At 33.1% G+C, this 70618-nt stretch overlaps 4 protein-coding genes across 9 annotated transcripts; 1 reads left to right on the top strand and 3 right to left on the bottom strand.

Annotated features, from left to right (window-relative positions):
• Positions 1-22185: 22185 nt before the first annotated feature.
• On the top strand, positions 22186-45429 carry LOC107410292 (uncharacterized). 3 transcript variants are annotated; one of them, XM_060811925.1, is made up of 13 exons: positions 22186-22375; positions 41267-41362; positions 41487-41564; positions 42551-42631; positions 42712-42931; positions 43012-43070; positions 43507-43556; positions 43654-43741; positions 43836-44096; positions 44214-44306; positions 44464-44568; positions 44747-44863; positions 44957-45429. In XM_060811925.1, exons 1-13 carry the CDS (start codon positions 22310-22312, stop codon positions 45026-45028), a joined length of 1386 nt encoding a protein of 461 aa, XP_060667908.1. In that variant the 5' UTR covers positions 22186-22309; the 3' UTR covers positions 45029-45429. The 3 variants fall into 3 exon arrangements, with proteins under 3 accessions (XP_060667908.1, XP_048324253.2, XP_015873192.3); XM_016017706.4 differs by lacking the exon at positions 22186-22375 and adding an exon at positions 40948-41120; XM_048468296.2 differs by lacking the exons at positions 22186-22375; positions 44464-44568 and adding an exon at positions 40944-41120.
• A 187-nt stretch (positions 45430-45616) lies between these two features.
• On the bottom strand, positions 45617-47147 carry LOC107410478 (feruloyl CoA ortho-hydroxylase F6H1-3). Its single transcript, XM_016017911.4, has 2 exons — positions 46533-47147; positions 45617-46207 (listed from the first exon to the last, which is right to left on the bottom strand). Exons 1-2 carry the CDS (start codon positions 47030-47032, stop codon positions 45634-45636), a joined length of 1074 nt encoding a protein of 357 aa, XP_015873397.3. The 5' UTR covers positions 47033-47147; the 3' UTR covers positions 45617-45633.
• A 479-nt stretch (positions 47148-47626) lies between these two features.
• Positions 47627-54003, bottom strand: LOC107410482 (cysteine desulfurase 1, chloroplastic). 3 transcript variants are annotated; one of them, XM_060811923.1, is made up of 11 exons: positions 53792-54003; positions 53390-53523; positions 53060-53219; positions 51933-52119; positions 51386-51531; positions 51242-51314; positions 51028-51091; positions 50237-50336; positions 49615-49773; positions 49322-49517; positions 47627-47922 (listed from the first exon to the last, which is right to left on the bottom strand). In XM_060811923.1, exons 1-10 carry the CDS (start codon positions 53990-53992, stop codon positions 49347-49349), a joined length of 1395 nt encoding a protein of 464 aa, XP_060667906.1. In that variant the 5' UTR covers positions 53993-54003; the 3' UTR covers positions 47627-47922; positions 49322-49346. The 3 variants fall into 3 exon arrangements, with proteins under 3 accessions (XP_060667906.1, XP_060667907.1, XP_060667905.1); XM_060811924.1 differs by having other exon boundaries at positions 49335-49517; XM_060811922.1 differs by lacking the exon at positions 47627-47922 and having other exon boundaries at positions 49092-49517.
• Positions 54004-55123: 1120 nt separating this feature from the next.
• Positions 55124-61139, bottom strand: LOC107410463 (protein RAE1). Of its 2 annotated transcripts, XM_048469200.2 has the most exons (12): positions 60990-61138; positions 60771-60840; positions 60035-60121; positions 59824-59901; positions 59533-59726; positions 58883-59024; positions 58440-58520; positions 58191-58319; positions 56632-56709; positions 56252-56323; positions 55614-55694; positions 55124-55501 (listed from the first exon to the last, which is right to left on the bottom strand). In XM_048469200.2, exons 2-12 carry the CDS (start codon positions 60825-60827, stop codon positions 55451-55453), a joined length of 1050 nt encoding a protein of 349 aa, XP_048325157.2. In that variant the 5' UTR covers positions 60828-60840; positions 60990-61138; the 3' UTR covers positions 55124-55450. The 2 variants fall into 2 exon arrangements, with proteins under 2 accessions (XP_048325157.2, XP_048325158.2); XM_048469201.2 differs by lacking the exon at positions 58191-58319 and having other exon boundaries at positions 60990-61139.
• Between the last annotated feature and the right edge of the window lie 9479 nt (positions 61140-70618).

Here is a 70618-nt window from a genome sequence, read left to right as displayed (position 1 = left end):
TCAACTCCGAAATTGAATAATTTGTTTGACAAATATGGTAAAAATTTGTGTGCTTATTCTTTTTCTGTCAAAACTTGAAAGTTCAGCCTAAACTTAAATTTTAGGCTGAAATCTCATGAGAGACTTTGAAAGTTTCGCTAGCTAGTTTCACTCGAGGAAGATGGGAGTTCGTAATATTGAATGCACCATCTCTCTGTACTTTTTGTGCCAGTCTATGCCACTTGTTTCTGATTCGTTATTAATTTCAATATTAATTTCATATGATAAATTTCGGTGGCATTTGTGGAGGTGTACCAAATGGGTCCAAACCCCTCTCAACAACAACAATTAATGTTTACCAACTTTGAAACTGAATAATTTCTTTGACATGGTAAAAAATTGTAGTCTTAATTAATTTGATGTTTATGTTCTACATATGTCGAGGTATGATTTCCATCCTCTTGTGGAGGACGCATGTGCAAAATCAATATACTTCTTATATTCATGAAACTAACAACAAAATTGAGTTGTCCTGAAAAAAGATGAACCAGAAAGATGAAATGATCACATATATACACTGTTAACGAGAAGAAAAAAGCTTGTGTTTTAGGGAATAAACCATTGTTATGAGCTATAAGTATTACAAAATGGCAACTATGGCAAATGTATATATATTAAAACATTAGAACAAAAAGGAAACTAAAAAATGGAAACTACATATATAATGTAAGAAAATGGAGAATTTGAACCAGTCTTCGTCAATGCCTTCAAATTTTAGCGTAAAATTCAAGGTCTTGCGACTTTGAGCTTGTGGTTAGCTCCGTCAGTAAATATATGTCTTTTCAACTTTTCTACATCACTGGTTGGCTAAAGCATTAAATAATTGAATAGTGCTAGTGCATGCAACTACAAATTTCTTTGCCATCATGTGGCGCTGTCTAAGACTTTTGGACCGCCAAGCCCTCAACAGACGCCAAGCCAAGTTTGAATATTATTGTTGATGAGATGGGGGGGAAAAAAAAAAGAATTGGTGGCTCTAATTTATTATCAAAATACTTTTTTTTTTTTGGGAGAAAATTCTCAAAACACTTGAAAACATCACTTTACTTAAGCCCCAAAATTTATTTTATTTTTTAAACAAAATTTTATTTAATTTTTTATTAATTTAAAAAAACATTTTCATGAAAAATCACTAAGCACTAGAATAATTTTTCCAAATTAAAAAGTTGTTTTTAAAATTTTTAAAATAAATTTTATCTCTAATTTTGTTTTAATTTTTTCGTTAATTTTTCAAAATTTATATTAAAAAAAAATCAGTAAACACACATATAATTTTTCATTTATAGTTTTTTTTTTTTTCCTTTTTAGGTTATATGGCCAAAACAGGGCAATAGCATTTGTTGAATCAATCAACTTTCATATATATACATATATATATAAATATATATATATACAATTTTTATTTGTTAATGAAATATTATATTTAGCTTTGAAAATTGTATGATGAAAATTACATATCTATATCTATATATATATATATATATATATTTTTTTTTTTTTTCTTCTTTTTGGGTATTAGGTAGGAAGAATAATTTTCTAGTAATTGTAAAACTAGTCCTTCCGTTTCCGCGCGTTCTACTAAATTAAAGCTGTCGACCATTCTTTTAAAATTTTTTGTTAAAAAATTAATAAATATTATTGATGTATAATTTTCTACTTATCTATTATTTTATTACCATAATAAATTTAATATTTTTATAAATATTATAAAATATATAAAAATTATAATATAGATAAAACTACAAATATACATGTAAAATGAATGACAAATATTATAAAATAGATTAATATAATAAATCTATACAGGAAACATATTCTATAAAAATATAGTTAAATGAATTAATGGAATATTGATGAATATTTAAAGAATGTCATAATAGTAACTAATAGGTATCATTTCAAATTTAACCATTAAAAGATAATAATTTTACATATAGTTCACTAATATCATATAATGATTATCAATTACAACAACCACATTTAATATAAAATCCATATCGTTATATATTAACGATTACATACAAATTTATTAAGGAGATATAATTTTTAATAATTATTTCTTATATATCACAATTCAAAATAATAATGAGGAAAAGACTAATAATTTTAAACTATTAAGGATTTCTATGTAGTGTTGAGTTAACATTTTATGAAATATAATATAATCATAATAAGTATTTTATATATTTTAATTAATAAATATTTTTATCAAATATGTATTTTTTGCATTTTTTATTAATAATATTATATTTATGACCTTATTATATATTAATTGGCTGAGCAAAATATAAAATTTATTCAATATTTTTGTTATTTATTTAGTCAATTTAATAATTAATTAATTAAATAAACTAATTCTAAAGTTTCAATAAAAATTTTTATTTTTTAAAATTAATTTTCATAATTTTTTAAAATTTTTAATTGATATTCGATAATTTTTTATATTTTCATGAATATTTTTATATTTTGAACTTTTCATATTTCCCATCCATATCGATTTTTTTAACCTTGAATAAAGATAACTTCTTCCATGTATTCATGTATCAAAAGGAAAAATTATATCAAAATGTAAAATGTAAAGGAAACCAGCAAAGCATTCTCATTCAGTCTTCAAGAAGAAGAAGAAGAAGAAGAAGAATAATAAACAAACTTATCGAGATAAACATAAATCATGCATATGAGTTCAGGAAGTACAATCACTAAAACCAAAGAATTAGATAAAGGCTTTAACAAACGATGGATAGCAAAATGGATAATCATAATGATATCACTAGCTAGCAAAATGGATCATCATCAGTTTGTAGACATTGTTTCTTCAGTTGGACCAAATTCAATTTTTTTTAATTTTTTCCTATTATATGAAAGATAGGGCAATTTTTCAAAGGGGTTTTTCTGAAGCTTTTTTCATGAAGCCCATGTATAATGCCTTGCTTGTCTCCATGTGTATAGTGACTCCGATATTGATTAGTAGGTGTGAGATACAAAGACCGTCAGAAAATCTCCATTAATCACCCCAATTAAGTAAATAAACAGCCGTGAGCTTCTGTATGTACAATATCCAGTTATATTTCCACATCCAAACTTTCCATGAGCAAAAGCCTTAAAAGCAGAAAATCCAACTTTCAAATTTGAGATTATAATTAATTTGCAAGAAATATTCCATACAATGTATAGTTATTAAAACATTTAAATTATCTTTAGAAATTTATATAATAAATAATCCTGTCTCCATCTAATATATGGCTTATATGTTGGTGTGTGGTTGTGTAGAAAACAAAGTCCACTGGTTAGTTATTTCTACACAACTAACTATAAGGATACTGCAGGGTTATTTATGGATCCCTACAAAGTCAAAACAGAGGCTCATGAGCCTCAATGTGCGCAGTTATATCAGTTTCAAAGCCAAAGGCAAAGCATTAGCAGCAGAATAACTCTGCATTACTGGAGTTCTTGTAACAAAACTCTGAAACATTCCTACTGTTTCTACCCCCACACTCCCCCTTTAGAGTTGTTTAGGATTTGAAATCGAGGAACAAAACTTTGCTCACTATTATATTATCCTTCAAGAAAATATGAACCATTCCGCTTGACTTAAGCTCAAAATTTAGGATTTCCAGTAGGATCAGATTGATGTAGATGATATCAGATTTATATATATTATCTTAGCACCATATAATCCATCTCTATGAGCAATCGTTTGAGAATTTAAGATTGATCTTTGTATAGGAAGTGGATGGCAATATTATAATTAATGGGGGCGGGTATACTACGACAGAACTAGAGCCATACGATCTGCAAAAGTGTAGTTATTGATGTTACAGATAAAGACACTAACCGTAGTATCTGTTCTTTATTTCAAATATTTCTATTTTGTAACCTGAATTTTGTATTTGAATTTAACTTATCTATCTGTATCTTCTGTTAGTCATGTACTCTGTAAATATAGAGGCTGTAATCAGTTTTGTTTTATCAAATAAAATAATCCATTTATTCATTATTTTGTATTCTTAACTATTGATTCAGTGTCAAAGTAGTTAGCAAATGGCATGGGATTGGTGATTCTGTAGTATCCATTTAGCATAGTTTGGCATCATGTGTGATCATTGAAAAAAATAGTTTATGACCCATCAGGTTGCTGTTTCTGGTCTATGTCTCTTACCCACTTGTGTTTTCCCATCTCTTTTAATTTTCAATTCGCACATGAAAATTTTGACAGTAAGTAAGTTTATTTGTTAGTTTAAAATCGGATGAGCAGCTAAAACAATTCAATTTATTTCTTCTACACCTTAAACTCATAAAAGAATAAATTATCCCCTGTATACATCTATCAAAAGTAAAAAGTATACCGAAATTTAAAATGTAAAGGAAACCAGCATTGCATTCACACTCAGGTCTTCAATAACAAAAATCAAATCAAAACAAAACAAAATGCATAGAGATAAGCATGCATATGTGTTCAGGAAGTAGAATCACCGAAATCAAGCAGCTCTCCTAAAGTAAAGAGATAAACATGCATAAATTTGAATGCATTCACATTCAGCTCTTCTGATGTTCGGTATTACATCAGGTCTGCACTTGGTGTTTGTCAATTCCTTCAAATTTTAGCGTAAAATTCAAGGTTTCAAGACTTTGACCATAAGCACCATCAGTAAATGTACTTTTCAACTTCTCTACAATATTAAGGTGATAAACTAGTGCCAGTCCACGCAACTACATGTTCATTGCCATCATGTCACATTGTAGAGGACTTTTGGACTACCAAACCCACAACGTACGCGAAACCAACACTACTCAAAAATTAAGATCTAGCAACATTTATTTAGCGACGCTATGAAAAAAATACATCTAAAAAATTAAAACTGCAACTCTGAGGTTAATGTGTCAGTAAAAATTCAATAAATAGACGACCCATCCAAAAAATATCGACATCAAGATGTCGCTAGAAACAACAACGCATGACGCATCCGTTAAGAGTCGCTGAATATTCAGCCGACCAGAGTTACCTTTAATAGCATGCGTATATTTTATATGAATTATATTGTTTAAATGCTACACTAATGAAAAATGTTAATCAATCTGATTTTCTTTCAACTTTAAAAACCAATGAAAATATTTAAGAAAAATAACTAAGCTGGATTTTTATTTTTTTTTTGTCCCCACATTATTGATATCCAGCGATGCAAAACAAACTCTATGCGTCGCCTGTTAACTTATTAATTTTTTTTTTTTTGGTTTTTTGTAAATATTAATCAGGTGATTTTCTTTCAAATTTAAATAACAAATGAAATTATTTAAGCAGCATCACAGAGCTTTTTTTTTTTTTTCAAAAATATTTGTATCAGGCGATGCATACTCATATTGTGCGTCGCCTGATGCCCTTATATTTAGTTATTTTTCTTTTTCATAAAATATTAATCAATCTGATTTTCTTTCAACTTTAAATAAAAAGAAAAAATATTTAAGTAGCATCACAGAGCTTGTTTTAGTTTTTTATTTCAAAAATATTTGTTTCAGGCGATGCATATGCATATTGTGCGTCGCCTGTTCACCTTCAATTTATTTATTTTCTTTTTTCATAAAATATTAATCAATCTTATTTTCTTTCAACTTTAAAAATCAGTGAAAATATTTAAGAAAAATAATAAAGCTGGATTTTTATTTTTTTGGTCCCCACACTATTGATATCAGGCGACACATAATCAACACTATGCGTTGCCTGTTAACTTATTAATTTTTTTTTGATTTTTTGTAAATATTAATCAGTTGATTTTTTTTCAACTTTAAATAAAAAGAGAAAATATTTAAACAGCATCACAGAGCTTGTTTTAGTTTTTATTTCAAAAATATTTGTATTAGGCGACGCATATGCATATCGTGCGTCGCCTATTCACCTTCAATTTATTTATTTTCCTTTTTCATAAAATATTAATCAATCTGATTTTTTTCAACTTTAAAAACCAATGAAAATATTTAAGAAAAATAACATAGCTGGATTTTTATTTTTTTGGAACCCACATTATTGATATCAGGCAACGCATAATCAACACTATGCGTCGCCTGTTAACTTATTAACTTTTTTTTTTATTTTGTTGTAAATATTAATCGGTTAATTTTTTTTCAACTTTAAATAAAAAGAGAAAATATTTAAGCAGTATTACAGAGCTTGTTTCTATTTTTTATTTCAAAAATATTTGTATCAGGCGATGCATATGCATATTGTGCGTCACCTATTCACCTTCAATTTATTTATTTTCCTTTTTAATAAAATATTCATCAATCTGATTTTCTTTCAACTTTAAAAACCAGTGAAAATATCTAAGAAAAATAACAGAGCTGGATTTTTATTTTTTTGAAACCCACATTATTTATATCAGGCGATAATCAACACTATGCGTCGCCTGTTAACTTATTATTTTTTTTTGGTTTTTTGTAAATATTAATCAATTGATTTTCTTTCAACTTTAAATAAAAAGAGAAAATATTTAAATAGCATCACAGAGCTTGTTTTTTTTTTTTTATTTCAAAAATATTTGTATCAGGCGATGCATATGCATGTTGTGCGTATGCATCGCCTGATCACCTTCAATTTATTTATTTTTCTTTTTCATAAAAGATAATCAATCTGATTTTCTTTCAACTTTAAAAACCAGTGAAAATATTTAAGGAAAACAGAGCTGGATTTTTATTTTTTTGGTCCCCACAGTATTGATATTAGGCGACGCATAATCAACTCTATGCGTTGCCTGTTAACTTATTATTATTTTTTTTTTTGGTTTTTTGTAAAGATTAATCAATTGATTTTCTTTCAACTTTAAATAAAAAGAGAAAATATTTAAGCAACATCACAGAGCTTTGTTTTTGTTTTTTTATTTCAAAAATATTTGTATCAGGCGACGCATACTCATATTGTGCGTCGCCTGTTCACCTTAAATTTATTTATTTTCCTTTTTTATAAAATATTAATAAATATAATTTTCTTTCAACTTTAAATAACAAGTGAAAATATTTAAGCAGCATCACAAAGATTGGTTTTTTTTTTTTTATTAGCATTATTTTTATCAGCCGATGCACAATCATATTATGCGTCGCCTGTTACCCTTTTATTTTATTTTATTTTTTTGATTTTCTCAAAATATTAACCAATCTATTTTACTTTCAACTTCACATAACTAGTTAAAATATTTAAGAAGCATAACTATTCTAGTTTTTGTTTTCTTTGCATTATTGTATCAGGCGACGCATAAGCATATTGTCGTCGCCTGTTCACCTTTTATTTTATGTTCATTTTTTTGGGTTTTCTAAAAATATTAATCAATAATTTTTACTTTCTACTTCAAATAACCATTTAAAATTTTTAAGCAGCATAACTGTATTGGTTTTTTTTTTTTAATTTTTTTTGCAATATCATGCGACGCACAAGCATCTTGTCCATTTTGTTTTTCAACTCTTTTAATTATTTTTAATATTGTTTGAATTTTTGTAAAATTGGTATGTTTAAAACCAAAGTTCATGCAAAACAAATATTACCTTATGAGCAATTTTTACAAATTGGTTTACGATATTTTATATGTACAAACAAAAGCTATTAACAAAAGCTATTAACAAAAGCTAGCTATTTCACTACCATGCATAGATATTCATTGGTTTGAGATACTTGTAATCATCGTTGTTGCCCATTCATCTCTAAATTCGTTGACATTTTTAGCTTGTAACCAAATGACACCTTCATACTGAACATGAGAAACTTATGTTAATACATATACAAATAATCGTAAATATTAATTATTACATAATAGAAATATGATGAAATCATTAAATCAATAGTAATTTACCATTCCTCTTTAGTCCCGGGGAGGAACTTTGCTCCTAATAATATCTCGCATTATCATCATAACATAGTAACCGCATTTCGTACTCCCAGGCTGCATCGGTGCCTAAATTTGCAAATAGTAAATTATGTGTAATATTAGATACGAATATATACAAGTATTTAAACTATCTAACAACTAATAATGCTCAGTTTATATATAATAATTACCTTAGTATTTTGCACTGAAGTTTCCTTTCAGATGTCTTCCCTTGGTTCTATGCAACGAAGGAACTATATAGAAATATAAATATTGTATAATATTATATTGTAGCTTCAAAAGTACATATCCAATATAAGAACAATTAATTAAAAAAATTAGAGTTATTAACTTACTCATCGATCAAAGGTTTTTAGATCCTTTGTATACATCAATAACACATAGCATCCAATGATTCCTAACAACACCAATAAATATTTTAGTTAATATGATGTTTTTTGAAATTAATATTTTCACAACATAATTCAATTAAAACTAATATAATATTACCTTGCCCAGTAGGGAAAGAACCATAGTTGATTATTTCTTGCATCTTGCCATCTACTCAATATATTTATCATCTGTTCATGAGGGTTTGGATGACCAACCGACGCAATAATATCTGGATGAACAAAGCAATAATTCCCTTTGGAGGAGCCTGTCAATCCCTCACATAAATGCCTACATAATCCGATTACAAGTAATTATAGTGTTTATAATTAATTAAATTGAAGAATTAGTTATAAACACATCCAAATTTAGGTTGCCTTATGTAGAACATGATGCATTCGGAAGATAATTCTTGGGTGTAAATGTCACTCCTCGCTATGCCCAACTATTGTTCTTCCCCAAAGATCTCTTTTTTCATATTAAAAAACCATAAATGATCGCTATCGACGTCCTTAATTCGACGTAGGAACTCTCGGATCGTTGGGGTAACGACTAAGGGATCAACATTATCATCTTGATCATTCTCAACATTTGACATGTTCGAGCTTCCCTATAAATATCAACAAACAACATTTAAAGTGGAACAAAAATGAAATTATTTTAAACTTCATTATTATATATAGCTGCATCGAACAATACGCCTCAGATGGCAAGATAACAAGATCTCTTGGCCATGCAACAAATGCACCTTCAGCATCACCAACACGTATGATGTCAAATGACGGAATAGGCAAAGGTGCAAATCCATCAATAACGTCATCAACAGTGACCTTATAATTTGCTGCACCTAGCTTCACACCATGGCAGATATCCGTTTGGTAGCGAAGGTACCAAAGTGCCACATGCTACTATACTGCCAACATTGCCTTATGCAAGATTGCATTTTACACCCTCCAAAGTTATAAAAAAAAAAAATTAATATATGTTCACATGACAATATTCCTTCAACTTAAAGACTCGATCCCATGACCTTATGGCGGTAGGTAGGGCTCTTCAAAAATGGGAGCTATATAGATAATAATAACCCACTTAAGCATATATATATATGTAATGAAATAATTACCTCTAAACATCTCATCGGTGATGGATAGATCGGAGAAGCATCAACCCTAGATGTATATTGGGTCCCATGAGCAGCAACATTATCGACTTGGATCCCAGGAGTACCAACATCATCGGCTGGGGGGGTCCCTTGAGTAGCAACATCATCGACTTGGGTCCCAGGAGCAGCAACATCATCAGCTGGATGAGTGAGTGACAGAATGTTAATACCACATGCTGATATGAGCGCATCAACTTAGGCAGCGTTGCTGCTGCTTGAATTTCTGATGATCGCCACTAGACCTTTGAGCAGCATCTCATAGACTGCATTGTTTCCACTTCCCTCTAACTTAGTCTTTTTTTGTGAACTCGGCTTAGGAGTATGGAAAATGTTAGTCATCGTGTATCCTTTGCCTCGACCCCAAATCCTACCTCCATACTCCTCTTTTCCCAAAGCTTGTGTGAGGATATCCACCGGAGGTGAAGGCCGAATTTCTCCTTCTGTTGTCTTCTTCTTTAAGTCATTCTACAATATATTTTTTAAATGATTAAATATATCGGTTTATATAATAATGAACTAAATAATAATATATGCAACAAATATTTATAAAAAACACAATACTCACAATTTTTTCCGCTACATGTTCAGTTTCTTCATTTGCATATTTTCCATTCTTCCCTATATGTGCCCGTATCCATAGGTCATCTCGGTCTACATAATCTTCGGTACCTCTTTCAAGTTGCTTCAAAAGTTACAAATAAATTAATTTTAATAATGCAAGTGAGTAACAATGACAAAATTAATATGGTTAAATGTAAATAAAAATAAATTGCATACAATGGCTGTTTCTAATCTTGCGTAGCCCATTGCACCCATCCTATGCGAATACTTGTTTAATTGCTATTTTTCCGAATATTTGTAACTTAATGCTTACAAAAGTTATAAACATACATATTAGAAAACCCAAATAATTTAAGTCACCATAACAAATTTTAATTTTTAATATAAATAATGACAGCGCAATTTAACACAACATTAACGTGCATTAAATAAAACTATACCTGGAATTTATCCGACAACCTTTGTTGTAAAATATCATCCCACACCTCTTGGCTTATGAATTCATACATTGAGGGTCGATGCTTCAACTTTTCGGGTGTGTCAATATATGGTCGAACAAAATATCTATATAAGTAATTCTTGAATTTTCTCCATTTTTTCACAACAATCTTTTAAAGTTACCTTCCTAAAACTATCATCTTTACCCGTATATTGCTGCAAAATTAAAATATATATATATATATATATATATATATATATATATTTAGTAACATTGATTGACAAGTAAATGAAGTAAGTTAGAAATGCAAGTAAAATGCAGACAAGTTACAAATGTAAAAAAGAAATTATAAAATCTTCATCAATTAAATATGATTCATAATAAACAATATTTAACAATAATGCACTCCGTACCTTTATTGATGCCCATAGGTTATCTTTTAACCTATCTGACATAGCTCTCCAATTAGGTATATTAGTTGCTATTGTGCTCCTAGCCAACAAGCGCTCCAAATTGTTCAGTCGAATGGCCTCAGAGTTAATAGCAACTCCAACCTCATTATATTAAGGTTCCAAGCTTTTGGTTCCCACCAAATAGTTCCTAAGGCCTTTCATCGTTGTAGCCCCTCGTCTTCTACGCCTTGGGGATGACGTATTTGGTCGTTCCATATAATTGGATGGTGATCCAGCGCCATCCCCATCTGAGAGGACATGTTCATTAAAAGGATCCATAATTCTACAGACAAAAATCATAAACACAAATTAATATTACTAACAATATGAACATAGGGTGTAGTATAATTAATAAACCATTAATAACAATAACAAACGATAGATTCATGTAATTTATTTACCAAGTGATGCAATAATAGTATCTTCTTAACATCTATCCCCTTTAACAGTCATTAACATTTTCAAACACAAAAGGCGACTAAATCACTAGTGGATTCTGAGACGTACAAACGACGTCATTTTAAGACCCACAACAGAGAACCACGCAACAGAGAACCATCTGTGATACTGTTAACATTTCCCACGCAATTTATAACAGCTATATCTTGAATTTAAACATATAAACACATAATACAAATATTAGCATATCATTTTGCTTTACATACAATCGAACCCCACTCAATAAATATATCTATTTTTCAAAAAAAAAATTAGCTAACCCATTGTCAATGACAAGACATGATTTTGACAACATAAAATGCCATCAAAATAAAAGTAACGAACAAAAATTTATTAAAAAAAAAAAACCAACAAACAAAATATTTTTTTAAGCAACACATACACCACCGAACCCCAAAACGGATGAAAAATAGCACACCTTTACAAATCCAGCAATCAAGAGGAACTTCAGGCCACCACAGTAGGAGACGGTGACGGCACGACAGAAACCCAGCAACCCAATCCCATCGACGAGAGGGCAAAAATCCTAGCCACCCAACCCCGCGACGGCGAAGTACACAACCCACCCAACCCGGCCACGGCAAAAGGGTGAAGTGCTTTCAACCTAACCATTGGCAAGAAGAAGCAGAGGAAGAAGGAACTTTGAAATTTATAAAAGAAACCCACAAAATCCTTCAAACCCTTGAAAGAAACACGAATGCCTAATGAGAGAGTGATCCTTCAAAATCTTCTCATACTTCCTAGATTGCCTCTAACACTCAAGTACTCGTACTTGGGGTTAAATGTTGAAAAGAAAGCCCATCCAAAAACATGCCATTTTATTTTTTAATATTTCCTGAATATTGGGGAATAAAAAATGGTTATTAAGAACATTTTAGGGGCAAATGAAAATATTTAAAGACACAAAAAAAAAATTGAAATACAAAAAAAAAAAAAAAAAAAATTAGAACGAGCGACTCATAAAAAAGAAACTACATCGCCTATCAAAAATAAAAAGCACATAAATTTTAAGTGTTTTGAAAGTTTAAACAGAAAATCAAATTGATTAAAAAACAAAAAAAAAAACTCATTTATGTTGTTTAAATATTTTCACTGATGATTTGATGCTGAACGAAAATCAGATTGATTGGGAAAAAAATATTCTCTAATGGGTGGTGCGAAAATATGATTATGCATCGCCTATTAAAAATCTTTTAAAAAAAAAACTAATTTATGTTGTTTAAATATTTTCACTGATGATTTGATACTAAAAGAAAATCAGATTGATTAATCAAAAAGAGCACCCAAAAAAACAATTGCTAACAAGCGATGCGTAACTATGGTTATGCGTCGCCTGTTACCATGCTTTTGTACAAAAACCAAAAAAAAAAAAAAAGTTCAGTTAATAAGTTACTTAAATATTTTCACTGGATATTTGATGTTGAAAAGAAAATCAGACTCATTTAAAAAAAAAAAAAAACCAAAAAAAATATATATCTGCTAACAGGCGACGCAGAAATATTATTATGCATCGCCTATTAAAATAATTTTTTAAAAAAACAAACACAAAAAACACCCATTTATGTTGTTTAAATATTTTCAATGGTGATTTTATGCTGAAAGAAAATCAGATTGATTAAATAAAAAGAGCATAAAAAAAAAAGATTTGGTAACAAGCAACGTGTAGCTGTGGTTATGAGTCGCCTGTTACCATGCTTTTGTACACAAAAAAAAAAAAAAAGTTCAATTAATAAGTTGCTTAAATATTTTCACTAGATATTTGATGTTGAAAAGAAAATCAGATTCATTTTAAAAAAAAAACAAAAAAAAAAATTATATATTTGCCAACAGGCAATGAGGAAATATTATTATGCATCGCCTATTACCAATAATTTTTTAAAAAAACAAAAAAGAAAACAATCATTTATGTTGTTTAAATATTTTCACTGGTGATTTGATACTAAAAGAAAATTAGATTGATTAAACAAAAAGAGCACCCAAAAAAAAAATATTTTTTTTGTAACAAGCGACGCGTAGCTATGGTTATGCGTCTCTTGTTACCATGCTTTTGTACAAAAACAAAAAAAAAAAAAGGTTAGTTAATAAGTTGCTTAAATATTTTCACTCGATATTTGATGTTGAAAAAAAAAATCAGATTGATTTAAAAAAAAAAACCAAAAAAAAAAAATTTGCTAACAGGCGATGCGGAAATATTATTATGCGTCCCCTATGAAAAATATGTAAAAATAAAAAATATAAAAATATAAAAAAAAAAAACTTATTTATGTTATTTAAATATTTTCGCTGGTGATTTGATGCTGAAAAAAAGATCAGATTGATTAAAAAAATAGAACACCCAAAAAAAAAAATTTGCTAACAAGCGACGCGTAAGTATGGTTATGCATCGCCTGTTACCATGCTTTTGTAAAAAGAAAAAATAAAAAATATTCAGTTAATAAGTTGCTTAAACATTTTTACTAGATATTTTATGTTAAAAGAAAATCAGATTGATTGAAAAAAAAAAAAAAACCAAAAAAAAAAAATTTGCTAACAAGCGACGCAAAAATATTATTATACATCGCCTACTACCAATAATTTAAAAAAAAAAAACAAAAAACAAAAAAAACACTCATTTATGTTGTTTAAATATTTTCACTGGTGATTTGATGCTGAAAAAAAATCAGATTGATTAAATAAAAAGAGCACCCAAGAAAAAAAAATTGATAACAAGTGACACGTAACTATGGTTATGCGTCGGTTGTTGACATGCTTTTTTGAAAAAAAAAAAGTTCAGTTAATAAGTTGCTTAAATATTTTCACAGGATATTTGATGTTGTAAAGAAAGTCAGATTGATTTTAAAAAAAAAAAAAAAAAAAAAAAAGATTAGCTAACAGGCGATGTGGAAATGTGCTTATGCGTTGCCTATTAAAATTATTTAAAAAAAAAAGAAAAAGCAAACTCATTTATGTTTTTTAAATATTTTCGATGGTGATTTGATGCTAAAAGAAAATCAAATTGATTAAAAAAAAAAGAGCACCCAAAAAAAAAAAACGATTTGCTAACAAGCGACGTGTAATTATGGTTATGCGTCGCCTGTTACCATGTTTTTGTACCAAAAAAAAAAAGGTTCAGTTAATAAGTTGCTTAAATATCTTCACTGGTGATTTGATGCTGAAAGAAAATCAAACTGATTAAAAAAAATAAGCCAAAAAACATGAATAAATATTTAACAGGCGACTTTTAATTATGCTTATGTGTCACCTGTTACTAAAATTTTTAACAAATAAAAAAAGAAGAAAAACCATATCATTTATTTTGCTTTAATATTTTCACTGGTGATTTAATGTTGAAAGAAAATTAGATTGATAAAAAAAAAAAAAAGGAAAACAACAAATTAATGGCTAATAGGCGACGCGTAATATTACTTATGTGTCACCTATTGTCCTTTCGAAAGGGTCGCCTTAAATTATCTGGCGACCCATGTATCATTTAATGCGTCACTTGTTATTTCAAAAGAAGAAACAAATGCAATCTATTATTTTATTTGAGTTCAAATAAACTATCATTGATAGCCAAAAACATGAAAGTTCAACTCGTTGAACATACTTACGTCGAGCAATTGGACTATGGGTCCTTGCTTTAGATCAATTTACAATTGTTATATCCTATCTCAAATTATGTCGTGAGATGTGTTTTTGTGTTTGTGTATACACATATATGTGAATAATTGAAAAGAGCATTGATAAAACTGTTTTCTATTTTTAGATCAATTGAATTGATGTTCATTGGAATGCTACGTGAAAATATTTGTAGATGAAATTTAAAAAAAGTAACTAAAATTAAAAGATAAATTTTAAATACTATTGGATAAGGCGACCCTTTTATATGTAACTGCGTCGCCTGTTTATTTCAATGAGTCACTAGTTCATCTAGTTTTTTAAACGAAAAATTACAATTTTAGAGTTATTGCCAAAAGTTTAAGAAGGAAATAAACAGTACTTGGAGAAACTTTTTTTTAAAAAGAATTTTAAAAAAAGGGCATCTCTGAAACTGTTTATCCTTTAGCGACACAGTTTATTTCAATACGTCGCCTATTTATCCATTTTCTTAAAATTTTTGGCATGTTTTAAAATTTTACGAGAGATTTTGAATACCATTTCTTTTCACAAAATATATGTTAGTACACTTCATAATAGATGTTAGAATTGGAAGCAATCTAAACGAGACTTGAAGAGTGGGATATTTCATGTTTAAGTTTCCATTTGCCTGCGTTGCTATCTGGAAGTTTGATTTCTCTGTGTTGCCTTCGTGGTTAGCTTGGCTTCTTCTTTCTTCGTCTCCATGGTTTCGGTGAGTTTCTTTTCTCTTTATGATTGGCGATGACATGTGGTGGGTTCGGTTACTTTTTATTTATTTATTTTTTCATTATAACCGTAGGTTAAGTTCTCTGGGTTTTCTTAATCTTGGTTTTGTCGATAATTTGTTTGCGATGGGTTTTCTTAATCTTGCTCTTGTCGATAATTTTTTTATGATATTGTTTGACATTGTTCTGCTTAGATTGGTAGGGAAATGGATAAATCGTGGATAACAAAATATAGAACCTCAAGCGATTTTGCTAAGGGGGTGAATGAATTTTTGAAATTTAGCATCGAGAATGCCAATGATTGTAATGCCATATGGTGTCCTTGCATGCAATGTGGGAATATGAAAATCCATACTATTAGGGATATTAAAGGCCATATCTATTGGAATGGGTTTGATGTCAACTATCGGCGATGGATTTGGCATGGTAAGTCATGTGCTGATAGTATTGGACCATCTTCTCATTTTGGGAATATTAATGTAGAATATAATGAAAATGATAGTGGTAGTAAGGAAGACGTGGCTTTCAATAGCTTAGAAATGACCCGTGCTGCATTAGAAACTTTTGATAATGATCTTAATGAATTTGCTACCTTATTGGAGGATGCGGAGAAACCTTTGTACCCAGATTGTACCAAATTTACCAAGTTGTCGGCCTTGGTTAAATTGTACAACTTAAAGGTAAGATATGGATATTCTGATAAAAGCTTTGATGTACTGCTACAATTGTTATCCGAGATGTTGCCAAATGACAATGTGTTGCCAACATCCATGTACAATGTTAAGAAGATTTTGAGTGCTTTGGGAATGGAGTACACCAAGACTCATGCATGTCCTAAAAGTTGTATTTTGTTTAGGAAGGAATATGTGGACCTTAATGAATGTCCTAAATGTAGATCTGCTAGATGGAAAATTGATAAGAATGGAGTTGTTAGCAATATTCCAAATAAAGTCTTATGGTACTTTCCTATTATTCTTCGTTTTAAACGAATGTTTCATAGTGTTGAAACGGCTAAGAATTTGACTGGCATGCCAATGGGAGAAAGGTTAAGATAGGGGAAATGCAACACCCTGCGGATTCTCCATCTTGAAAGTTGGTTGATCATTTATGGCCAAACTTTGCATCCGAAGATAGGAATTTAAGACTTGGGACCGCTGTCGATGAAGTTAATCCACATAATATGTTGAGTAGTAGGGATAGTTGTTAGCCTGTGATGACGGTTGTGTATAATCTTCCTCCTTGGTTGTGTATAAAGTAGAAATTTATGATGTTAAGTCTTCTAATTTTTGGACCAAAGCAACCCAGAAATCAAATTGATGTATACATGAAGCCGTTAGTTGAAGACCTACAGCGGTTGTGGAATGAGGGTGTTACGGTCTTCGATGCTTACTGTCAAGAGAAATTCACTTTGAAGGCAGTGTTATTATGGACAATAAATGATTTTCCAGCTTATGATAACTTGTCCGGTCATGTGGTAAAGGGATATTATGCTTGTCCAATTTGCAGTAAAAATATTTTGGCTATAAGGTTAAAGCATGGAAAAAAAATGAATTTTACCGGGCATAGAAGATTTCTTCCTCCAAATCATCACTATAGAAGGCAAAAGAAGGCTTTCAATGGATTTCAAGAATTTGGAGTGCCTCCAAAACCGTTAACTGGAGAAGAAATCTTAGATAAGCTTAATGCAATGAGTTTTGATAACTCAAACAAGAGGAAAAGGACTGTTGATTCTGAAGAATGTTGGAAGAGGAAGTCCATTTTTTTTGAATTGGAATATTGGAAATTTCTCCATGTGCGACATAATTTAGATGTCATGCATATTGAGAAAAATGTTTGTGAGAGCTTATATGGTACATTGCTCAATATTCCTGGTAAGACAAAGGACGGAGTTATTGCTCGATTAGATTTACAAGAAATAAGTTTACGGAAAGACTTGGCCCCTAAGCTGCAAGGAAATCGACCTTTCCTACCACTGGCCTGCTATACATTATCAAAGCATGAGAAGAAATTGTTTTGTAAGTGTTTAGCTGACTTAAAGGTTCCAGATGGTTATTCTTCAAACTTTAGGAATCTTGTTTCAATGGAGGACTTAAAGATGGTAGGATTGAAATCTCATGATTGTCATATATTGATGCAACAACTCTTGCTTCTTGCAATTCATGCAATCCTTCCTAAACATGTGAGACATGCAATTGCAAGACTTTTTTTTTTCTTCAATGCAATTTGCAAGAAGTCTATCATTGTTGCTAAATTGGACAAAATTCAAAATGATCTTGTTACAACTTTGTGCCTTTTAGAGAAATTCTTTCCACCATCATTTTTTGATGTAATGGTTCATCTAACTGTACACATTTGGTTCGAGAGGTAAGATTGTAAGGACCAATACATTTCAGGTGGATGTACCAGTTTAAGAGGTACATGAAAGTATTGAAAAGTTATGTTCGAAATAAAAATCGACCAGAAGGTTGTATTGCCGAGGGTTACATAGGTGAAGAAGTGATTCAATTTTGTTGTAAATTTCAGAGAGAGTTAGATGCAGTTGGAAACCCAATTGGTAGATATCAAAAGTTAAATGATAAGGATGATGTTGGTGCCCCCATTAAAGGTGCAAAAAATCAATCAATTAATCAGCAACTTTGAGAGCAAGTCTATAGATGCGTACTTTCGAATACACCAGAAGTGGAACCGTATGTTAGGTGCGTATATATATGTTAATGTATAAATTACTTGATATTTTTAATATATATATATATATATATCAACATGTATAATTTAGTTGATATTTTGAATATATTAATACGCATCAATAAGTTGATATGGTGGATATTTTTATTAATTACAACAACTTTTATTTGTTTTAGTATTCATTTTGAAGTCTTGAAGTCAAGCAAAAAAAATCATGGAAAAAAAGCAAAATGGTTTCAAGACCAACACAAACGTACATTTATGTACTGGTTACGTGATAAGGTATGGGAAAGTTAAATATTCAATATATAATGTCATTGTTTTAGCTTTAATTTTTCATATTGTTTTCAATTGACTAGATTGCACAAGAGCGAAGTCAACATAATCACACAATTTTTGAAACATTAAGATGGTTAGCCCATGGTCCGCAATGGATGGTAACGAAACATGAAGGATATGTCATTAGAGGGGTTAGATTCAACACTTTAAATATGGATCATAAGAGGGTCACCCAGAATAGTGGTGTCAAAGTTATCGCCAAAAGTGAGCATTTTGCTAGTGCTGAAGATAATAACCCAATTTTAGCTGAGATGGCATACTATGGGATCATAAGAGAGATTTGGGACGTTGACTACACTATGTTTCGAATTCCAATGTTAAAGTGTGATTGGGTTGACAGCAGTGGTGTGAAAGTTGATGAGATGGGGTTTACATGTGTTAACTTTAGTAAAATTGGATTTAAATATGACCCATTCATCATGGCTTCACAAGTTCAACAAATATTTTATGTTGAAGATCAACTTGATTCGAGATGGTTTGTTGTTTTAACTGTACCACGACATTGTACTTTTGTTGAAGAAGAATATGGCTCACAATTCAATTGCCATACAATTGCCAAGTGTTGATGACAATGATCATGAGGATGAATGTGAGAGTGGCTATCTTCTAAATAAATTGGTACGTATATTTATTAACTTATATTTTAAGTAATATTTATTTATTCATTAATTATTATTTTCTTATGTGTTTTCCACTTTTAATTAGGAGAAATGTGCCACGCCAAATCTTAAGAAGGTAATATTCATTAAATTTTCATTTACCAAATTACAAATTTAATAATGATTAGGTTTTATTAATTTATTTTGCATAAGTGTTAATAAATTTTTTAATTTTTCCATATGCAGTATGAGGGTCTAATATCGTCAACACGAGGACGTCAACTTCCATCTCAATGAGTATGCATATATAAAAATATGTCAATAAAATGATATTTAATTATAGATAATGGTTTTGTTGTGAACAAGTATTTATTTTTAATTTTTGTATTCTAATTATTTTGGACGAAGCTACTTTGGGTTTTTTTGTATTTTAATTAATTTTATATTTTAACTATTTTAATAAATTTTTAAAAATTAAAAAAAAACAAAATTTAAAAAAAAAAGAAAAGAAATGGTGACGCATTAAAATATTAAAAAGTCACCTAAAATATATAGTGACATATAATAAGATAATTTTAGCGACTCATAAATTTCGCGACTCTATAAAAACTATCGCTAAACGAATTTTTTCCCCATTTTAGCGACATAAATATCTAGCAACACTTAAGAAAACATCGCTAATAAATTTTTAACGACGTTTTTGTAAAGTGTTGCTAAATGTATGAGTCATTTTAAGTTAATTGTTGAATGTGTCGCTAAATGGGAAACTGAGTCGCTAAAAACTTATAAATATGCGACTCTTATAATTTGTTGCTAAACCATAAATGTGTCGCTAAGTGGGAGACACTAAAAAAGAGTCGCTAAAAATATATGGGTCACTAACAAGGAGACTCACATAATTTGTCACTAAAATATCCCGCGTCGCTAAATAGGCGATAAAAACATGTGTCACTAAAGCATACATTTGTTACTATTCTACATCAATATTTAGCAACTTAAATATTTAGCGACTCTTTATGAACAAGTTGCTAAAACATTTTTAGCGACATTTTATTAAAGCATCGCTATGTTATGCGTCGCTATAAGTTCATTATTATATGTGTCGCCAAACATTAACTTTGCGTCGCTAAAAATTATGAATAGGCGACTGTTATGATGTGTCACCCGTTATATTAGGTATTTAGCGACAGTACCTTTGGCGACTCCGTCGAATGCATCGCTGTTTATTTAGTGCGACACAATTATTGCATCGTTTATTAGCTCGATTCTAGTAGTGCAAATTTGAATATTATTGTTTAAGAGATGAAAAAAGAAAAATACTTGTACAATGTTGTTTATGTTTCATATATACGTCAAAAGATAGGATTTCCTGTCTTTTCTCTTTTCTTTTTTTCTTTTTTTTTGGGCGCTAAAAGATAGGATTTCCTTCTTGTGGAGATATGGAAAGCAAACAATTAATTTTCACACATACCCAAACATGAAATTTACACTTTTAACTTTTGGTAGTGTATATTTCTCCCTTAGCTATCAAATCCATCACATAAAATATTCAAATATACATATTTGATGGTTCTTATATATGTATATAAGTCCCAACCGCAACCGATGTCCTTGATTTATATGAAGCGGATGCGAAAGGCCAAAGTGGGATACTGTTTGTATATATTCACCGAAAAAAAAAAAAAAAGAAGATACTGTTTGTATATAGATTGAGGTGTACAAGATGAAATTCAAGGACTATTTCAGGTATATAATAAAGTTTGTTTTTTCCATTTCTAAAAGTGGTCATTGAAATTTAAGCAGTGAATTTATACAACTTGATCGGGAGGCTTATATATAGGATTGTGAACGAGTTACCCCAGTCTTTGATCCCTTCTTTTTTCTTTTTTTTTTTGTGGGTAAAGGTTTGTTTTATTGTCTGCATATTCTGTAAGGATGATTCTTCTAAGTTCTAATATCAAATATGAGTCATTCATTACTTTATATTCCACATAATTCCATATAGAAACTAGGAAGAACAGTTTAGTCGTCTTGTTAGATTTTTATTTAGCACACTTATGACCTTTTTCTAATACAAAACTTTCTCTTGGACACCTTTTTTTTTTTTTTTTTTTTGGTTTTTTTGAAAAAGATCTCTTGGGCATTTACTCATAAGCTATTCGGAAATAATAATAAAATAATAAAATAATAATAATAATAATAATTCCAAATTTTGTTTTGGTAAATAGATGTAGAATAATAGTATTTTTTATATCTTTGACCATATTTTCAATTTTAATAAATTATTCCAAAAATAATTAACAAAAAAACAAAATATATAAAAAATTGAAAGACGTTTGACAAATTAATTTTATAAATAATTTTAAAGGAATAAAAGGGACTCTAATTTATTCTCAAAACACTTGAAAACATCATTTTACTTAAACTCCAGCTTTTATTTTTTAAAATCTAAATTTTATTTTATTTTTTATTAACTTTTTAAAAAAAATCACTAAACACTGGCATAATTTTTCCAAAATCAATAGTTGTTTTGTCAAATTATATGGCCAAACAAGTCAATAGCACCTGTGCAATTAAAATTTTCAAATAGATTTTATCGCTGATTTTCTTTTATTTTTTCATTAATTTTTAAAAATTTATATTAAAAAAAATATCACTATAACATACATAAAAAATTTCATCTATAATTTTATTTGTTTATATTTTTCAAATGAAATGAATATGGCCAAAACAGGTAATAGCATTTGATTAATCAATCCAACTTTCAAATATATATTTATATCTATTTTTCTTTTTATTAATATAAAGTTATAAAAAATTTTATTATATTATATACATTTTCTTTCTAGGTAGGAAGGAAGAGAAATTTTTCTGTTAAAATTAGCGTAAGTTTTAGAGTCCTTTTGTTTATGCCGTGCGTTGGTTCTACCAAAGCAGTCAACAACGCCTCCAAAAAATCGAAGAATCTTAGAGAGTCTGTGAGGCAGTGTTTCGATGGATTTTCAAGTGGTGGTTTTAGCAGGAGGCACCTCTAAGAACCTCGTTCCTCTTGTCTCCAAGGTCCCACCACCAATTTTGCACATTTTTAATTTTTCACTGAAATTTTCTCTCTCTCCAATTTTCCTTGCTGCCAAACACTCCCAACTCCAACTCTACATCTTTCTCTTCTTCTCTGATTTCTTACTCTCTTTTTTGATTCCAGGAGCTAGCTCCATTCCGGAAAGATGAAAGTTCTTAATATTGAATGCACCATCTCTCCGTGCTTTTTGTGCTAGTCTACGCTACTTGTTTCTCATCCGTTATTAATTTCAATATTAATTTCTTATGATAAAATTTCGGTGGCATTTGTGGAGGTGTACCAAATGGGTCCAAACCCCTCTCAACGACAACAATTAATGTTAATCAACTTTGAAACTATAATTTATTTGACACAGATGGTAAAAAATTATAGTCTTAGTTAATTTGATGTTTATGTTCTACATTTGTCCGCATGTGCAAAATCAATATGCTTTTATATTCATGAAACTAACAACAAATTGAGTTGTTCTAGAAAAAAAAGAACCAGAAAGATGGAATCAACACATATACACACTGTTAACGAGTAGAAAAAAGCTTGTGTTACAGGGAATAAACCATTGTTATGAGCTATAACTATTACGTACAAAATGGTAACTACGGCAAATGTATATATTAAAACATTAGAACAAAAGAGAAACTCAGTATAATGTAGAAAATGGACAATCTGCACCAGTCTTTGTCAATACCTTCAAACTTTAGCCTAACATTGTGACTTTGACCTTGTGGTTGGCTCCGCCAGTAAATGTACAGTTCTTCTCAACTTTTCTACATCATTGGTGGGCTAACGCATTAGGCAATTGAATACCACTAGACAGTGCAACTACATTTTCTTTGCCATCATGTGGAGCTGTCTAGGACATTTGGAGCACGAAACCCTTCACATAAGCCAAATCATACTTTAAAATATTGAAATTTTTATAAAATTTTTATTTTTTAAAATATATTGAAAGAAAATTTAGTTCTAAGTAGAAACGGTATAATTTCTATAATATTAACTAAAATTTTTGATATTTTTTATAATTTTAGTGAAAATTTCCATCATAACATTCATATTAAATCCTTGACAATCTATTTAAAAAATTCATAATTTTCATCAAAATTATAGAAATTTTCATAAAATTTTCACAAAAAATTTAAAAATATGTATAATTTTTTTGTTAAATTTTTTAATCAAAAATTTTTATAAATATTTTTTATATTTAGTAAAATTTTCTGCAAAATTAATATTGTTGGTAGGTTTTTTTTTTTAACTTTTTAAATGTCTTCCAATAATAAAGCAAATAAAAATAAAAAAAAATTCACATTTAATAAATAATATATAAAATTAGATGACTCCATCTATCATGTTCATAGAAAAATTAATATCACAACTTATAAGTTTACTTATCTATTATTATTTTTTTATAATAATAAATTTAACATTTGTATAGATATTATAAAGAAGATAAAAATTGGAATGTAAAAAAAAATTAAAAAACATACAGGAAATACATTTTCTGCAAGACAAGATCTAAAATTTCAATTCGGTATTAATGATATTTGATATATGCAAACTTAACAATTAAATATTCATATAGATGGTATATTAATAATTTTATGCAAAATTATTAAAAAAATATATTATTTAATAATTGCTTATTATATTGTATTATGGGAGTTCTAGTAACAAAACTTTGAAAAATTCCTACAGTTTTCCATCCCCACACTCCCCTTTTAGAGTTGTTTAGGATTTGTAAAATCTAGGAACAAAACTTTGCTCACTAGTATATTAACCCTCTCTAAAATATGAACCATCACACTTGACTTAAGCTCAAAATTTAAGATTTCCAGTAGGATCAGATTGATATACATGATATCAGATTTATATATATTATCTAAGAACCATATACTCCATCACTATGAGCAATGGTTTGAGAATTGAAGATTGGTTTTTGTATAGGAAGTGGATGGTAACATTACAATTTATGGAGGCTGGTACACTACGATGACAGAACAGAACCATACCCTCTGCAAAAGTGTAGTTATTGATGTTACAGATAAAGACACTGACCATAGTTTCTGATCTTTATTTCAAATATTTCTATTTTGTAAGTTGAATTTTGTATTTAAATTTAACTTATCTATCTGTGTCCTTTGTATCTTTCTGTTAGTCACGTACTATATGAATACGGAGGCTGTAATCAGTTTTGTTTTATTAAATATAACTAATCCTTTTATTCATTATTTTGTATTCTTAACTATTGATTCAGTGTCTAAGTAGTTAGCAAGCGGCATGGGATTGGTGATTCTATAGTATCCATATAGCATAGTTTGGCATCATGCATGATCATTCAAAAAAATAGTATATGACGCATCAGGTTGCTATTTCTGGTCTATGCCTCGTACCCACATGGGTTTTCCCATCTCTTTTAATTTTCAATTTGCACATGAAAATTTTGACAGTAAGTAAGTTTATTGGTTAGTTTAAAATCCGATGAGCAGCTAAAAGAATTCAATTTATTTCTTCTACTCCTTAAACTCATATAAGAATAAATTATCCCCTGTATACATGTATCAAAAGGAAAAAGTATACCAAAATGTAAAATGTAAAGGAAACCAGGATTGCATTCAAATTCAGGTCTTCAACAACAAAAATCAAATCAAAACAAAACAAAATGCATAGAGATAAACATGCATATGTGTTTAGGAAGTAGAATCACTGAAACCAAGCAGCTCTCCTAAGGTAAGTAAAAGAGATGAACATGCATAAGTTCGAATGCATTCACATACATCTCTCCTGATGTTCAGTATTACATCAGGTCCGCACTTGATGTTTGTACCTTCAAATTTTAGCGTAAAATTCCAGGTTTCAAGACTTTGACCTGTGGTTATAAGCTCCATCAGTGAATGTAGTACTTTTTCAACTTCTCTACAGTACTAGCTTGCTAAAGCATTAAAGAACTGACTAGTGCTACTCCATGCAACTAAATGTTCTTTCACTTCTTTGCCATCATGTGGCATTGTAGAGGACATTTGACTACCAAACCCACAAGATACGCCAAACCAAATTTGAATATTATTGTTTAAGAGATGAAAAAAGAAAAACACTTGTACTATGTTGTTTATGTTTCATATATACGTCAGAAGATAGGATTTCCTTCTTGTGGAGATATGGAAAGCAAACAAGTAATTTTTGTCAGGACCCGTCCAAAATTCCTTACTGGAACCCTAGACAAATCCTGATCCCAGGGAAACTGTCAGGACCCGTCCAGAATTCCTCCTCCGGAACCCTAGACAGCCCTGATCCCAGGGAAATACCACCGAACCTTCCAACGGAAAATCCGGCAGCACCTCCCCTAAGGGATTTACTTACCACAAATTTACCTGCACTGAAAACACACTTCAAAAATATCCCCTTATTCCTCCCACAAACTACAAACTGGTTCCACAAATTTCAGCACTTCAAAACAAAAATACAGTAATCCAGTGCAAGATAAATACAACAAGAGTGAAAGAAATAGTACAACTGCAATAAAGAAGAACAGGGTACAGTACGAACTAAAACAGCGAGGAAGATCAAGTCCGCTCCGAGTGAACGCCGACAACCTGGTACCTAGAGGAACGGAATTTAAGAGTGTGAGATGCTAATCATCTCAGTGAGCGACCCTACTACTATACCATATAATATCACAGTAATAAGTATAAATAATAATTATTTGGAAATAATATTTTCTCTCAAAACCCTTACAATTCGCTCAGTTGGAAAGGTTCCCCTTTTTAAAACAATTTCACAAAACCCTTTATCCATATTCCCCGAAAACCAAGACATCAATTAAATACCAGAAGCGGTAACAATTATATTTTTCATTAACATTTTATTTTTAAAACACAGTTCTGAAAATAATTTGATGCACCCACTATATACCAGTGGCGCCAACAGTACCCAGCGTCCCAAGGTACCGCCAGACAGGAGGTTATAGAAAGAAACCGGCATACGGTCGCGTGGCGTCCCACTGCGCCGCTGCTAACCTGGTGTCCCGGCCAAAGGGGGGTGGCCGCCCTCTCCGATGGCATCCACAGGACACCCTCATAATATCAACCGCGCGCTACTCACACCCACCTGCGCGCTAATCACATCACCTGCGCGCTAATCACACCCACCTGCGCGCTAATCACAACCGTGTGCACACTAACCATATCACATATACCATATCACATAATCAGAACACCAGTACGTGCACGGTGCATCTAAAAATTATAAAATCCATAAATTTAAATCATAAAACAAATTTCACATTTTTCATAAGCATAGCGGGCATAATCCATCCGCTTGAACCGGAAAATTCTCCACAATTTCCTTATAATTAATACCATAAATCCCATGATTTTCAAATCCACCAACTCCCAAATCCATCAATTCAAATATCCACATTTTTTTCCAAGCATAAATAATTTCTCGAAATATCATAATCAAATCCCATAATATTTTATGGGCATATTTCATAAAAATTGAAATCACCAATATAACCAAATATTTTCTTTGAAATATTTGAAAATCAAATCATGCCCAATTTACCATTAAAACCACACCAATTTCAAAATCCTCAAAACCATAAAATAATTCCACATGGCACAAATTTGTAGAATTCGCATTTTCTTAAATCCAATAAATTCATAAATAATTCTACAATAAATCCAATAAATATTTGGCACATAGATATTAAATTCCAAATATTTAATTCACACATAATATATTCATCAATTAAATTCCCCAAAATTAATTTGAAGGTGGGTCACTCACCTGGAGCACGCAATTAACCCATGATCCACTACGGGATCAATTCTACGACTCACCGGTGCTCCTAGAACAAAATTCACAGACAGTCAAATAAATTAATATTTTATTCGGGTAAATAATACCCGGTACCCGGAGGGTCAAAACACAAACGATAACTAAAATTTACGAATCATATACCGAATCGAAGCTCGAGTGATGCTAATCACAGATCCGGTCTTAATTTCCGATGATCGTACCCGACGGGGTTTGAATTTCGTCGGGAAGCTTTTCGGGTTTCGGCTCCGCAATTCTCCCAAACCGTCGCGAATTGGTGGAAACGGAAGTCGGATTTGGGTTCAGGAGGTCGAACACTGCGGACTGGAGCTGGCCGGAATTTTCGGGTACTCGCCGGAACAGTAACTTCCGGCGGGCCGCCACGTCACCGGCAACCGTCGCCGGAACAGTAATTTCCGACGGTGGCCGTTTGCTGTGAAATTTTGCAGATTTGTAGATCGTGAGGAGAGCAATCCAACGGGACCGACGGTGAGCAAAACGGAGGTCGGACGGCGGAGAAATCACCGTTTGAAGATTTTCGACCCCTCGCCGGAAAACGCTCCGATCCCGGCGCGTCGGTGGTCCGATGGCCGTGATTTTTGGTGGGTAGGCCGGACTTGAGGAGAGGATGCTGGGTGTATGGCGCGTGTACTGTTTATCGGCCGGAATAGTGCCGATTCGCGGTGGCCGGCGGTGGAGGGGGAAAAATCGCCGCCAAACTTCGGACGTCCGATCCGGGCGCGTCCGGCGGCCGTTCGCCGTGAAATTTGGAGGTTTTGCCGGAAATGAGGTGGGCAATCTGGCTGGCCGGCGCGTGTACAGTACCTAGGCCGGAAAAACGTGAAAATGGCCGGCGGCCGGCGGGTCCTCTCTCTCTCTTTCTCTCTCCTCTCTCTTTCTCTCTCTTCTCTCTCTTTCTCTCTCTTCCCCGAGAGTTTTTCAAAATTAAAACCCTGTATGACACTGTTCATGCCACGTGGACCAATCAGAAACTGACACGTGGCGTTTCACTGTTCACCGACCCAAAAAAAAAATATTAAAATAATACGGTATCCGGTAAACTTCAAACGTCCATAACTTTTTAACCGGATGTCCGTTTTAAGCGTGCCGCTAGTCTATGAACTCGTATCGACGAGTACTTTACAACCATACAAGAGTCAACTCACAATTACATCACAAGAAAAAGTCAACTCCCGGCACCTTTTAGACAGTTTACACTTCAACTTGTTTTGCCCATAACTTTCAAACCGTAGCTCCGTTTTCGACGTGCTACTAGTCTACGAACTCAGGGCGTCATGCACTTCGCCACGGTACCCTAGTCAACTCAAAATTCTTACCGAGTCAAAAAGTCAACTTTTGACCCCTTTTGGTCAACGGTCAACGGTCAACGTGCACGGATTCCGGTGCGATTCGGGACGGGGTGTTACAGCCTTCCCCCCTTACAAAAATTTCGTCCTCGAAATTTCCGCACGTCACTGGAACAGATACGGGTACTGCTCACGCATCTGTGCTTCGGGTTCCCACGTTGCTTCCTCGACTAAGTAGTTCCTTGCCAACCAATCCATGCCCAACACTACTTCAAGTCCGGATAGATCCAACAGGATCAGGTCTGCTTCCATCCCTTGATCTGTGAAATCGTCGGGCGTAGTCCTGGCTCCCTGCTGCGTCATAGCAAACACCCGGCCTTGACTTGTCTGCTGGGTTCTCCTTCCTCTACCTCGACTCGATCCTGCAGACGGCTGTACTGATCCCGAAGAAACTCCTACTGGCTGACTCCCCTGGGAACTCTGTCCTGGAAATATCCCCGTACGCTGTGTCCGTCAACCTGCTTCTAGCACACTGCTGCTACCATAAGGGCAATCCCTCCTTATGTGGCCTGGCTGCCCACACCGAAAGCATAAACCATCCATCTGACACTGCCCAGAATGATTCCCCCTACAAAGTGGACAAACCCGCGGAGAACCAATGCGTGACTGCTGATACGAGCTTGCATCCACACTGATCGAATGGCGAGCTGGCTGGGGCATGCGATAACTATCTCTCCTCTGGAATCTGCCTCGTGGGCTTAACCCATCACTGTCTGAGCCTGAGCTATGGCTCTTCTTAGCTGCCCCCTGTCGAGGTACTTCGCTATACGAACCTTCGAATGATCTGCGCCTCGAGGGTCTGTGTATCTCCTCCTGTCTCTCTAGCTCGAGCGCTGCATCCCTGGCGGACTGATAGGTGGGATGTACTGATCCAGAAAGGGTGTAGCCGATGCTCTCTTTCAATCCGTCTATGAACCTCACCTTCTTCGTGTGATCGTCGGGAATCAGGTGCATGCAGAATCCTGATAGTTCTCGGAATCTCCTCTCGTACTCTGTCACCGTCATGTTCCCCTGTCGTAGTTCCTCGAACTCTCTCCTTCTTGCTTCACGGTAGGCAGGAGGACAAAACTCAGTAGAGAAGGCCATCTTGAACTGATCCCACGTATGCCTTGCACGAACAACTGGGCTAACTTCTAGGGCGAAAAACGTTCTCGTACCGGTAGGAAGTGTCCCGACTTGGTGAGACGATCAATGATTACCCAAATGCCGTCGTACCTTCTAGGTGTGGAAGGAAGCTTGAATACGAAGTCCATGTTGAGTTCTTCCCACTTCCACACGGGAATCGGTAAAGGTTGGAGTAGTCCCGAAGGCTTCTGTCGTTCTGCTTTCACTTGTTGACAAATCAAACACTTTGATACGAAGTCTGCCACTTCTCTCTTCATACCAATCCACCAATAATACTTAACAAGCGTCCGTTACATCTTGGTACTCCCAGGATGCATCGCATACATCGAGCTGTGCGCCTCCTCTAAAATCTCCTTCTTGAGTCCTGGGATATCCGGAACGCAAAGTCGTCCTTTATACACGAGGGCTCCATCCCTCCTTATGGAAAATTCCGGATCAAGACCTTCTTGTACCTTGCCCTTAATTGTCCTCAACTTAGGATCTTCCATTTGGGTCTCTACTATACGATCCACCAACACCGGTCGTACCTGGAAGCTAGCCATAAGAACTCCTGAAGGATGCATATGCATTAACACCCCCATCTTCTTCAACTCCACCATGAGAGGTAGTTGGATGACTTGGATGTGAGCAAGGGATCCAGTAGCCTTCCTACTCAAAGCATCTGCCACTACATTCGCCTAATAGTGACTTTAACTTCCCTCTTGTGCAACTTTCCTTCTCATGCCCACTAATTAAGGATAGTCAAATTGGTCCACGAGAACACGATCTACAAGTCTTGGTCATAGTCGAACGCTAACCATAAGGTGCTTCTAAAGCATGCATCCTTAAACCAACAACCAACTCTCGTGACTCGATCAGCACTTTAAAAGGTTAGATTAGAACTTAAGTCTAATTTCCTCAAATACTGGTATCACCAAGTTAAGGTTGAGATTAATTCACTTATCTTCGATTACCCTCCTAGTACTTACAATTATAAAGCCCTTGCTCCTCATTGATTAACCAATAGTCTTAACCTCGACAAACATCAATCTTTCTTTTAACTAAATTCATCAAGGTCATGAATAAAATTCTCAACATCCAAATATCATTCTTGAAAACCCTAAGTTTCCCTTATTTCAAATAAATTCCATGAATCCACACCTCAAGCAATAAGAAATTTAAATCCTAATTCTAGCATCACCACCAATACTATGAACAAATCACTAGATCCTTAACCCAATAAAGTATTCCACACTTCTTAAATTCTAACTACGTCCCAAAAATCATACTCCTTATCATTGTAAATTATCACCAACAATATCAACCACCTTGAATCGATAAAGCACCACCAATACGAACCTTAAATCTCCAAGGAAATAAGATATCAAGATCTTAGCTTCTAGAATGAAAAATAACCATGCTTAAACATCCAACCATGCCTAAGGAATCATCCTCATCTCATTAACCTCATCAACCACCAAGTAGAACTTTAGTCGCTATCCGGAGCTTGCTTGATTCTCTAAACGCTGTCGTACCTTCTCTTTGTGAATGATAGTTTAAGCACGAAATCCATATTTACATCTCCCTACTTTTACTTATCGGTGACCTAAGTACCTTTATTCGGATCTTGCAACTTCCTTTATCGTGCCAAACCACCATGTCATCCAGTGAGCATTCCATACGTCTTGGTACCCTTGGGGTGTATCGCATACTTTGAATCGCGTGCTTCCTTTAAGATCTCCTTTTTGAACTCAACGATACCCTGCTTTGGATTCTCGACTGGCGATACTTAACCCTTAAGTCGCTCTTGGAAAAACCATAACATAAAACAAATAATAAAATATATTTTTCAAATATACCTAACTTGCATAGGCAATTGTTAAAACTCCACATTGAAATTCATATCTTAAAATTCATAGCATAAAATAAAATATGCACGCTTGTAATGGAGGTACGTACGACACCTTCTACATGTTACGTAATCCATGATTCCAACTGTCGCCGACACTCTGCTACCAATACAAACCAGGGTGGTTGCCTATATTGGCCGTCCAATTTCCCGGGCTCGTAGGCAACATGATCATGGGGCTAGCTCTACATGGACCACATTGGTTCGCCGCCTCCATATGGTGCAGTATAATATCAACAATATAACATACAGATACATGTACGAGCACAAACCAAAAATACTTGAATAAAACACCTTTAATTTCAAATACCACTTTGAAAAGCATTTAAATTTTGATAATCGAATCCTAATTGACACCCTCGAAGATTAGAGTTATTCAAACTAGGGCAACGAATTTACTTCGAGACAAACGGAAAGAAAGCTTTCACACGGGTAAAACGAGAAATTAGACACGGATGGGACACACAACAATGCACAGTCCCTTAGGAATACTAGAACCTAGAGCTCTGATACCAACTGTCAGGACCCGTCCAGAATTCCTCCTCCGGAACCCTAGACAGCCCTGATCCCAGGGAAATACCACCGAACCTTCCAACGGAAAATCCGGCAGCACCTCCCCTAAGGGATTTACTTACCACAAATTTACCTGCACTGAAAACACACTTCAAAAATATCCCCTTATTCCTCCCACAAACTACAAACTGGTTCCACAAATTTCAGCACTTCAAAACAAAAATACAGTAATCCAGTGCAAGATAAATACAACAAGAGTGAAAGAAATAGTACAACTGCAATAAAGAAGAACAGGGTACAGTACGAACTAAAACAGCGAGGAAGATCAAGTCCGCTCCGAGTGAACGCCGACAACCTGGTACCTAGAGGAACGGAATTTAAGAGTGTGAGATGCTAATCATCTCAGTGAGCGACCCTACTACTATACCATATAATATCACAGTAATAAGTATAAATAATAATTATTTGGAAATAATATTTTCTCTCAAAACCCTTACAATTCGCTCAGTTGGAAAGGTTCCCCTTTTTAAAACAATTTCACAAAACCCTTTATCCATATTCCCCGAAAACCAAGACATCACTTAAATACCAGAAGCGGTAACAATTATATTTTTCATTAACATTTTATTTTTAAAACACAGTTCTGAAAATAATTTGATGCACCCACTATATACCAGTGGCGCCAACAGTACCCAGCGTCCCAAGGTACCGCCAGACAGGAGGTTATAGAAAGAAACCGGCATACGGTCGCGTGGCGTCCCACTGCGCCGCTGCTAACCTGGTGTCCCGGCCAAAGGGGGGTGGCCGCCCTCTCCGATGGCATCCACAGGACACCCTCATAATATCAACCGCGCGCTACTCACACCCACCTGCGCGCTAATCACATCACCTGCGCGCTAATCACACCCACCTGCGCGCTAATCACAACCGTGTGCACACTAACCATATCACATATACCATATCACATAATCAGAACACCAGTACGTGCACGGTGCATCTAAAAATTATAAAATCCATAAATTTAAATCATAAAACAAATTTCACATTTTTCATAAGCATAGCGGGCATAATCCATCCGCTTGAACCGGAAAATTCTCCACAATTTCCTTATAATTAATACCATAAATCCCATGATTTTCAAATCCACCAACTCCCAAATCCATCAATTCAAATATCCACATTTTTTTCCAAGCATAAATAATTTCTCGAAATATCATAATCAAATCCCATAATATTTTATGGGCATATTTCATAAAAATTGAAATCACCAATATAACCAAATATTTTCTTTGAAATATTTGAAAATCAAATCATGCCCAATTTACCATTAAAACCACACCAATTTCAAAATCCTCAAAACCATAAAATAATTCCACATGGCACAAATTTGTAGAATTCGCATTTTCTTAAATCCAATAAATTCATAAATAATTCTACAATAAATCCAATAAATATTTGGCACATAGATATTAAATTCCAAATATTTAATTCACACATAATATATTCATCAATTAAATTCCCCAAAATTAATTTGAAGGTGGGTCACTCACCTGGAGCACGCAATTAACCCATGATCCACTACGGGATCAATTCTACGACTCACCGGTGCTCCTAGAACAAAATTCACAGACAGTCAAATAAATTAATATTTTATTCGGGTAAATAATACCCGGTACCCGGAGGGTCAAAACACAAACGATAACTAAAATTTACGAATCATATACCGAATCGAAGCTCGAGTGATGCTAATCACAGATCCGGTCTTAATTTCCGATGATCGTACCCGACGGGGTTTGAATTTCGTCGGGAAGCTTTTCGGGTTTCGGCTCCGCAATTCTCCCAAACCGTCGCGAATTGGTGGAAACGGAAGTCGGATTTGGGTTCAGGAGGTCGAACACTGCGGACTGGAGCTGGCCGGAATTTTCGGGTACTCGCCGGAACAGTAACTTCCGGCGGGCCGCCACGTCACCGGCAACCGTCGCCGGAACAGTAATTTCCGACGGTGGCCGTTTGCTGTGAAATTTTGCAGATTTGTAGATCGTGAGGAGAGCAATCCAACGGGACCGACGGTGAGCAAAACGGAGGTCGGACGGCGGAGAAATCACCGTTTGAAGATTTTCGACCCCTCGCCGGAAAACGCTCCGATCCCGGCGCGTCGGTGGTCCGATGGCCGTGATTTTTGGTGGGTAGGCCGGACTTGAGGAGAGGATGCTGGGTGTATGGCGCGTGTACTGTTTATCGGCCGGAATAGTGCCGATTCGCGGTGGCCGGCGGTGGAGGGGGAAAAATCGCCGCCAAACTTCGGACGTCCGATCCGGGCGCGTCCGGCGGCCGTTCGCCGTGAAATTTGGAGGTTTTGCCGGAAATGAGGTGGGCAATCTGGCTGGCCGGCGCGTGTACAGTACCTAGGCCGGAAAAACGTGAAAATGGCCGGCGGCCGGCGGGTCCTCTCTCTCTCTTTCTCTCTCCTCTCTCTTTCTCTCTCTTCTCTCTCTTTCTCTCTCTTCCCCGAGAGTTTTTCAAAATTAAAACCCTGTATGACACTGTTCATGCCACGTGGACCAATCAGAAACTGACACGTGGCGTTTCACTGTTCACCGACCCAAAAAAAAAATATTAAAATAATACGGTATCCGGTAAACTTCAAACGTCCATAACTTTTTAACCGGATGTCCGTTTTAAGCGTGCCGCTAGTCTATGAACTCGTATCGACGAGTACTTTACAACCATACAAGAGTCAACTCACAATTACATCACAAGAAAAAGTCAACTCCCGGCACCTTTTAGACAGTTTACACTTCAACTTGTTTTGCCCATAACTTTCAAACCGTAGCTCCGTTTTCGACGTGCTACTAGTCTACGAACTCAGGGCGTCATGCACTTCGCCACGGTACCCTAGTCAACTCAAAATTCTTACCGAGTCAAAAAGTCAACTTTTGACCCCTTTTGGTCAACGGTCAACGGTCAACGTGCACGGATTCCGGTGCGATTCGGGACGGGGTGTTACAGAAACTCTACCGGGTCCTCCAATGGAAAATCCGACAGAACCTCCCCTAAGGGTTAAACTTATCACAATTTTTCCTGCATTAAAAATACACTTCTATAAATATCATCTTATTCCTCCTACATTACTACAATTTAAGTTCCACAACTGGCAGCACTTCAATAACAAATTATACAAAAGACATATAATGGAATTAATTTAGTAAATAACCAATTAAAATATACCATCACAAATTCTTCTCCGCCTACACCACCCACTTAGTGCTTCACATGTCAATTACACTTCAATATCGTGTTAAAAATATGCCAATGCATAACATAGAAAGAAAGGTAAAACAACATCACATTAACAACAAAATAAAAACAATAACAATGTTTTAATGATACTGGTATTAATGTAACTTGCCCGAGGGCTACCACATAACCTCACCTGCCCAAGGGCTATCTCACCTACCCAAAGGCTACCACTTGTCCGAGAACTATTATACTTGTCCGATGGCTATCTTTTTTGCCCATAGACTGTTATACTTATCCGAAGGTATCATATAGTAGTAATAATAATATAATAACATCGATTAAAAATATTGGTAAGAAATTAAATCACAGTTAGATAACATAACAAAAATACATAAAAATCATATCTTAAAATCCATAACATAAAATGAAATATGCACGCTCATAATGGAGATACGTACGATACCTTCTGACATACTATGTGATCCATGATTCCAACTGTCGCCGCACCTTACTACCAATACAAACCAAGATGGTTGCCTATATTGGCCATCCGATCCCCTGGACTGGTAGGCAACATGATCATGGGGCTAGCTCTACATGGACCACATTTGTTCGCCACCTCCGTATAGTGCAGTATATACAGAATAATATCAAATAATATGACATACAAATATATGTACGAACACACACACACACACACATATATATATATATATATATATCTATAAATATACTTGATGCACCATACTATATACCAGTGATGCCCTCCGATACCCAGCATCCCGAGCACCGACTGGCGGGGGGGTTAAAGAAAGGAACTTGCATACGGTCGCTTCGGCGTCTCGACAGCGCCATTGCTGAAACCATCATCCCGGCCATGGAGGGGGGCGGCTGATGTGCATTACATAAAACTTGCCTGCCCTCGGTCCAATGGCAACTCACGGGAGACATTATAACTTGCGCACTAATCACATCCACACCCACCTGTGCACTAATCACATCCACAACTACAGAACACCGGTACGTGTATGGGTGCATCTAAAATAAATAACCATATTTATTATAAAAAGATACGCAATTTTTTCCAAAATTCACTGTGGGAATTATACCATTTTTTCAACTTCACCATCCCACATTTTTCTTAAATAACACCAGCATAAATCCACCGATAATAATATACAAATAATTTTTTCCCAAATCATAAAATCAATTAAATAATATTCCAAGGGCATAATTATATAATTTGAAACCACCAAACTTAACCAATATATTCCTCGAAATATTTAAAGCCAATCATGCTAAAAAATAATATTAAAATCCAAATACACTTAATTAAATGAAAACACCTTGCTCATACGTAATGAATACAATTAAATCACAATAATAAAAATCAAGAATTCTTTAATAAACCAAATTTCCATTTAGAATCAATAAACATAATAAAATTTAAATCATAATTTCATAAAATTTGTCTCTTCCACAATAATTCAATATAATCAATTTCGCAAACCTTCAATTTGATTCATACTAAATGTCAATAGAACCACATACAGTTCCACAAATAATTAAGCATATAAGGATACATTTTATTAGCTGTTATAACTTCACAGTAATCTCCCAGTAAAGTTAACAATAATTTAACAGCAGTTTAAAATCTACAGCTTTCCAAACTTAAGAAACATTAATTCAATCCATATTTATGCAATTCAACACAATTGGACATCATCAATATAAATAACAACTACTTAAACATCACACATACATTTTTCAGATTACCACATTAAAATAATATTATTTTATCCAAAAATGGCATCTTTCAAAATACTCAATCACAATTCACAAATAAGGTACCAAATCGAAGCTTATAACGAGGACATCAAGAATATACCTTCAATTTGCCCCACCGCCGCCGGAGGTCGCCGGAATCCCATCGGAGAGTCATGGTCAGTTTTGACCTCCACAATATCCCACAAACGAGCGAGGTTTGAGCCAATTTGAGCTTGGAAACGGACTCAAGGGGTTTAAATTGGTGGGAATGGACCGGTTACACAGCTGCTAGTCGCCGGAAAACCAGCCGAAGCATGGTCACATTTATTAAGTCACACGTGGCACATTATTACACGTTTAAAAATAATATTAAAATAATATGGTATCTTAAAATTTTGCAGGTCTATAACTTTTTTTTTAACGGGATGTCCAAATCAGACGTGCCGCTAGTCTGTGAACTCATATCAACGAGCACTTCACAACCATGTATGAGTCAAAGCTCATTTCCCCATAAACAAAAAGTCAACTCGGACACCCTTGGACAGTTTGGACCCCAAATCTTATTTTGCCCATATCTTTTAAACCGTAGCTCCGTTTTCAACGTGCTACTAGTTTACGAACTCGTGCCAACGTGTACTTCGTAACGATACCTCAGTCAACTTAGAATTCCATCCGAGTCAAAAAGTCAACTTTTGACCCCTTCGGTCAAAGTCAATAGTCAACGGTCAACCTCGGTCAAAGTTGAAAAATTTCCGTTGTACTTTGGGACGAGATGTTACAATTTTCCACACATATCCAACATGAAATCTACACTTAACTTCTAATAGTTTATATTTCTTCCTTAGCTATCAAATCCAAAGTTTAAAATATCCGATATTTCTTTGAAATTTCCTCGATATTTTCATTTTTTAAACGGATCAAAATAAAATTTAGGTTAGAAATGAAAATTAATAAAACTTCCATAATAGCCATTGAAATTTTTGAAATTTCACGAAAATTTCCATGAAAATTTTCACAAAATATCCACATCAAATCCTTAATGATTTGGTTAAAAAAATCTATAATTTTCCATGAAATTTCCATTGAAATTTCAAAGATATTCATGGAATTTTTTAATTTTTTTAAAAAAATTCATAAATATTATTGATATTTAATAAATTTTTTTATCAAATTAACTTTATTGATAATTTTTTTACCCTTTAATTACTTTTTAGCCATTTAGTGATATAAGCAAAACTAGTCTATTGTTATTATAATATGAAACTCAAATTTTGAGGGATATGGAAGCTAAAGAAGAAAATAATCAAGACTTAAATCCAACAATAATATTTGAAATTATAATAGAAGATGATAATGAAAAGGGCAACCAAATGTACCAATGGATTAGAGATGTTCATTAGATGATCTTGAAGAGAATCCTGATCCAAAAATTGCTCAACAAGCTGAAAAAGAGAAAATAAATGTTTAAAAAATAATTGCTGAAAAAGTAAATTCTAGTAGTGGTGATTCATTTCAAAAGCTTATGAGAGAGCCAACTAGAACTACTAGTGCTTCAGCTCCATTAGGTGGTACACATTCATAATTTGAGACTCTTAGTAGTCACTCTAGCTCCAGTGATGATGAAGATAACTTCAATAAATTATCTACATTAGAAGTTAGAAGAGGTAGTGGCCAAAGAGAATCACCAAGTCAAGAAGTTGAATTAAGCCCATTTATTGGTGAACAATATTACATACATGCAACACAAGATGAAGACCACGGGAGTAGAGATGCAGTTCAAGAATTCAGTGCTGTTGGAAAAGACTATATACGTAAAGAGAAATCTATAATGGAGATGTCATAATAACAAGAAGATTCGATTTCTATGAATTTTGGATTTATGAAGGTTGGAAGTCATTTTCATAACCCTTATTTGATGGATATTTATGCAATGTCATCAAGTAGTACCTCATGGATACCATCTCAAACTCAACCATCAAAGAGTAAGAGTTATGCACATAGTCAACCAATAATGTGAGTTCCATATAGTTGGCATATTAATAATTATATGCAAAATTATCAGAGAAATACATATTTTCATAACTACTTCTCACATTTCACATCTCAAAATCAAAATAAGGAAAAAATCTATGATTCTCAACCACCTAGACGTTTTATGTGGTATTAAGATGACATTTATGAACTATAACGTAATTATAATAATCATTTTATATATTTTAGTTAAGAAATAATTTTATCATATATGTATTTTTTGACATATTTTTATTAATAATAATTCATCTATGGTCACTAATACTTATTATAAATTAATTCCCTAAGAAGAATATAACATTCATTCAATATTTTAGCAAGTTTTATAATCAATTTGATAAATGATGGATTAAATAAGCTAATTCTAAAGCTTAAATAAAAAATTTCATTTTTTAAAATAAATTTTCATTATTTTTTATAATTTTTTATTGATATTCGATATTTTTATGAAAATTTTCATATTTTAAACTTTCGATATTTCCATCGATATTGATTTTTTGAACCTTGATCAAATCCATCACATATAATATTTAAATATACATATTTGATGGTTCTTATATATATGAAGTCCCAACCTCAAACGGTGTCTTGATTTATATGAAGTGGATGGGAAAGGCCAAAGTGGGATACTGTTTGTATATAGATTGTGGTGTACAAGATGAAATTCAAACAAGGATATTTCAGGTATATAATAAAATTTGATTTTCCATTTCTTAAAATGATCATTGAAATTTAAGCACTGAATTTATACAACTTGATCGGGAGGCTTACATATAGGATTGTGAACAAACCACCCGAGTCTTTGGTCTTTTTGTTTTTTTGGGTAATATAGTTTGCTTTTGAATTGATAAAGGTGTGTTTTATTGTCTACATATTCTGGAAGGATGATTCTTCTAATATATAATGCCACATAGAAACTGGGAAGAACAATTTAGTCGTCTTGTTAGACTTTTATTTAGCACACATATGACTTTCTTCTAATACAAAACTTTCCCTTGGACGCCTTTTTGTTTTTTTTTTTGGGTTAAGAAAGATCTCTTGGACATTTTACTTATAAGCTGTTCAATAATAATTCCAAATTTTGTTTTGGTAAATAAATACAGATATATAGTATTTTGTGTACCTCTTTGACCATATTTTCTATTTTAATAAATTAGTCCAAAAATAATTAACAAAAAAGTATTTTTATTGATTTATATAAAAAAATGAAAGACGTTTGGCAAATTAATTTTATAAATAATTTTAAAAAAATAAAAGGGACTCTAATTTATTCTTAAAACACTTGAAAACATCATTTTACTTAAACTCCAGATTTTATTTTATTTTATTTTATTTTTTTAAATCTAAATTTTATCTTATTTTTTATTAATTTTGTTTAAAAAAATTCACAAAAAAAAAAATCAATAAACACTGGCATAATTTTTCCAAAATCCGTAGTTGTTTTTTAAATTAGACGGCCAGACACGTCAATAGCATCAGAGCAATTAAAATTTTCAAATAGATTTTATCTCTGATTTCGTTTTATTTTTTTCATTAATTTTTAAAAATTTATATTAAAAAAAATATCACCAAAACACACATATAGTTTTTCATCTATAATTTTATTTATTTATCTTTTAAAATTATATGAATATTGAATATGGCCGAAACAGGGTAAATAGCATCTGATTAATCAACCAACTTTCAAATATATATATTTATATCTAAGTTTTATTTTATTAATATAAAATTATAAAAAAAATTTATTATATTATATACATTTTCTTTTTAGGTAGGAAGGAAGAGAAATTTTTCTGTTAAAGCTAGCGTAAGTTTTTAGAGTCCTTTGCTTTTGCCGTGCGTTGGTTCTGCTACCAAAGCAGTCAACAACGCCTCCAAAAAATCGAAGAATCTTAGAGAGTCTGTGAGGCAGTGGTTTCGATGGATTTTCAAGTGGTGGTTTTAGCAGGAGGCACCTCTAAGAACCTCGTTCCTCTAGTCTCCAAGGTCCCACCACCAATTTTACACATTTTTTAATTTTTCACTGAAAATTTTCTCTCTCTAATTTTCCTTGCTGCCAAACACTCCCAACTCCAACTCTATACATCTTTCTCGTCTTCTCTGATTTCTTACTCTTCTTTTTTTGATTCCAGGAGGTTCCCAAGGCGCTTCTTCCTGTGGCCAACCGCCCCGTTCTCTCCTATGTTTTGGAGCTTTTGGAACTCAGTAATCTTAAGGATCTCATTGTTGTATGGTTTTCCTCTCCGTATTCCTTATTGCCCTAAATTTTATGGAAGATGGTTTTTTTTAGTGGGTCAGCTGAACAAATTGGAATACCTGTTGATTTGGGAATTTATGCATTTGCTTTTGTAGGTGGTCGAAGGGGAAGATGCGGCTCTTCGTGTTGGTGGTTGGATTTCGGGCGCTTATGTGGACCGTTTACATGTTGAGGTACTTACTGATTAAATAAAAGTTCTTTCTTTTCTTTTTTTTTTATATATAATTATTTTGAAATTTAGGTTGTTAATTTTTAGGTTTGTGGAGGTGTAAGTTATAATTGTTACTTAAAGTTGAATTTTTATGTATTTTGGATATGCTTGTTAATATGTTTAAAACTGTGATGGAGAATGCCTAGTGTGTATATATATATATATATATATATATATTTTTTTTTTTTTTTTTTTTTTTTTGTGGTCCTTATGTCTGTAATGCTATGTTGGTAGTATTTGGTGTTTGGCAGAGGGTTGACAGTGAATTGAAGTTGTTCAATGTACAAACAATGGGGATTAAGTGGAAAATAGTATGCCTAACGGATAGAAAAGTATTACTGATATGACTTGGTCGATCTCAACTTGAGAGGGGAAGAAAGTTCCCGTTATTAAGAGTTGATTTTACTGTATACATAAGGTTCATTCATGTTTTGAGCATTTTGAATAACACAAGTTTGCACAATGCTGAAATGAACACTCTCTCCTTCTGCTCCTTAAAGAATGAATCATGCTTCTCCTCTTTAGTAACCTCCTAACTGCCGAGACAGCTCGAATTTTTCTCTTTTAAAGCTTTTGGAAATTTTAATTGCATTGAAATTTGGTTTTTGTATAGGCCCATTGATAGTCAAAGCTTGAGTCTTGTACAGGCTTAAACTCGAATTGATTGCCAACACAACCCAATTTGTTCCAGATTGGTTTACTCAAATTCTGAAATTTAATTGGGCTACTTTAAGTTGTGGTTTAATAAGCTGAAGTATTTGATCTGGGTTCAGTTAAAGACTAAGCCTGTAAAACTAGCTTGTGCCATGTTTACTGATGTAGATACTTGGCATTGTGGTAAGTATTGGAACATGTTACTGTTGTAAATAGTTGTCAGTTTAATAGAAGCAAACGATACTATTAACTTGCATTTGGAAAACCATGTTAAAGGTTTACTATATGTTTCAGGTTGCCGCAGTCCCCGAGGATGTTGGAACAGCTGGTGCACTTAGGGCTATTTCACACCATCTTACAGCAAAAGACATATTGGTTAGCACCCATTTTCATATCAGTGTTTTGAGTTTGGGAAAGTTGCTTTCAATAGCTATTGGATTTTTCCATTGCTGCAGGTTGTAAGTGGAGATATTGTTTCTGATGTTCCCCCTGGTGCAGTTGCTGCTGCTCATAGACGTCATGATGCTGTAGTAACTGCAATGCTTTGCTCTGCTCCTGTCAGTGGACCTTTGGAGTCAGGATCCTCTAGTGGGAAGGACAAAAGCAAGAAACCTGGACGCTATAATATTATTGGGCTAGACCCCACAAAGCAGTTTTTACTCTACATAGCAACAGGTTAGATTTTTCTAACTTTCGTTTCCTTTAGGATGTTAAGTAATATTTTCCTTACCTAGAAGCTTTTTGACTCTTTCCAGGAGGGGAACTTGAGAAAGATATAAGAATTCAGAAGAGCATACTCCGTGCAGTTGGACAGGTAATGGAATGCCATGTGTGGATTTAACATCTTATTTACTTTGTACTTTTTCTGGAAGTAGAACTGCTGCCTTGTGGTGAACTTCATCGATGTGCTTAATGCCACGATAGTCACAAGCCACTACCGTGTGTGCCTTATTATTTATTTGTAATTGTTCTCCCCTGCTTTGTTATGGTTTAAATTTGTTCTGCTTCTTTATTCGCCCGCTCAAACAAATTCAGTTGCAATCTTATCTGCAAATTGCTGAATTAGAAACTTCCATGCTGATTTGATATGGTGCTTATTAGGGAAGTGCTAAAACTAAGGAAGAAAAAGGGTATAGGATGTTAGGACCTGTTCCTTGTCCTCATTATCTTTCCTTTTTATGATATTTTTTCTAACTTTATTGTTCTTCTTTTATTTTATAATTATATTTTGCTTTTCATTCTTCTTGTAGATGGAAATTCAGTCTGATCTTATGGATGCTCATTTATATGCGTTCAAGAGGTAAAACCCTTTTCATTTTTCTCTTTTCTTTCAAAACCTCTTTACTATATATTTTGATTGTCTTATATTCTTTAATAATTTCCTGATTTCCTCCCAGGTCTGTTCTGCAGGAAGTTCTAGATCAAAAGGAGACATTTCACAGTGTAAAGCAAGATGTATTGCCCTATCTTGTCCGAAGTCAGCTGGTTAGTTCAATAAGATCCTTTCGCTATGTTTCTGCAGTACCACAATTGTGTAAAATCTCTGGATTCTTTTTCATATTTCTTTGATGAACATTAGAAGTCAGAAGTTCTATTAAATGGTACACTACAACCAGAAGAAAATGGAAATGAGAAGGTTAGCTCCCAGAACAACCAACTAATGCTGTCTCGAATTCTATCTAATGCATCCACACCAAGCTTTCATCAACTCTATGCATCTGGTTCTAATGGCTTTGCTTCTGTTCGAAGAACCCATAAATGCTGTGTTTATATTGCTAACAGCAGCAACTACTGTGCACGATTAAATTCCATTCAAGCATTCAGTGACATTAATAGAGATGTGAGTTTGCAGTAGAAGCTTCCTTGTATCCTTTTTCTTTTGATACTATCTTCTATACCTCTCTCTGTGGTTTCGTTTTTGGTGGTTTAATCATTTTCACATATTCTAACCTGTCAGGTCATAGGAGAGGCTAGAAATCTGTCAGGGTATTCATTCTCTACCCAAAATAACATTATTCATCCTTCAGCAGAGCTTGGATCTAAAACAACTGTGAGTCATACGTGTTATATTAAGGAACAATTGATTCTCAATTCATCATTATTTCATGTGGCTTTTGTAATGTGTTTGGGAAAATTTAGGTATTAGGATTTGTAATTCCATATTGAAGACATTATTGAAACTAATTGGAATGTTGGATTATATTTAGGTGGGACCACATTGTATGCTGGGCGAAGGTTCACAAATGGGTGATAAGTGCAGCGTCAAACGATCAGTAATTGGCCGTCACTGTCGAATAGGTTCTAATGTAAAGGTATAAGAATTTCAGGTCACAAATTATTTAGGGGGGGGGGGGGGGGGGGGGGGGGGGATTGCTAACTGCCATTTTGTCTACGTTCTCCAGTGTAAATAGTTGGGGCAGTGGCATTATTAGTGTTGGATGTTGAGATATTTCAACTTTTTTCAACTTATCATTTTCTCTGTATATGTAGGTTGTTAATTCTGTTGTTATGAATCATGTTACAATTGGGGATGGTTGTTCAATTCAAGGATCAGTAATTTGCAGCAATGTACAGCTCCAGGAGCGCGTTGTATTAAAAGACTGCCAGGTAATCTCATTCTGTTCTCTGTCCATCTCTCACTATCTCTTTTACACATTTGTGTTTGGCATCTTATTATTATTATACTGCACTTCATTCTAGGTCGGTGCTGGCTTTGTGGTCACTGCTGGCAGTGAGTGCAAAGGGGAGGCATTGGCTAGGAAAGAGAAGTAACAGTGGGAAGAATAACAAAAATGGCAAGCTCATATCTTCCTCATGCTCAACAATATTAATGCTCGGAGCAAATTTTCTCGTGACCGCTGGCAAATGAGCACAGGGTGATATTCATGGCAAGATCTGACAAAGCTGGTCACAATGAATGTATTTTTAGCGAATATTAGCTGTTTTATTGTTATTCTGTTTCTTCTTTTTTTTTTTCTTTTTTTCTTTTTTTTCCTTGAAATTATTGCTCTCAGTTGTATCTGGTTGAGTCTATGTAAACTGTTAGAAGGGATTGGAAACAGAAAGCCTCAGTTTTGTCAAACAATTCCATGTCTACTATGATTCACGATGTGTTGAGTAGAAAACCATTCTCATTCTTAAGGAATCTTGTTTGGTTCCTGTGAAAAATTCCATCACAATCATCTCATCCAATTCTTTTAATTTCTTAGTTTTTGCTATTATTGTCAGATTTCTTGCAGTATGTGCATGCATATATACATGGCTACTTTGGATAGTTGAATTTACTGTTCTGCTTAGTATGGCATTTTCCAGCATGACCACATCATGTTATCCGTTTATTTTGTCACAAATGCAAAGATATAGATATCTGTATTGCCTCAAATCTTGACAAACTCCATGGCATTCTTACCATCATGAGGCTTACTAAAGAAAAGTTTGAAGTAATCAGAATATACTATCGGTTTATACATAGGTTTTTCACCATTCTCCAAAACTTGTGGTAGAGGTCCTATAAGTGCATCGGGACCTGGGTTCACAAAGATAGGGATAGAGATTCTGCTCTTGTTTCTATCAGCTACTGCTCTATGCTCAACGCTCTTGTAGAGGTTATTGCTCATTATCTGCAACACATCTCCAATGTTGATCACCAATGCTCCATCAATGGGAGGTACATGGATCCAGCTATCGCCTTCACCGCGAACATAGAGGCCACCGGTGTTATCTTGGAGGAGGACGGTGATTGTTGATACATCGGAGTGGCGGCCGATTGCCGCCACCAGCTCTGGGTTGGGACATGGCGGATAGTAGTTGAAGTTGATCCTCATGGCACCCATCAACATGTACTCTGTTTCTTTTCCTATCTCTTCCTTCACATTGATCCTCTTCAACAGCACTTGCAGTAACCTTTTGATCACAACTTCAACCCTCTTCATGTATTCTCTGGCTTCCTCCCTAGAAAACATTCAACACAATTCAGTATTGCCAAGTTATAAAAATAGCTATATTTTACTTTGCATTTCAATAATATTTTTCTTTTTCAATAATGTCATTCATGAAAAAATTTAGTATTCCATTTTTTCTTTTAATATCAAATTTATTCTAAAAAAATTAATTGAAATAGACATTGAAAAAAATTTATTGAAATTATAATTATAATGACATATTTATCTTTTTCAAATATCAAATTTAGACTAAACCGACCCAAAAAGCAAGAAAAATACTTTTTTTTTTTTTTGGGGTACCGTTTGGTCAGAGAGAAAATCTAGTAGAAAAATACCTGCACACAGGAGGCCAAAATGCAGAAGCTTGGTCATCATCCACGAAAAGCATAGTGAGGTAGTCTTTCCACTCCATAACCTTCTCGACAAGAGGGTTGAAGCTCGTGGCAAAGCACACAGTCTCCGATGGTGAATTCGCTCTCAGATACATTTTTCTCTCCTCAATCGGCGATTCGAAAAACCTAGTGGCAGAATCCATGACTTGGTCCAGAACATCCAATGGCACTCCATGATTCACGATCTGGAAGAAACCCCACTTGATTGCCGCCTCGCAGATCGATTCTGCGACTCCAGGATCGTCCCAATCGGAGACGTCTATGACCGGTACGGATTGATGCGACGCCGTTTTGAGGGTGGTGGTGGTGTGGAATCGTTCTTCCAGGGGTTGGATGTATTGGTGAGGGAGGGTGTGGAAGCCATTGTCGACTACCAGAGCTTTTATTCCGTTCCCTTCTTTCACCACGAAATCGAAGACGTCGATGGACGAGGAGTCGGACATTGTTATTGCTTTGACGATCACAATGAACGACGATGACAATGATGTCGTTTTTGCTTTTGATTACGAGCTCGGTTTCAGTGTGGTAGTTCCAAGTCTTCGAACTAGAGCCAGAGCTTGTTCAGTGTCGATAAAAGCACGTGTCTTATATACGGATGTTGTGTATCGAATAGAATTATACGTGTCTCAATTTCCTATTTCTAAAATTATTTTTATTTTTTGTTGCGAAGTTATTAAATTTGATAAGACATTCATCATTAATTCATGCACACAATTTAAATATACAAAATGTGTTATAATTTTAAGTAGAAAGAAAAAAACAACTTTTTTAATGTCAATGTACATTTTTCAGTTTCTGAGTCTTATTTTTCTAATTTTGTTAAAATTAATTATCTACATTCTAATGTTATATTGTCTTTTTTCTTTTTAACTATTTTCTTTTTCTTTTTTCAATATTTAGGTTTTTGCTTTTTTTATTAATGTCTATTGCATTTTTATGGCTTTTAATTGAAAATTCATTGTAACTGGATTTTGTATATACTTCTGTGCCGGTGCTATATATATATAATAGAAGTTTGATTTCCTTAAAAGAAGAGATTCAATAAGTATATACTTTACTACTTTCGATGGTATATGACTAACATTATTTCTTGAAAAAGAATACAATGTATGGTGGCAAACTATATAAAGTTGAAAACACACACATGGAATTTCCTTATACATTTATCTACTCAAATACAAACATATACATAGAAAACTATATTGCTTCAAACCTTGGCAAACTCAATGGCATTTTTCTTAACCAATCTCATTCACATCCATTCTCTTCCATGCCACTTGTACTAACTTTTTAGCAACTTCGGCCTCTGTTTTATGTATTCTTTTGTTCCTCCCTAATACAACATTAGTCTCCAGTCAGATTATTTGAGAGTCAAATAGTCTTTCTGTTAAGTTTCATAGGAGTATGAAAATACTCATCATCACTTAGTATTCATGCTAATAAACTTCGTAAACAATAAAATTTTGACATGATGTACATTAAAATATAATTTAAAAAGATAATTTTCAAGAAAATTTATTAAGATATCAAGATCTATTAGAACGACAAATTTATTTTAAAAAAAAAAAATCAAATTGACATACAATCACAAATTGATCATTATTTAAAGTTATTCTTTATTTAGAACCATTAAATAAAAATAAAACCATATCCAATTATCACCAAGTTTAATTTTTCTTAACCAAAAAGCACCCCAAAAAAAAAAAAATTTAAAACATTCCTTTTTGGTCTTTCATAATCATTAAATTAGTAATTTTTCCTGTTTGGTTATATAGAAAGTGAAACCTGCTAACAAGAGAACAGAAAAGCAGAAACAGTGATCATTAACAAAAGCATGGCATGAGAGTCTTTCCACTTGGGGATTGAAGTTTGTTGCAAAGTCTCATAGTTTACGATGCTGAATTCACTCTTCACATACTTCTTCCTCTCCTTCGATTGGCAATTGGAAAAACCAACTACAAAAAGTATCTGAAAAGTGAATTCAGCATTGTAAACTATGAGACTTTGCAACAAACTTCAATCCCCAAGTGGAAAGACTTTCAGGCCATGCATTTTGTTAATAATCACATGCTTCTGCTTTTCTGTCCGCCTATTAGCAGGTTTCACTTTCTATCTAACCAAATAAAAAAAATAACTAATTTTAGTGATTATGAAAGATCAAAAAGGAATTTTTTTTTAAATTTTTTTTTTTGGGTGCTTTTTGGTTAAGAAAAATGAAACTTGGTGATAATTAGATAAATTTTATTTTTATTTAATGGTTCTAAACAAGGAATAACTCTAAATAATGACTAATTTGTAATTGTGTGTCAATTTGATTTTCTCTTTAAAATAAATTTGTCATTCTAATAGATTTTGATATCCATATTAAATTTAACTATTTCTGCAATAAATTTTCTTGAAAATTATCTTAATAAATTATATTTTAATGTACGTCATGTCAAAATTTTAGTGTCTACGAAGTTTATTTATTAACATGAATACTAATAAACATACTGCAATCGCTTAAAGACAACAAGAAAAATTATTATAACCAAAATAATAATACCTAAGTAACACTGAAATTAAGGGAAATTCTATGGTGTGGATTGGTCGGAATGCGGACCACACCTAAACATAAAAAGCATCGGCTTTGGTGTGGTCCGCATGTGAACCGGTCCACACTGTAGAACGACTGCTGAAACTAATAATACTCATATAAACTAACAATTCAGCACAGCTGATAAGAAATTTACTTTATGCTGGTACCAGAAAATTGAACTACTTGAAGGAATTGAAGAAGCTGACTGTGTCATTGAGGGCGTGAATAAAGTTGTCGATTTCCTCTCTGGTGTTATAGAAGTAGAGACTTGCTCGTGCACTGGCATTGACATCTAAAACGCGATGGAGGGGTTGTGCACAGTGGTGACCGGACCTGATTGCCACACCATGCTGAAACCATAGTAGCCACTTCAAAATCCTTTTTGCAACAGTAAAAGAAAGAACTTTCCAATTCTATCACACTAGAAATCCTTATCTTTGTACATACCTGTTGGTCAAGAAAAGTTGCAATATCTGTAGGGTGAATATTTTCAACGTTGAATGAACAAAGGGCAGCACGATAGACATTCTCTGAAGGTGCTGGACCATAGATTCTGATACCGGGAACGGTACCGAGGCTTTCATATAAATATTTTGCCAACTCTACCTGTATAAACAAAGTTTGCAGACAAACGAGATTTAATGTTTTAAGACTAAAAGTTGTGTCTAATTTGGTATATTTGTATAAAATCCTATGCAAGCATATTGTAAAGTACAAAATATTTCCCTACACATATCACCAATAAAGCTAAGCTAAGGAAACTATTTTTGTTAATTTACCCATGATTTCCTTGGAGGATATAACCCATTACCATCTACAACAATTTGACAGTAGCATGTTGGGCAAGTATATATGGAAGACCAAACCATATCAAATAGGCACTTTTCCCTATTCTGAATCACAAGGAAATCTTAAACTATACTTTCCCTTGTCAGAAAGAAATTTTCTAAATTAATGACATGGTATTGTGCCACATATTCTTTGCCTCTAACGGTTTACAAGGTTAATGTCTCGCTTCGATATTGTAAGAGAAAAACAGGACTAGAAAGCAATAAGAATTTTGACAAACCTCATAATCATGTATCCGTTGCATACCAATTCCTGACAGATAATCAATTGCTGCTCCTAACCCAATTGCTTCTCCAATTGCTGGTGTTCCAGCCTCAAACCTGATAGAGTTAAAAAGGAATGGATATGATGACACATATTAGTGTACTGAGAAAATAAATCATAAAGTCCAAACTTGAAAAACAAATAGCAAAAGAACAAACTTGAAATCCCATGCTCATTAGTTATACATTATTGAGATACATACTTTAAGAACCTGAGGAATAAAAAATAGAGTACATGATTGATATCCCATTTTAAGAAGTAGCCTGCCAAATTACCCAACTACTTTCCGACAAACCTATAATGTGAATTTTTTTTTTTTTTTTTTGGGGGGTAAATAATGTGAACTTTATTAACTGGGGTTACTACCACCAAATAAAAGTGCCAAGTTACCATTCCCAAAAACTTGAACCATTAAGAAGCAGGTTCAACTATGTATGTAAGACTAACATAGTATACAGTTAACAAAAATGAATACAAGCCAAAATCACTGCCAAGCAACAAAACAGAGCAATATCAAATGGATCCATTTAAGGAACACATGTATAAAAGAAAATGAGAAACAAGTGAAAATCTATACAGAAAAACGTCTCCAGCAAATTTATTACAAGTTTTCATAAGAATTTTTCCCCATATTTTGAAGTGTACATCACACACTTTTCCATTACAATGGTATTGGTCAAGGCAACAATAAACAAAAGTACACCAGATTTAATAATATAACTTGCTCAAACAAACAAATTTACCAACCTGGATGGAGGATCTGCATATGTATAATGATCTAGAAATACATCTGCAACCATTTCTCCACCACCTAGAGAAGGGAAAATATATATTAGAATAAGTTTCAACTCATACATATAAAAGCCATAACCATACCACTGCAAAGATAAATACACAAAAGAACAATAATTGAACTTTCAAGATGCAGGTTTCCATTCAACTTCAAAATAAAGTAAATTACCTAAAACTGGAGGCATGGCAGACAAGTGATGGTACTTGCCGTATAGGAATCCGATGCCTGTAGGCCCACACATCTGAAGCATTTCCTTAAATTGATATACTTGCCATGAGGTTAAGATTTCAGAAAATAAGGCAGTACCCTAACCTTGTGAGAAGAAGCAACAAGAAAATCAGCATTAATTTTCTGGACATCAACCACCATGTGTGGAACACTCTGACAAGCATCTACAAGCACTATTGCCCCAACATCATGAGCCCAAACTACAACATCTTCGATTGGAAGAGCAGAACCTACAGTAAAGTAAATACATATATATATATATACATACATAAGTATGTGCATGTTATTTATAAATTTATCTCTTTGATTCAAAATTTTAAATACAAAATTTAATCAATAATGAGCCAAAAATATAACTAAAACTCAGAAACATGAAAAATAAGCTTCTTTACTTGAGCATAACTATGGAACCAAGTTTGTTGCAAGTCTCAAAAACAAAAGGAAAAAAAAAAAAAAAAAAAAAAAAAGAATAATAATAGAATAGCTTATACAGAAGCCAAGAGCACATAACCTTACAGTCAGAAAAAAAGATGACCAATTCCGGGAGAATCAACTGATCTACCAACCTTCTTGCCAAGAATCACCACACAAGAAATGAACAATTCAAAAAGCATCCAGAGATATAACGTACCAAGCATATTTGAGACATGATGAACAATTACAAGTTTAGTCTTTGTGGACATCAATTGTTTGAACATATTAACATCTGGAACTCCATCTTCATTTAAGCTCACATATTTTAATACAGCACCAGTCTTTTTGGCTGTATCTAGCATTGGAGCAATGACACTGTGATGTTCAGCAACTGTAAGGATGACCTAAGAAAAACAATGTTACACATGAGGTCAAGTAGGATATGCATGTCAAAAGTAGTCACCTCACCTCGAATATCAAGATTAAAAGAACAACATTAGAGGATCAAATATAATTACTAAAAAAAAAAAGGTAAATACATATGGTATCTTCCTTTCCTACATTTGATTGAAGGAAAAAGACCCTCAAGGACAATGTAATAAGAATATAATAATATCATTTCAAAGTAAGCTCAAAAGCTAGTTTTAGCTCATAGTAATTAGTGAAAATTTGAATGGTATATGTTTCATGGTTTAGACAAGGATTAGAATAACAATATGTACAATTAACTGGTGATTTAGATTTACAGTAATATCCATAAGATATATAACGATATCGATAAAAAACAATGAGAAGGATGGATGTTATTCCAACAGCTAGTTTTTTATAACTAGCTTCCACCAATATTTCTAATTCTCATATATAGTCCATATTAATGGCCACATTCTTTTTGCCAAATCGTACTAATATGAAAATTCCCATCAATATAGTCATGATAAAGCCAATATTTCCCTTATATTCTAAAAATATTAACTTTCTCCACCCTTTTTATATTGTCAACTGAGGGTATATATATATATATATATATATAGCTGAATAAATCAAATTTTCCATTCCTGTACATACACTAGGTGCTAGAAAATGCACATTGGAAAAATATGACCTTATGCAGTTGTATAACACTACATGGCCTTGCTTCAGACATCTGACTCATTGATCTACGTCATGCCAACTTAATCTTTATCTTTTCAATGCATATTGTCATGTTAATATCATATAAGTTATTAGGAAAACCACTATCCTTTATTAATATAACACTTAACCATTTTAAAGTCACATAATCAACAATACAAAAAAACAAAAAATAAAAAACTTAAAAGATAAAAGAACACAAATAAAATGCACCTCATCTCCTTGCTTTAAGTTTTGGAGGCCCCATGACAAAGCGAATAGATTGATAGCTTCTGTAGCATTCCTTGTAAAAATAATCTCTCTAGAATCTGATGCATTGATAAAAGATGCAACCTTCTTTCTGGCCAACTCATACTCTTCTGTTGCCCTTGCACTATTTGAATAACAAAGAATAGCAAAAGAGAGTAAGAAAATATAGTAAACTGTTTCCCTTATGGTGACCATTGTCTCACTGATACTGATGAAAAAGATCTACTTTTTACTAGCTATACAAGCACAATGATGGTTAAAAATAATTATTGGCAGCAACTGATAAACAAGTACCTTAAATAATGGATTCCACGATGCACATTTGAATTATAAGATTCATAGTAATATTGTATAGCCTTCAAAACTGCACTAGGCTTCTGGGAAGTCGCAGCATTATCAAGGTAGATAAGTTTTGAGCCATTGACTTCCTGCAAAATCATTTTAGAAAAATCTTAAGAGAAAATCACTATATGTCGAACAGCAAACTTTTATGGATCTCCCATATGATTTTCGACATTTACAGCAGCCTGTGAAACCAAGATGACTTCTTTTATAATTACAAACAAAACAGAGGGAGCTAATTCAGACACAGGAAGGGGGAGGAAAAAAAAAATTCTGAATAATTTAATTAGATTTAGCATCAAAATCGATCCATATATATCTATATATATATATATATAAAAGAAAAGAAAATACCTGATGGAGAATTGGAAAATCGGTTCTCGTGGAGTAACCAAGGAAAAGGGAAGGTGGAGGGTCGGCCAAACTTTCTGTGGAAGCCCAAACGGAAAGAGAAGCATAACGGATTCGGGTGGGGGATGTACGGAAGCGTTGTGGGTTTTTTCTGAGGATACGGAAGGATGGCGGCTTTAGAGCCATAGCCACTTGCATCATCATCGGGCCTAGGTTTTGTGTTTCAAACCGGTAACATGGATAAAAAATAGGTGTTTATTATTTTTTTATTATTATTATTAAAAAAAAACTCAGTGGAAAATTTGAAATCGAACATAATAATAATATTACCGCCCTTACAATATTACTATTTTTTATGCGTATATTAAAAAAAAAAAATCATAGGTAAATTATTATATATTTTACGTAAATATAATCAAGGATAATAACATTTTGCCTCCATTAACCATCACATATTTTGTTTACCAAAAAAAGGAAAACCTCACATATTTTTATAAAAATATAATTAAAACAAATTATAAAAAGGTTAAATCATACTCATTGAGATTTTTTTTTTTTAAAAAAAAAAATACTCTATCAAATATTTTGAAATTAGGTTGCCATGTAGTTACCAACTTTTACAAAGTCGACATCAGCATCATGCTTTTTATTTTTTTAAACTTTAATTACAAACGGGAGGAAGGATTTTTACCAAGCGGAATCTTGGACACAGAGGCAGCGGAAAATAGGAGGGAGTGGGAAGTTTCACCTTTCTAATATTTCAGACATGGTTTTTATAATTTGTTTAAATAAAATTTCAGACTGGAAATTGTTAAAGACTATAAATTTAATCCCTCCGTTGACCTAAAGCATATGTAATTTCTTTTTTCTGCTTTGATTTACTTTTCGAGCCATATTCTATTGCATTTATTCAACCATTACACTTCTTCCTGGGTCCTGTGCTGTGCAAGAAAGATCCACATTTTGATTAACATCTAATTTAATCTTTCTCATCATCATGATTCATTCATGACAACCAGTTTTTTCTTTTGGGCCAGAATCACAATATCCCAACAAAAAAAAAAAAAAAAAAAAAAGGGGAAAAAATCGTTGCCATATCAAAACAGAAAGAAAGAAAAACTCTGTTTTGTTCGGTTAATTGTAGTTGAATGTTCGGTAATCGATTTGATACCTTACCTAAATGTAAACCACTAATATAAAAGAATAAAAGACATTGCTGTTCGGCTAAATTTCTCTTCCAAAACTATCTTCTAGGTTAGTTTCTCTCTTAAAGTTCAATAAACACCCAAGGAAATATTCCATAATGGATAATAAGGTCACATTCTCTTAGCAGCATATTAGCAACTTCTCAAAACATAATAAATTAATAAGAATATCACTCTAACTTGGAGAGAAATATGAATCTGAAAAACAGAACTTGAGTGGTAAATCAAATGGACTCTATGCACATGAAGGTGAAACATGAAACTTTGTGGCCGAAAACATCACAAATGGGATATAAACACAATGACCAAAGTCCATTTACCTAAAGTTTCTGTCTAAGAACAAGAACCCTCGTCCTATTAATCTCTAACTGGCAAAGGGGAAAACATTTTCTATCCATGCATACACACCAAAATTAAAATCAAATCAAATCTACTGGTGATATCAAAACCATCAACTTCACTTTCTCCCACTAGTACCAACTCTTGGCTTGCCTTTAACCTCACTTTCCTGCATCCCAGAAGACAGAAATATATGGTTGCACTTCTCACAATGGTGTCCGATTAAAAATAATTTACAAATAATTTGGTTCACATAAAAAAAAAAAAAAAAAAAAGGGTACCTGTGGCAAGTGCAGGAAAATATAGTTCTTTGCACTTGCTGGATTGTGATTTTCTGCACCCTTGCTCCAATCATAACACACCTGTAAAGAATCAAGAATAAATAAGATCCATCTTTCTCAAATTCCAACTTAGCCACTCACACACAAACAAAAAGAACAGGGAACAAATATCCTACCCACATAGGATCAAGTCCTAAAATAAAAAGTCTAAACACAGATCGAATCCTTATCACCATTAAAAATTTGGCAACAATAATAAGACATGCAAGAGAATTTTCCATATCATACGGGGAATACAGAGATGATGGAAGAGTTTTCACATCTTATTCTATAATATGAAAGTCCTTGTAACTTATTTACATTTTACAACAAGTTATTTCTGATTTTTCTGAAAGGTATTGATCTGAGAGGGAGAGAGAGGGAGAGAATTCTAATACCATATACTTCTCATGATTATGAAAGATACTGATTTTTGAGAGAGAATTAAAAATACACCAATATACTGATGTTTTACATGTTTTGCATGTGAGTAGAAACCATCTTCAACTGAGGAAATCAAATATGGCGTAAGAAAGCATAGACAAAACAATTCTTAAACTGTCTAAATTGGGGATTAAGAAGATGAAGCGAAGACATACTGAGTATGCAAATATCGAACCATCATTGTTGAACGCACTGCAAGGTATTGGTTGACTGCACCTTGACATAGCCTGAAAAAATAATATGCACTATAGTTGGTTAAACGTGCTTAAAAAGATGTTAGAAATATGTCAGCTTTGCACGGAAAAAGAAAAAGAATTATAAAATGAGTGAGTATGTTTTCAACACTATTAGGAGCAAGGAAATAGAATCATCATCACTAAGATCAAAGAATGGAATATTTGCATAACAACACAGTAACACAGACTCCTGATTTTAATAGAATTTTAACCATTTCAGAATGTATCAAGAGTAGACCCAACTAGAAGCAAGAAAATTGTTTAAAATGTGAGTAAAATTTAGAAGTATCCTAAAATACCTTGAGCCTCTGTTTACTGTCTTTATCCCAGAAATTAAAGGCACCATCAGATCCAGCAGTTGCAAAAGTGTGATGCACCTGAAATAAAAGTAGCCATTTATGGTCTCAGGAACACTGATCAAATGAAGAAAACATAAGAGTTTATAGTCCAACCAGTAAATCAAACAAATAAAAGACGACCTGAAGCAACCCACCATTACTATCAAATTTTGTAACTTGAAATTTGAAGCCTTAGATATTCTACATCCTAAGAAAGCTCTCCATTTGATTCATTATGACCAGATAAAAACCATTGAATCAACGTGACTTGGAAGAAAATTTTAATAGAATATAAGCCTTCTGTTTAGATCTAAAAAGATTATATGACTAGCACACAGTACAAAAAGGATTCCATGCTAGACTAAATTCACATTCCAAGAGTATTACATTGGAATCTTGTTACTCTTAAACTAATGTTCATATGACCTCTATGCAGAACCTTAATGTTGTTATTGATTAACAGGAAAAAGGAAATTAAGCCATGTAAGGATTCTCAAAACGGTTGCAATTATTTTGTTCCAAAAACAAGTAACCAAACAACATCTCTTTAATTTAAAGCATATTTTTCAAAACCACAAAAAACAGCAGACTCACCATCAAAAGTCTATTTCATTTTTCTTTTCATCGATTTTCTATTCTTTTATTTTCATTGTTTATATAACCACACCATACATTACAATTTAAGTTTGAAAGAATTTTCCTGTTCTATATACCAGATCAACCAAAATACAAACTTAGTCTTGAAATAAATAAATCATATGAAAACTGCTTTTGGATCATCAACCTATCACAAAATATTTTCCTACGTTTCCTGCTTGTTTGGTTGACAACTGTTAACCGTTAATAGCATTAGATTGATATGCATAGTTCAAAGTCCACTTCCTTATGGCATAAGTTTTAAGAGTTAATGACAACTTAAAATCGTATCATTGCCCAACTGTCTAAATCGTTCCATGTTCAAATGCTGCCAGCACAACTACTGCTAACTTATTATCTTATTATGTAAGGCGTAAAATTGATTTTGTCATTAGACAGATGTAAATATGTGCTGAGTGTTAACTGTTCATTGTTTGTGCTAGTTTGACCTTCATGGTTGGGCCTACTTCCCACCGGGTTAAGCCATTAGAACTGATGGCAACTGATTAACAACAAAATATCTGATTTTTACACCACTGGATTCCTGAAAGTAATTGATTTTCATAAAAATTCTCCTACATTTTTAAGATTAATTTCTTATGTTGGAAAAAAAAAAAAAAGATGGGCTAATTTCCTATGAACCTTTACTGTAAATTTAAAGATGATAGGCAAAGCAATGTCTCATCTCTTTGTTATTATTACTTTAACTTCTGTCAAGAAACAATTTCCTCCAAACTTTCTTGAATTCAGATGCATTTGTATTCTTTCCATGTTATATAAAAGGACCTAGTCCATCATAAGATGACCCATATAACACGACACAATGATGGAAAAAGGAATATTACTTTTGCTTAAAAAAAATTAATGGTAATAGAAATTCTTACAGGATGGAAGTTCAAAGAGTTGACAGAGTATATTTCAGTGCCATCTCTGTGACATTTGAAAGTGAAGTTTTTACTTTGTTGTGAATCATCTAGATGATGCACGCCAACCCTTCCCTCTATTGATCCAACCTAGAAAGGAAACATAATCAAAATAATATCCATAAATTGATCTAGTTTACCAAAGCAAATCATCTATCAAGCAACAGCTCTTCAAACAACAAAATGAAAGACAACAAAAACCGCACATACCAAGAAACCCTGCTGATCAGGAAAAGCAGCAACACATCTGGTCTGATACTTCAGTGGCGAAGTGATTCTCTTGAATTCAGTCTGCAAGCATTTTAATCAATCAATAGAAATTTAAAAATATGAATGGGAAAAGATGTGAACGTCAGCATCTATTAACTCAACCTATAAGCATTCTAACAATGAAAAACTGAATATGAAGCATTGTATTATGGCCAATAGCATTTTTATAAATAAATATATCTTAGTAAAAACAAAATGGAGAATCAAAAGATATTATGGAAAATATCTTTCCCATTAGATTTTCTAACTATAAAGCCCATAAAAGCATTACCATTTAGCTATCAGTGTCAAGTTAGAGTATACCACAATGTTTGTCCCCTTTAAAAATTCTATTAAATCATTCAAAAAACAAATTTTGACATCAAATGAAATAAAAAGGTTACCTGTGGGTTTTGCAAGTTAAAGACTACAAGACTCCTATCTGCAGTGCCAACAACCATCAGCGGGTATCTAACTGTTAATGCATAACAGCGATCAGGAAGTACTTGAGTATGAACAGCATTTGGTTGTCTAGTATCCCAATACCTAAAAAATTAGGCACGATAATTCAAAGAAGAATCTCAAAATTTAGAGGAATAAGAATTATCATTAGTATCTTATGATAAACAATACATACAATATGCATCTTTATGGACAAAAATTGATATGTAAGCATAGGCATGATAATATATGTGATAATAGTAGGGAATACACATGTAGAATATAAATCAGCCACATCCGATAATTTAGAACAAAAGTTCCTCGGGAAAGAAAACATTATTCCTTGTTCATATATTACAGAGCCACTCAATTTTTCTATATCTTTAAGAAAGGAATCTAATGCAGAAGTTATCATGTGCATTATCGAGTACTTTCTCTGAAAACATACATATTAACCACCAATATCAGGGTGTAATAGATTCTGCAAAAATTTATCACAAAGCAATAATCTGTATTTCACCCGAAATCAAGAGATGACATGCAGTCATGCATTAGAATCCATAAAGTTGCAGATCATCATATGAAGGATAGGAAAAGAAAGTCAATTCTTTACTTCATGGTCTTATCCCAGCTTCCTGTGACCAAAAGATTCATCTCTGGGATCCAAGCAAGTTCTTTGATGGGTGCATCATGCATGGCAACTGTCATTGGTTGACCGCCAGACAGTAAAGGCCACATCTTCGCCTGCTTATCACAGCCTCCAGAGAAGACAGTTGTCCCATCGTCCTTCCAAGCAGAGCACAAAACCTTGCAGAAAATACAAGACAGTTGTTGCCATTTTAGCCTAAGAAAGGAGGGAAATGGAAAAATAAAAAGGAAGCATTATGAACTTAAAATCCATTACTGGATGGTCATGAGATATTGAAGCCTTGGGTGTACTGCCAACAGCATTCCCACTCCGCATAATCTCCCAACACCGTACCTACAATCACAAATATCTAATAAAATATGACTTCAAGAAGACCAAAAAACAACAAATAAACATGAAGAGAGGAAATCTAGAAAGGCAATGCGACAGAACAAGCTGCTCAAGGAATAAGGGTATGAGAACAAACCTGATTGTCCCATGAGGTAGCAACGAGGTAATTGGCCTTGGGACTAAAACTAAGGCTTGAAACAGAATCACTAGGAGGTTGGGCAACCTGAAATCAAAAGCATTCCATATAACACTTTAATCTGAAGAGTACTTATTCAAAATCAACTAAACTAAACAATCAAAGAGGAATAGAAACCATAAAATATGCGCTTCCAAATAAGAAATGTTAAAGAAGCAATCAATAGTAATCACAGAAACAATATTCCAGCAGCAAAGCCCAATCCATGAATCAAACATAGCTAGAATTGCAAAAATATGGGTAAAAGTTGAAGAGGAAATTCCTCAACAATGAAAGAACATTTTAATATATCCATCAAATAAAAAAATAAAAAAAATTCTTTTTCTTCCACGAAAACTAGAGCCCATTCTAAGGAATTGAAGGCTAAAAAGAATTATACATAAAAAAAATAAAAATAAAAATAAAAAAACCCGGAGGATAAAATATAAAATCAAATGGGCTACAGCAATTTCAAGTTTCAACCACACCATTAAACCCAAGGTCCCAAAAAAAGAATACAATCAAAATTAAAAATAGATTTCTTAGTACTCTGACATAGAGAAAACTCTGTCAATAACATGGTTGAAAGAATCATTTTACGAATTTTAGAAACGAAAAAAAGAAAGAGAAAAAGACAGAGAGCGAATTGAAAAAAAAAACAAAAAAAAAAACACAAAATAAAACAAAAAATAGATACCTCAATTGAATTATTAGGGTTGGGATTCCCAGGCGTGGCGGTTCCGAAAGTCGACATTGTAACTCACAAACTGTAACATATAAAAAAGAAAGTACCCAAATCACAGTTTCAGTAGCATAAACTTTTGGATTAACATGCCAAAGAAAAGGATAAAGAAAAATATAAAAGCAGAGAGAGAGAGAGAGAAAGAGAGAGAGAGAGAGAGAATCAGAGGAATACCCAGATAGAAAGAGAAGTTGTAAGTTCAAAATGAAAGGGGAAGTTAGGAGAGGGAAAGGGCGAGAAAGGAGATGACATTTATATTGTTGCGGTGGGTCGTCCAGCTTACTCTTTAAGCAGTCTTGCTCAATTTCCTCGTTACTAAATCACCATTATTATTATTATGATTATAATTATTATTATTATTATTATTATTATTATGTTAAATATTTTCATTAAAAAAAATGTATATATAAAATCTTATGAATACGAAAGTACTATAAGATATTTGATTGATATTGAATCATTACATACGAAATTTATATATTTATTTAAAATAAATATCATTAAAATTACAAAATAAATAAATAATTTCTTTTGAAATGAAAAATGAATAATTATAATTGATTTTATATGTATACGTATATTAGAATTATTAGAATTAAAATGATTTTTGTAATCTAAAGTTATTATTATCAAAACTAAAATAAAATAATACATTAGTGCTTTTTCTTTCCTTTTTTTTTTTTTTTTTTTTGGTGAAAGAAGAATTTTCAGGGCTTAATCTATAATATTTTATTATACTAGGAGAGTTTTTATTTGTTATTTATAGTCTTTGAAAAATTTAAGAAATAATTATTTTTATTTTATCATGTATAATATTTTTTTTTCCTTCTTACTCTTATATTAGACACCTATATATTCGTGTGACAATGCACTTATCCAATGAGGTCTTATGTATACAACATAGAATTTTCCCATCCCAATTTTCATTTAACATGTTCAAATTTTTTTTTTATTTTTTTAATGCGTTGAAGTCGAAAAAGGAAATTAAAAACTACATAAATAAAACTGAAATGGTAACTTTTATGTGGCGTTATGCATATGTTCTTTTTGGTGATGAATATATGTATTATGTATATGTAAATCAGAAATAGCCGTAATATGTTTAATTCATAATGAAGAAGAATACGCTTCATGGTTGTCCATTTGCAAAGAAAAAGGTATTCCTGTCTGTGTAATATCAATTTTTTTTTTCTCTTTAATATATACTTGTATCTCAATAGCTTTTTAATTTTGGATTTTTGATATAATCAACCAATTGCTAGAAGAAATTCTAGCAAAGATAGTTTCTGAATTGCAACTAAAGGATGCAACAGCTACAAATATCCTTTCGCGGGAATGGCGTTATATTTGGACCTCAACTTCGATGGAGATGTTCATGGCATGTATATATCTAATAGTCACAACAATTACATTGTAATTGTAGTTTACATTGTAATTGTAGTTTACATTTTAATTGTAATTAATGAGCATCGTGGTGGCCACATCAAATGCTTCAGGGTATCTTACAATCTTAGTCGTAGTTGTTCAACTTCCAATATTATTGGTTAGCTTATATATTGCCATGAAAAAGAGAGTTTAAATTCTTGAATTGGACTTGTTAGATCTTGGCACTAGACGTAATACATTGCCCCCTAATGATAAATATTCCTTACTCAAACGAAGTCGGCCTTTCCGTTTAAGCCTCTCAGATGCTTCGTTTGGTATATGCACTAAAGATGAGAGTGAAATATGAATAAATGTCATATATCTCATTGTATTAGAGTCATGATTTAAATACAATTACGGAGCTTCTACATGGCAACATAGCTACCAATAATACATACCAAATAAAGATACAATTATATATTTATTAGAGATACAAACAAATATTTATATAGACAGAATATTAAAGGTAGAATCAAGAAGATATATAATCCTTATCATATGCCAGTCTCCCAAGAGATTTTGGAGTCCTTATTGCATAATTATCCAGTTCTTGAACCATTAAAAGTTGCCGATTCAGATATAGTAATCAATTTAAGGGTTTCTGGGCCATCGCTTGCATTGAAGCATTTGGTGGTAAGGCATTGTATTAATCTTAAAAGCCTTGAAATCTTTCATGCTTTAAACCTTGTTTCATTTTTTATTGTCATTGGGGTTAAGCGTTATGATCCACTGCTACGAAGCATATGTAAGAGAAGGTTCTGAAAACTATAGAATTTATATGCCTCTAATTTCTAATTTGTGTATGTAAGTAAAAAATAAAAAAATAAAAAAAATAACAAATAAGAGTTTTACTATGTACCAAATTAATATTTTGTTTATGGGAAAAAATGATAGATTCGACTTGTGTGTGTAACTTATATACTATTAATCACCGGTTGAACCAAGTATAACTACGTCTTATACAATACTTCCTTTAGTTTTTACTTTTTAGTTTATTTTAACCATATGAAAAGGCCCAATACATTCCGCTTTTGATTTTTTTTTTTTCTTTCTCTTTTTATGCAATTCTATTATATAACTTTGATCTTAACGTATTTCTTGAATCTTTGAAATTTAATGATCAATGTGTAAAAATTTCTTAAGCACAAATCAAATGAAACAAATAGATCCATATTAAAAACGCAAAAGAAAAAAAAAATGTTGTGGTATCCACAGATTTTATATAAGAAGAAGAAAAAATTTATCAAATTCCTTTTTTAAAGTTTAAATAACCATTCATTATAAGAAATTCAGCTTTTATACATGAATGCTCAATATAAATAGGCTTACAAATCATAATCAAATGCTTTTTAGGCTCTGTCGAATCTTGCAGTTGAATTTTATCTTTAATAATATCAAAACTTTTTTCCATACAAAGGATTTACATGTTACTAATCTAATTTAACCCATATTCTTTTTTAAATATTTTCTTTCACTCCAATGGTTGATAATTTAAATCTGTTTTGTAATGCACAGTAAATTATTTCAAAAAAAACTTTATTTCTTCTTGTATTCATAGATCTGCCCCATAAGTTTGGATTCTTTGATTGTTTTAGTTGAATGTTTTTTTTAACACTGAATGTTTTTTTTAACACTGTAAGTATATCTCAAAGCGTGTAAATTGAATTTATTTATTTTTTATTATTAATTTTTTGTTATTTAATTGATCTTAACTATTGAATTAGCAATAACTATTGAATTAGCAATCAACAGTTAACATTAAAAATCAAATATAAATAAAAATGAAACGCTACGGTTGCAAAATTTCTATTATCATTGAAGGTATCCCTACAATGACAACAAATTCTAGATAATTTCCATTATCATAGACAGTATCACGCTTCACTCGTCCACAATTGTCCCTAAAAAAAAAAAGAAAAAAAGGAAAAAAGAAATTAGGCGCCAATTATCCTCCCAATTTTTTGAAAAAGTTGTGTTGAAATTTTCTCTGTCACCTACACAAATGGAGTTGACCGATGTGACCCAGTTATAAAATAAAATATATTAAAAAGTCTAAAAACGATGTACTAATTAGCCTCTTCCTCCTTATCCCTTTAAAATCTCTCGTTCCCTTCTTTTCATATAGGAATGATAATTTGGATAATGATATTACCATATAATTTATAAATAATATAAAATAAATAAATTTAGATTTATTATAAATGTGTTCGAATTATAATTAGATTAATCTATTTAATACGATTATTAATCATATTATTTTCGGTTTAATTTATTTAATTTGAAATTTATCTGTTATGATCCATTAATACGTGTCAGTTTCAAGGCAATAATAAACCGTTGGATGATACCAACCTCACGGCACTGTGGTAATAATACTAAAACAGTCGGATGAACCCGACCTCACAGTCCGTGGTAATAATAGATAACCATTGGATGAAACCAACCACACGGCACCGTGGTAAATCCAGCACGCTGTAATATAATACTGGACCAAACTCTGGTACTATATGGTACATCGATTAAAATAACCGATACAGTATCCTACTGTATCATAATCATAATTTAATTGTCAAGATCAACCGCTTGTTCAAATATTTCAAAATCTCAAAATATCATTTCATACGAAAACCAGAAATACCACAGTGAAATATATTCACCATAAACCAATTTTAAGCATATAAAATTATAAAATATTTGATCGTGCTTAAAATTATATGATTTTCAATATGATTTCTCAAACCAAATAGTTTCCAAAATGATTTAAAATCTCAATTTAAATACCAAAATATTTAACTACTCCAAGTTCACTTATGAACTTATTAGAATATAAAGCCATTTAATACATTGTCAAACCTTACATAAAATGACAACTCATATTTAATAAGGCAAATATTTTTATATGCATAATCCAAACATTCAATCAAATGGTATATAAGCCAAATTATTCGAACACACATATATATATATATATATATATATATTTATATTATGTTATACCCCAAAACAATTTTTAAAACTAATAACCATAGCAGTAATTACAATAAATCAAACCACAATTTCTTTAAATTTCCAAATATATTCTTTTGGCACCAAAACGTATATTAAAAACATTATGAATTAGCAATACCATTCTAGATAGAAATTCTCATGATATCGAACACATAAACATATTTTGGAAATATTCAATTATGAAATATTCCAACAAATTAATTTAATAATTAATAATTTCAATTCAATTTCATAAAATTCTTGAATCAAAATATTTTTTAATATATAAATATTTTGATTCACTCAATTGGGCATCAAATTTTCACAAATAAAACCACTAAATATTTGGCACATAAAATATCAATTTCAAATATTCAATTCACACAAATATTCACAAATTTAATTTCCGAAATTAATTTGAAGGTGGGTCACTCACCTGGAGCACGCAATTAAACCAAGATCCTCCATGGGATCAATTCCACGACTCACCCATGCTCCTAGAACACAATTCACACACAGTCAAATAAATTAATATTTTATTCAGGTAAATAATACCTGGTACTCGAGGGGTCTAACACAAACGTTAACCAAAATTGACAAATTATATATCTATGGAAAGCTTGTGAGATGAGGATCACATTACCGACCTCCATTGAGCTCAATTCGACCGGCGGTGGCTGGAATTTGGCCAGAAAGTTTCGGCCGATCTTGATCTCCTCGTATCTCACGAACCACTTCGAATTTAAATGATTGGAGACCATAATTGAACTCAGAGGACCCAAAATAGGGGGAAAGGGGTGGTAATTTGGATTGGGCTGGTAGGAAACAGCGAGAATCGCCAGAAAAATTCAACCCACCACTGCCGACTTCACCGGCCTGATCTGGGCCCGTCGCCGGCCGGCCGGCCGCCAAATTTGGCTGGTGAGCTTGCCAGCGTGTGGTCTTGGACGGTGGCTGGTGCGTGTGGCTTGTGGTAGCCGGAGAAAGATGAACACGGGAGAGAGAGAGAGATGGCCGGTGGGAAGGAAGAAAGAAGGAAAGAAAGAAAGAAGAAGAAGAAGAAGAAGAAGAAGAAGGGGAAGGGGCCCATGACCCTTTTTTCTCACGTGGGGGAAAAGAAAAAAAAAAAGAAAAGAAAAAGAAAGAAAAAGAAAATAAAAGAAATAATTAAATAATAACAAAATAATATTATTATATAAAATAACAATAATAAAATAATATGGTATTAAGCATGGTTGACATGTGGCATCTCAACATGGTGACACATGGTCACATTTATTAAGTCACACGTGGCACATCGTTACACGTTTAAAAAATAATATTAAAATAATACAGTATTTGAAAAACTCTACAGGTTCATAACTTTCAAACCACATGTCCAAATCGGACGTGCCGCTAGTCTACGGACTCGTATCGATGAGTACTTCACAACCATGCATAAGTCAAAGCTCAACTTTGCATGAATAAAAAGTCAACTTCGGCATCCCTTGGACAGTTTGGACCTCAACTTGTTTTGCCCATAACTTTCAAACCGTAGCTCCGTTTTCGACATGCTACTAGTCTACGAACTCGTGCCAACGTGTACTTCTTAACGGTACCTCAGTCAACCTAGAATTCCATCCTAGTCAAAAAGTCAACTTTTGACCCCTCAGGTCAATGGTCAAAGTCAAAGTAAACGGTCAACCTCGATCAAAGTTGGAAAATTTCCGGTGTACTTCGGGACGGGGTGTTACACCAGGCCCAAAGCAGACAATATCTCATGCGGGTGGTCTGGGTTGTTACAGATGGTATTAGAGCCAGTACTCGGATCGGTGTGCCAGCGAGGACCCTAGGCCCCAATGGGAGTGGATTGTGAGATCTCACATCGGTTGGAAAGGGGAATGAAGCATGCCATATAAGTGGGTGTGGATACCTTTCCCTTGAGATGCATTTTGACAAAACCATGTGGGCTAGGCCCAAAGCGGACAATATCTCATGCGGGTGGTCTGGGCTGTTACACTTATGGAATGATTTTCGGAGCTAATTTAGAGCAAATTTGTCCATTCCTTGGAATGATGTCTTATTGAAGGATAAATCAACGTTTCATGGGCTTAATGATTAAGTATGGTTGTTGAGTGAGATCTCGCCCCATCGCCTTTCTGGAGTAGAACGCAGCCTTCTTTGATCAATATCTAACATAATTTGCTTGACTTAATCCATAGATATAACAGTAGTGTGAAGTCCCACATCGGTTGGAAATGGAGACGAAACACTCCTTATAAGTAGGTGTGGATACCTTACCCTTGTGAGGCCTTTTAAAACCGTGTGGGCTGGGCCCAAAGCGGACAATATCGCATGCGGGTGGTCTGGGCTGTTACAGATAGTATCAGAGCCAGTACCTGGATCGCTGTGCCAGCGAGGATGCTGAGCCCCAAAGGGGGTGGATTGTGAGATCCCACATCGGTTGGAAAGGGAAACGAAGCATGCCATATAAGTGGGTGTGGATACCTTTCCCTTGCGACGAGTTTTGACAAAACCGTGTAGGCCGGACCTAAAGCGGACAATATCGCATGCGGGTGGTCTGGGCTGTTATACCCTTGGCTTGATTAATAAATGTCATGATTATATGTTGAATTAAATGTTGGCTTGGTTAATTTATTTGTGATTGTATTTTATCTTACGATAATTATTATAAATTGAATTCATTGTTATTATATTAATCTCGAAGTGTAAATTTTAGATTCTAAAATTTTTGTAATCTATTTGCTTTATTGGTTAATTACTTTATTCGTTTTTGGGTTATATAAATGTTGGATTTGGTGAAATGTTTAAAAAAGGGGAACATTTCCAACCGAGTGAATTGTGAGAATTTTGAGTGCAAGTGTTATTTTCTAATAATATAATAATTATTATTATTATTATCATTATTGATGATTAGATCGGGTCATTCATTGAGATGATTAGCATCTCACGTTTTTAAAGTTTGTTCCCCTAAGCTCAGGTTAGTCGACGTTGATCGTCCGGGGCCAAGCTCGACATGTTGGTTCATTGCCGAAAGTCCAAGAGGCTTTTCCTTCCTTCCTTTGTATCTTGTATTATTTCCTTTTATCTTTTATTGTATGAAATTTCATACTTAATTGCATTGTACAATGCTCTGTATACTGATTGGACAAATATTTATTGAATTATATATTGATTCCCTGTCATTTACTTGGAATGCTGCAAATTTGTGGATATAAATTGTAGTAAGGTAGGAGGAATAAGGTGATGTATATAGAAGTGTATTTTCTGTGCAGGGAATTTTATGGTAAGACCTATCCTTAAGGGAGATGCTGCCGAATTTTCCATTGGGAGATTCGGTGGTGTTTCCCTGAGATCAGGACTTGTCTAGGATTCTGATGAAGAATTTTGGACGGGTCCTAACAAAGAGGGCGTGAAAGGTGGAAATTCCCCTCTCTCACATGTTCAAAAATCATACATGTACCACACATGTCTAGCTTAAACAGCCAAAATTGGAAGAGAGGAAGCCGTCGGGGGGGAGGGGGGCGGTGGGGGTGGAACATTTTGGGGCACTGGCACTGCTGCAACATTTCACTATTATAAGAAGATTAATACCAATTTTAAAAATTGAGGATAACTTGTAGCCAACCTCAAAAGTTATGAGAGTGAAAATAATCTTTAAATGAATAAGTTACAATATAGCAAGCTGTTTTAACTTGGACAAAGACGAAGACATGCCATTTTCTTTTTCGACGACCACCAAAATTAATGTACATGTCTTTGTGAGAATGAAAGGATTTGAACATGTTTCAATGCAAATAACAACTCAACATGTTGTTTCCTTTGTTTGCCAAGGACCAATATTAATGTACATAATAATGACGACCAATGTCAATTTTAAAGATTAAGGGATAATATGTAACAACCCCCAAAAGTTAGGAAGGTGCAAATAAAATCAAAATAAATGACCCAAATCAAAATAAAGGTACTAAGCATCAAAATCAAAACCTCTAAATAAACTCAAAACCTTTCAATCACCAAGGCTTTGATATTATGTTAAATCATCATTCATCTCAAAAGACTTTAGGTGACAAAAAATAGATCCAGTAATATATATTAGCTTATTTTAATATGAAATATATATTATAATTGTATTGAGTCCGTTAATATTCTCAATATTAATGCTGTTGATGCTAATTTGTTGAATTTATGTTATCAAATAAAATGCCAAGCAAAAAGCTCAAAAAGAGTCCCTGAAACTTGTTGTTTTAGTAGGAATGGGAAATAAGTCTCTGCTTAGGTTAGAATTAGGGTAATGATCAGGACATGTTAATTATTAAAGCTTGATATATATATATATATATATATATTAATATGATCATGAGTTTGATATTGTTGGTTTATTATTAAACAATGAAGCTCCATATTAACCTTCAATATATATGCAATTCATTCGTACATATGCCTGTAGGCCTCCAATAATTCAGGTGCTGCATAACTCAAACTGTGAAATTCATAGTCGACTTAGACAATTCTCACATTATCATTTTAGTAGTTTGGAATGTATAATTTTATAACTTATTATATGCACCAGTCATTTATTTTAAGTGTGGTTTGATAACATGTTTAGTTTTTGTTTTTCTTTAAATTAAGTGCAATTTGCTTACTTCAATAGTTTATCAATATTAATTAGTGCTATTTAAATATTTTTATTAATTTTAAATTAATTTAAGAAAAAAATAAACACCAGTTGAAATACAATTTGAAATTATATTGATTTTTATTTAGTTATTTTTCTTCTTTCTTCAAATTTATAATTATTTGATATAAACTTTACTTATCACTAATTAAAACTAATAAACCATTGACAAGAGAAAAATAATGTGAAATCCCACATCGGTTGGAAAGGGAAACGAAGCATGCCTTTTAAGAGGGTGTGGCTACCTTTCTTTTGCAAGACTTTTTGGTTGTAGGAGTGGGACTCCTTCCAAAATGTAAAACCGTGCGGGCCGGATCCAAAGCGGACAATATCGCATACGGGTGGTCTGGATTGTTATAGATGGTATCAGATCCAGTGTAACACCCCGTCCCAAAGTACAACGGAAAATTTCCAACTTTAACCGAGGTTGACCGTTGGCCGTTGACTTTGACCGTTGATCGAATGGGTCAAAATTTGACTTTTTGACTTGGATGGAATTCTATGTTGACTGAGGTACCTTTACGAAGTACACGTTGGCACGAGTTCATAGACTAGTAGCACGTCAAAAACGGAGCTACGGTTTGAAAGTTATGGACAAAACAAGTCGAGATTCAAACTGTCCAAAAGGTGCCGGGAGTTGACTTTTTATGGTTGTAGAATTTTGCTTTGACTTTTGTATGGTTGTAAAGTGCTCATCGATACGAGTTCAAAG

The sequence above is a fragment of the Ziziphus jujuba genome, chromosome 10 (assembly GCF_031755915.1).
Source record: "Ziziphus jujuba cultivar Dongzao chromosome 10, ASM3175591v1".
NCBI classification, from domain to species: domain Eukaryota; kingdom Viridiplantae; phylum Streptophyta; class Magnoliopsida; order Rosales; family Rhamnaceae; genus Ziziphus; species Ziziphus jujuba.
The sequence above is the reverse complement of the archived record's forward strand: the minus strand, read 5'-3'. Positions and strand labels throughout refer to the sequence as shown.

Bases quoted from the DNA above. Each gene is read 5' to 3' on its own strand.
- LOC107410463 (XM_048469200.2), bottom strand. From the start codon at position 60,827: ATGTCGACTTTCGGAACCGCCACGCCTGGGAATCCCAACCCTAATAAT. The intron at 59,727-59,823 runs GTAATGGATTTT...ATTTTCTGCAAG, and splicing joins CAATATCTCATGACCATCCA to GTTTTGTGCTCTGCTTGGAA. The intron at 58,320-58,439 runs GTATGTGCGGTT...TTTCCTTTCTAG, and splicing joins CTGATCAGCAGGGTTTCTTG to GTTGGATCAATAGAGGGAAG.
- LOC107410478 (XM_016017911.4), bottom strand. From the start codon at position 47,032: ATGTCCGACTCCTCGTCCATCGACGTCTTCGATTTCGTGGTGAAAGAA. The intron at 46,208-46,532 runs GTATTTTTCTAC...AATGTTTTCTAG, and splicing joins TTTTGGCCTCCTGTGTGCAG to GGAGGAAGCCAGAGAATACA.
- LOC107410482 (XM_060811923.1), bottom strand. From the start codon at position 53,992: ATGATGATGCAAGTGGCTATGGCTCTAAAGCCGCCATCCTTCCGTATC. The intron at 51,532-51,932 runs GTACGTTATATC...ACTTTACTGTAG, and splicing joins TCATGTCTCAAATATGCTTG to GTTCTGCTCTTCCAATCGAA. The intron at 51,092-51,241 runs GTAATTTACTTT...TCCCTTCTCTAG, and splicing joins TGCCATGCCTCCAGTTTTAG to GTGGTGGAGAAATGGTTGCA.
- LOC107410292 (XM_060811925.1), top strand. From the start codon at position 22,310: ATGGATTTTCAAGTGGTGGTTTTAGCAGGAGGCACCTCTAAGAACCTC. The intron at 41,565-42,550 runs GTACTTACTGAT...TATATGTTTCAG, and splicing joins TGGACCGTTTACATGTTGAG to GTTGCCGCAGTCCCCGAGGA. The intron at 43,557-43,653 runs GTAAAACCCTTT...ATTTCCTCCCAG, and splicing joins CATTTATATGCGTTCAAGAG to GTCTGTTCTGCAGGAAGTTC.